The 72,089-nt window shown below is 41.4% G+C and overlaps 1 non-coding gene across 1 annotated transcript; it reads left to right on the forward strand.

Annotated features, from left to right (window-relative positions):
* The first annotated feature begins 31,314 nt into the window (after positions 1 to 31,314).
* LOC114811691 lies at positions 31,315 to 31,452 on the forward strand. Its single transcript, XR_003759387.1, has one exon. It is a non-coding gene; the product is annotated as a small nucleolar RNA SNORA7 (small nucleolar RNA).
* The last annotated feature ends 40,637 nt before the right edge of the window (positions 31,453 to 72,089 follow it).

Here is a 72,089-nt window from a genome sequence, read left to right on the forward strand (position 1 = left end):
AGTTACCTCATCTGGAAACTGTGAGCCCCGTGTGGACCTGATTACCTCATAATAATAGTAATAATTATAGTATTTGTTGAGTGCTTATTATGTTCCGGGCACTCTTTTAAGAGCTGGGGTAGATACAAGATAATATGGTAGGGCATAGTCCCCGTCCCACATAAGGCTCACCGTCCTAATCCCCATTTTACAGATGAGGGAACTGAAGCACAGAGAAGTTAAGTGACCCATCCAAGATCACCCATCAGACAAGTGGTGGAGTTGGGATTAGAACCAATGACTGTCTGACTCCCAGGGTCATGCTCTATCCACTAGACCACACTGCTTCTCTCTGCAAATCCCAATTAATATGACCAGCAACCTCCCCATCTCTGATGGTCACAACCTTGACATTATCTTTGACACTTCTCTCTTTCAATCCACAGTCATGGGGCTTATTGAGTGTTTACTCCATTTAGCGAATGTCCTAATCACTTAGGAGAGTGCAAGTGAGTAGACATGATCTCTGACTTCAAGGAGATTGCATTCTAGAGATAGTTTTATAGTGTTCAGTCTGTCATTTCTTCCTCCAAAACATTTCCAGAATCCACTCCTCCTGCTCCACTCAAGCAAAGAGAAACAGCATGGCCTAGTGGCAAGAGCCCAGGCTGGGGAGTTAGAGGATGTGGGTTCTAATCCTCACTCTGCCATTTGTTAGCTGTGTGAGCTTGGGCAAGTCACTTCACTTCTCTGTGCCTCAGTTACCACATCTGTAAAATGAGAATTTAGACCATGAGCCCCATGTGGGACAAACTGATTACCTAGTTTATACTCCAGCGCTTAGAACAGGGCTTGGGACATAAGTAAGTGCTTTAGAAATAGTATAAATATTACTATCCTCCAAACTGGTCCACACACTCTTTGTATCCCACCTGGGCTTCGAAATCCTGTGTCACTGCTGCATATGTTGAGGTTGAATCTGCTCAGAGGACAAGCAACATATCTCCTCCCCGCTAGTAGATTTTGGATGCTTGGTGATCGGATCTGGGAGTCTTGCCATTCGACATGGCTCTGACTTCTGCGATGACTTAATTAAGTATTCAAGTGAATGGCATAGCCTCACATGTTGGCAGGCAAATTATTCTTGGTAGAGAACAGTGATGTGCTGATGCCAGTTCTTAATCAGTAGTATTTATTAAGTACCCAGTGTGCAGAGCACTGTTCTAAGTGCTTGGAAGATTACATACCTCCATAGAAGGCAGAGGGTGGCAGAAGGTTGATATGACCTGGGAGATGGGAATTAGTAAAGGCATGTTTGGAAGAATTAGGATTATAGGAGGGCTTTGAATAAATGATTTATTCACATCAATGTCTGTTTCCCCCTCTAGACCGTAAACTTGTTATGGGAAGGGAACTCATCTGCTAATCCGAGTGAACTGACCTCTCGCAAGTGCTTAATAAAGTACTCTGCACATAGTAAGTGCTCAATAAATACGATTGACTGATTGATTGAATGTGGCCCTCTGGGCCTGTGATCTGAGGAAGGAGTGCATTCCATCCAGTGCATGGGGAAAGACAGAGGCAGGGGAATTGAGAGGGTGGTAACAGGTTGGCTTGAGAGGAAAAAAGAGCTGTAGAAGAGATATATAAGGTGGATAAGTCTGCATAGCTCTATACTACTTCAGTTTTTTTCATATATTTGTCTATGTCTTATGTTATCTTAGAGTTTTGTTTCATCTCTCCTTGTGTTTGTTGCCAGTCTCCTCTCCCTCATATTTTTTTTTTTATATTTTTGAGCTCCTTGAAAGCCAGGGATTGTTCCTAATTCCCTCATATGTACTTTTTTTTCCCAGCACATGGTAGTGTTGAACACCGTATTAGGTGCCTAATAAATACTATTACTCCTCCTCCTCCAGCTTAGCATCCCAACCCTAAGCATGCATGTTTCTTAGCTCTTTCTGTATTCCATCATAGAAGCTTCAGTAAGCATCTCTTTTGTCAGGATTTGTGAGGATCTGAGAAGATTACTTGCAAACCCTTGCCTGAGCGAGTTGTTCAACCGCACCTTGTGGAATGGTCAATTTGAGCATGCAATTGCATCATTATTCATTCAGTTACTTTCTTGGCAAGAGTAAATGCAGGATTTTGCCAGTACAAACTCCCTCAACTATAAATTTCATGAAGATACCTTAAAAACTGGTGCTTCACATTTACTTTTTTCCTTATTTTGATATCCAATTTCTCCGCATGAACCAAGGCTTCTTGGCATTATCCTCGACTCATCTCTCTCATTCAACCCTCATATTCAATCTGTCACCAGATCCTGTCAGTGCTACCTTCACAGCATCACTAAAATCCAACCTTTTCTCTCTATCCAAACTGCTGCTCTGCTGATCCAGGCACATATTTCCTACCTTGACTATAGCACAAGTCTCCTCCCTGATCTCCCTTCTTTCTGAGTCTCTCCACGTGAATTGAACTTCACTCTGCTTACTGGACCATTTTTCTAAAGGAACATTTGGTCCACATCTCCCCATTCCTCAAGGATATCCAGGAGTTGCCCATCCACCTCTGCACCCAACGGAAACCCCATGTCATAGGCCTTGAAGCACTCGGTCAGCTTGCCCCCTCCTGCCTCGCCTCACTGATTTCCTACTGCAGCCCAGCCCACATAATTCACTCCTCTAATGCCAACCTACTCTCTGTACCTCAGTCTCATCTTTGTCACCACCAACCCCTTTCCACACCTTCCCTGTGTCCTGGAGTTCCTTCCCCCTCCCTATACACTAGACCACCACTCTTCCCACCTTCAAAGTCTTATTAAAATCACATCTCCTCCAAGAGGCCTTCCCTGATTAAGCCCTCTGTTTCCCTGCTCCCTTTCCCTTCTTCAGTGCCTGTGTTCTTAGAGCCGCACTTTTCAAACACTTGATATTCACTCTCCCCTCAGCCACACAGCACTTATGCACATATCTGTAATTAAATGATTGATATTGATGTCTGTCTCTCAATCTAGATTGGATACTCCTTGTGGGCAGAGAACATCTACCAACTCCATACATGATACTGTTCTAAGAACTTAGCACAGTGCTCTGTGCACAGTGAGTGCTCAATAAATGCAACTAATTGATTCTTGGAGAAGGGTTTTTTGATAATGTAGTAATGTCTATGTATAAAGAAGGAGCATGCCTAATGGATGGAGCCTGGGTTTAGGAGTCAGAAGGACCTGGGTTTTAATCCCAGCTCCACCACTTGTTTGTTGTGTGACCTTGTGCACATAATTTAACTTCTCTGTGCCTTAGTTGCCTCATCTGTAAAGCAGGGATTAAGACTGTGGAACAGGGACTGTGTCTAACCTGATTAGCTTGTACCTACTCCAGCCATTAGAACAGTGCTTGACAAATAATCAGTAATAATCAATGACAGTATTATTAGCATTGTAGAGCCATAATAGAGTCTTACTCAAAGCAAGGAATTGACAGTCTTGCCATTCTGCCAAACCTGGGGTTGCACCAGAACAAGTCTCTTTCTTGCTCCTTGCTAGCATTCTACTTTCCCTTTGATGTTATCACATGTAACTGATTTTCCTCCAACATTTAAGATCTTCAGAATTCATCATTATTACTTGAAACTACTTCTCTCCACCTTCTTTGCATTTTTGTGCATCAGATACATTCTGAAAAACCCTCAGCTACTGAAAAGGATGAATGTCTTCCATCTTATGTGCCTCACCCCAACAGACCCTTTGCCATCACTGTTTTGTGGATTTTACTCTCTATAGCTCATTGTAGGTAAGGGACTATCTACCAAGTCTATTCTATTGTATTCTGTCAAGTGCTTAGTATAATATAATAATGATGGTATTTGTTAAACACTTACTGTGTGTCAAGCACTAAGCGCTACGATAGATACAAACTTAACAGGTTGTCCCTTGTGGGGCTAACAGTCTTGATCCTCATTTTATGGATAAGCTAACAGGCACAGAGAAGTTGGTGACTTGCCCAAAGTTACACAGCTGACAAGTGGCGGATCTACCCGGAAGCACTTAATAAATAGCACTGATTGATGGTAGAATCTTTCTGTCCAGACTTCTAAAGACAATCTTTAATGACCATATAATTTCCAAACTGTAGTGTAGTTTCAGTCCAACTGTAACATAACAGACATCTTTGCTGCATGAGAGATACCAGAAAAGTATATTAAACCACTCAACCTCTCTAAGTTTTACTTATAGATTTGACTGCCATCAATCCAACAAGACCCTAAGCTTATTGTCAAAGGGAATGAGCAGTTGAGTCATACTAAAAGTGCCTTTTGGAGTTTTACCCCTTATTATCATTGGAATAAAACAGGGCTACCTGGTAGGTGCAATTCTACCTTGAAAAGCAGTGTGGCCTTCTGGAAAGAGCACAAACCTGGGAGTCAAAAGGATCTGGGCTCTAAACCCAGCTCTGCCACTTGTCTGCTGTGTGACCTTGGGCAAGTCACTTCACTTTTTTCCAATCAGTTGTCATGTGTAAAATGGGGATTAAGATTGTGAGCCCCATGTGGGATAGGGACTGTGTCTAACTTTATTATCTTGTATCAACTCCAGCATTTAGAACTGTGCCTTAAATAAGCACTTAAATACCATTTAAAAAAAAAAGTTATCTAAGGGAAGTCAGGTGCCCAAGGAGCCTGACTGCAAAGGTGCCAGAATGTCCAGAGAATCTGGCACCTATTTTTGGTTTGTTTATTTTTTATGGCTTTCTTTGCATTTTATACTGGTATCCTAAATGAATCTGTCTATGCTAATGATGTGTCTGTATTTTTAACATACCGAAATCTTTGAACCAGTCTGCACCAAACACACAAATACCTCCAACTTCAAGGCATAGTGTAACAATCAAGTCTTGGAAATCAGTGTGCTTTTCAGAATTTAGAAAGAGTTACTCTTAGCACAGAGACTTCAGTAAACTTGGGGTGACCAGAGAAGGTTTATAGCTGTGATAAGCACTGGAGACGGCAAATACATGAGTAGGGAAAGGTGGAGTCTTTATATGCACATAGTACTGAATAGTTTTTAATCCATATACATGTAATTGAATGTCTAAAATAGGATCTCTCAAGATCTCTCTTCAAGACACATACATGCACACACAGACAGTGAAATGTTTTAGTTTTATCTAACTTTATGTCCTAAGATAGTTCATTAGGATGGATTATGTAAAAGGTTAAAATTACAAATGCACAGAATCCAATTTAAATTGGATTTTGTTTGACAGTTTCCCTATGGACATTCTGGGTTATAATATACACATATGTATATTCTTAGGTACACATACACAATCTGTGTTTAATTAATTCATTTTTTCCACAGGTAGTGTGAATAAGTATAAATTAAACTTTATTTCAATTCAAAATAACATTTTTGCAGGAGTGGTTTAACATTTATAAATATATCTAAGATGAGGTAGAACTCAGAATGTGATTGGGAAGGGTGGGATAGAATAACACAGTTCCCAGATGACCCGGCCCTGCCAAATACAAATAATTTAATTGGGTTTAAATAATTGAATTTTAGAATAAGTAACTTCCATTCCCACCAACAGAACTCAGAAAATGTAATGAGATCTGGGTTGGCAGTGCGCCAGACATGGATTTGGGATCCTTCTCTCCAAAAGACATGGAAGTCAGCTGGTAGTTGGAAGTTGGTGCTTCCAGGCAGTTTTCAATGAATTAAAGGATAAGTAAATAAAGTATTTTAGGAGAAAAAACTGAGGTCAGAGATAATGGGGTCAGAGAGAAAAGTGACCCTGAAAGTGAATTGGACTGGGGGGGCTTCCATCACGGCACAGTTTATCCTTCTTTTAATAATGATAATAATAATAATGGTATTTGTTAAGCACTTACTATGTGCCAGGCACTGTACTAAGCACTGGGATGGATACTAGCAAATCAGGTTGGACACAGTCCCTGTTCCATGTGGGGCTAACAACCTTACTCCCCATTAATCACAGTATTAATGATGAGGATCAATACTCTAAGCATTTACAAGAATTCAAAGCTTGGAATCCATAGTTCCAAAAGAAGATCTTGTGCCAAAATAAAATTCCACATCATTTCAGTTTATTTTCTGGCTCAGGTTCTATTTTCTGATTTCACTGGTACTGACTGTGGAGATTGGAAAACTTCCTCTAACATGAAAACAATTAGCTTCCTGGGAGAAGACTAGGGATGTGCTCATAGATAACTTCTTTTGGGTTTTTCTGTTGTTTATTTTATTTTTTTTTGTTGGTATTTGTTAAGCTATTACTGTCTGCCAGGCACCATACTAAGGTCTGAGGTAGATACAAGCTAATCAGGTTGGACACAGTCCCTTTCCCAAATGGGGCTCACAGTCTTAATCCCCATTTTATAGATGAGGTACCTGAGCCCCAAAGAAGTGAAGTGACTTGCCCAAGGTCACACAGAAAAGTGATTGTGTCAGGATTAGGTCCCATGACCTTCTTACTCCCACACCCATGCTCTATCCACATTGACATACTGCTTCTTCAAACCAAGGTGCTATTCCATGACAATTGCCACCTGCAAATGGGAAGATCACAGGCCTGGGAATCAGAGGTTCTGGATTCTAATCCTTGCTCTGCCACTGGACTGCTTTTTGACCTTGGGCAAGCCACTTAACTTCTGAAGGCCTCTATCTCCTCATCTGTAAAATAGAGAATCAGCACTTGTTCTCTCTTCATCTTCCATAGTCTGAGAGCCTTATGAGGGAGAGAGGCTGTGTCCAAACCGACTATCTCGTATATACGATACTTCACGTAGTAATCACTTAATCACTTAAAATATCACCACTATCATTGGCATAATCCACTGATTTTAGGACACCGTGGGTTAGTCACTTGTGTAGGCCTTATTTTGGAAGTTGTTTTCCTTTCCTGTGGTCTCCTTCCTTTTCTTTATTTTCCTTGTTTTATCTCCTTGCTTTGTGGGTTTTAATATATGTTTCTGGGAAAGTTGTAGGTCTGCAATGATAGCATTGAGCTCTCTAATCCCCTTGATCTAGTCCCTTACCTCTATGCAGGTGCATGATTAAAGCCACTCATAAAAGATGAATGCTTATTTTTTTGTTTTTTGTTAAAAAATCTCCATGAATAAAGAATAGAGTTGGTAGACACAATCCCTGCTCACAACGAATTTACAGTCTAGAGAAAGACCTTTCAATCTGCCCAAATGAAGCACTCAAATCCACTGATGAATTAAAAAAAATCTCTGGAGTAAAGCTATCACTATCTTGGAGAAGCAACATGGCATAGTGGATTGAGTATGGGCCTGGGAGTCAGAAGGTCATGTGTTCTTAACCTGGGTCTGCCACATGTCTGCTGAAGAAGTCACTTCATTTCCTTGTGCCTCAGTTACCTCATCTGTAAAATGGGGAATGAGACTGAGAGCCCCACATGGGATAACCCTATTTGCCTGTATTCACCCCAGGGCTTAGTACAGTGATTGGCACATAGTAAGTGCTTAACATATCACAGTTATTATCATCTCAGTTGGTCTGCTCTGGACTATAGATAGAAGCATGCAGGGTCCAAACTATGAAGGAGTGAGGAATCTGTAAATTAAATCACACCCAACCTAGCTAATAAGGCCGGATACCACTTAAGACATTAAGAAGCAAAAATTGACAGTTTTTCCTGTGTAAAAATTTCTTTCTTTGAGAAACTACACAATGCATTGGTTGAATGACAAGCAGTATGGCCTGGTAGAAAAAAACATGGGCCTGAAAATAAGGGAACCTGAGTTCTAATCCTGGCATTGCCACATCTGTTGAGTGACCTTGAGGATGTCGCTTAGCTTCTCTATGCTACTTCTCCCTTAGACATGTGAGACATAAACTGTGTCTGACTTGATTCTTCTCTAGCTGAGTGGTGAGATACAACATAAGCACTTGAATATCACTTGCAGTTATTGTTCATGGTTTGTATGACTTTACACACATCTATCCTTCATTGTTGAAGGGATTCTATTATGAGATAACTTGAGAACTGTGCGATTCTGAAACCCAACTGAGCAGTGTGGTCTAGTAGAAAGAGCGTGAGCCTGGAAGTTAGAAGAGAAACTGGGTTCTAATCACAGATCTGCCACTTATGCTGTGTAATGTTGGGCAATAATAATGATGGCATTTGTTAAGAGCTTTCATTCATTCAAGTGTATTTGAGCTCTTACTGTGTGGAGAGCACTGTACTAAGCACTTTGGCAACTGAGACAATCCCTGTTTATGTCCTGAGCACTGTTCTAATAATAAATGATGGTATTTGTTAAGTGCTTACTATGTGCCAAGTACTGTTTTAAGCGCTGGGGTAAATGAGGTAATCAGGTTGTCCCACTTGGGGTTCACAGTCTTAATCCCCATTTTACAGATGAGGTAAATGAGGCACAGAGAAGTTAAAGACTTCTCCAAAGTCACACAGTGGACAAGTGGCAGACCCTGGATTAGAACCCAAATCCTCTGACTCCCAAGCCTGTGTTCTTAGCTTCTCCATGCCTCACCTTACCTCATCTGTAAAATGGGAATTAAGAATTGTGAGTCCCACATAGAACACAGACTGTGTCCAACTTGATCAGCTTGTATCTATCCATTACTTAATACAGGGCCTGGCATGTTACAAAGTACTTAAAGAGTTCATTAAAAAAAATGTAATGCTAAACTATGGCAGTTTTGAGATTGTCATTTGATACTTTTATTTGCTATTGTTTTAATGAGATGTTCATCCCTTGATTCTATTTATTGCTATTATTCTTGCCTGTCCGTCTCCCCTGATTAGACTGTAAGCCCGCCAAATGTCAGGGACTGTCTGTTACCGATTTGTACATTCCAAGCACTTAGTACAGTGCTCTGTACATAGTAAGCACTCAATAAATACTATTAAATGAATACTTCCACTTAATTTTCCCTGACTCTTGGTAACTCCTGAAGCCTTTGTTCAAGGAGACCAATCTGTGATTACTGCACACACATCTGGTCTGTCCACTGCAATTAGTTGATAAGGTCTCTTCCTATGAATTGTTTGAAACAGTTTCCCAAACAGTTCTTTTTAGTTCTTCACAGTGCAACTTCTTGGCTCTTCCATTCATCTGACAATGTTCTCATAATTATTACAATACTAGCAAAGGGATGGCATTCCAGGACCTTGTTGTTGGTGAGCCTTTTATTAGGCTTAATCTTGTCAGAATGTCTCAAATAACTATTAATACTCCACATAAGGAAAAAAATGGAAGAGTCCATTACACCTTCTAGATTCAATCTATGGCCATAATATTCACAAGCAATAGTTTACTCAGAGGAGTGGAACTCATTGAGAAAATGAGGAAAGTCACCAAAAACTTCAAACTGTAGCTGTCTGGCTCACTATTTCCCATAAGACATTAGCAGGAAAAAGGCCAACTTACCACACAGATAGTTGTGAGGGGAGTGGATTCTCAGGGACAAAGGCAGCACATCTGGAGTCAGAAGACGTGGGTTCTAATCCTCATTCTTCCACTTGTCTGCTCTGTGACACTGGGCGACTCAACTTCTCTGAGCCTCGGTCACTTCATTTGTAAAATGGGGATTCATCATGGGAGCCCCATATGGGACATGGACTGTGTCCAAGTGGATTAGTTTGTATATACCCCAACTATTAGTACAGTGCCTGGCACAAAGTGCTTAACAAATGCCAAAAAGCAAAACAAAAAAATTGAGCAGGAACAAAGTGAAGATGAACAATCAGCAAGAAGAAGAGGCAGAGGAAGAGAAATAGTGAATGGAAAAGGGCAGTTTAACATTGCTATTTTGACATTCCATCTAGGAACACAAAGCAACCCCTATGGTTTCTGGGAAAAGTCTTACTCTTTTCCCTGCAGTCTCTTAGCCCCTCCTCTACCAAGAAGAGATAACACAGCCCAGTGGTTTTCTTGCTAATTGAAATGGCACTTGATTTTTAGGTAATACCATTAAAACTCTTCAAGGGACTCATTTAAGAAGCAACATGGACTATTGGGAGTCAGAGGACTTGGGTTCTAATGCTGCTCTGCTACTTGCCTACTATGCGACAGGTCCAGGTGCATAAGTAACACAAAAGAAAGAGGGAGTAGGAAAGGATGGCTTAGTCGAGGAAGGCTTCTTGGAAAAGATATGATTTTAACAAGGCTCTGAAGATGGGGAGATTGTGGTGTTATATATGAAGGGGGAGATAGTGACAAGCCACAGGGAAGATAATAATAATGCTGGTATTTGTTAAGCGCTTATGTGCTGAGGCACTGTTCTAAGCACTAGGGTAGATACAGGGTAATCAGGTTGTCCCAGGTGAGGCTCACAGTCTTAATCCCCATTTTACAGATGAGGTAACTGAAGCACAGAGAAGTTAAGTGACTTGCCCAAGTCACACAGCTGATAAGTGGCAGAGCAGAGATTAGAACCCACCCATGACCTCTGACTCCTAAGCCCATGGTCTTTCCCCTGAGCTACGCTGTGGTGAAATAAGATAGAGAGACAGTGTGTAGGTTTGTGTTAGAGGAGCAGAGTTTGCAGGCTGAGTTGTGATAGGAAATGAGGGAAGGTATAAGGGGAAGAACTGAATGAATCCTTGGAAGCCAATGGTAAGGAGTTTGATATGGAGAAAGAGCAATCAATCATATTCACTGAGTGTTTACTGCATGCAGAGCACTGTATTAAGTGCTTGGGAGAGTACAATATAACAGAATTGGTAGACACATTCTTATCATGAACCCACCGGACCCAGCTCGTACCTGCCAGGACCTTCCTGGACTGGTGAAGCCTCAGTGACACAAAGTGAAGTCAAACCATATCTCTGATCACCAAGGTTACTGTGGAAAGTTTTTTTACTTAATTTTACCAACATGCAAGGGAGTGACACATACACACACTCACTCCACTCCACCGAGGGTCCAATACCAGTCTGCTGGTCAAGGGACTGCATTCTGCCGATGCTTCTCTCAGCTTCCAAATGTGGTTACCTTCTTGCTTTTCCTCTGATTGCTTCTGCTGCTCTCTTCTTCAGTGCTTGCTTTTCTGTGCTGCTGCTTGTTGCTTGCTGTCTTCTGTGTGTGCTCTTTGCAGGCCTCTACTTATGCCTCCTCTCCATTCAAAATGAGCACCTTTTATCTTCTTTAGGCATCACAGCTGTGTCTCTATGTGTCATTGATTGGTCCAGGCCTATTACCAGGTAGAACAGGGAGAGAAGGCCATCCTTCCCTCCATGCTCCTCCCCCACAGGCCAGCAATCACCTGCCCTCAGGTAGAGCCCATCAGTGCTTTCACCAATCTCTTACTTCTTGTTTGTGCGATCGCAAACAGTCATGAATAAAGCAGCTCTTTGTGGGCTCACCACAGTTCTCTGCCCACAGATAGACTGTAAACTGTCACTGGGCAGGGATTGTCTCTATCTGTTGCCGAATTCTACATTACAAGTGCTTAGTATAGTGCTCTGCACATAGTAAGTGCTCAATAAATACTATTGAATGAATGATAGTTTAGAGATGGATGGGTAACCAACCATTGGAGGTTTTTAAGAAGAGGAAAGAGAAGGACTGAACTTTTTTTAGAAAAACAATCCAGGTAGCAATAAAGACTGGAGTGGAGAGAGGAAGGAGGTAGGGTGGGCAGTGAGGAGGCAGGATGTGGTAAGTACTTCGATTAGCATAGTATCAGTTTGAATAGAGAGGAAAGGGCAGATTTTAACGATGTGAAGGGAAAACCAATAGGATTGGTGACAGATTGAATATGAGGGTTGAATTAGAGAGCTAAATTGAGGATACAGTCTTCTTTATCTGTTTTTCCCTGACTAAGCTCCCCTTTTCCTCTGCTCCTCTCCCCTCCCCATCACCCCCACTCGCTCCCTCTGCTCTACCCCTCTCCCCACCCCACAGCGCTTGTATGCATATAAGTACATATTTATAGTTCTTTGTACTTTATTAATAATGAGTATATAGCTATAATTCTATTTATTCATATTGATGTTATTGATGTCTGTTTACTTGTTTTGATGTCTGTCTCCCCACTTCTGGACTGTGAGCCTGAATTGTTGCTGAATTGTACTTTCCAAGTGCTTAGTACAGTGCTCTGCACACAGTAAGTGCTCAATCAATATGATGGAATGAATGAAAGGATAATAATTATAATGGTAATTGTTAAGCGCTTACTAAATTCAAAGCACTGTTCTAAGCGCTGGGGGGATACAAGGTGATTAGGTTGTCCCACTTGGGGCTCACAGTCTTAATCCCCATTTCACAGATGAGGTAACTGCAGCACAGAGAAGTTAAGTGACTTGCTCAAAGTCACACAGCTGACAAGCAGCGGAGCCGGGATTAGATCCCATGACCACTGACTCCCAAGCCCGTGCTCTTTCCACTGAGCCACGCTGCTTCAGGGGTGGTCCTATCTTCAGTGATCAAGAAGGCCAGGAAGAGGACAGGATTTGGATGGGAACATGAGGACTTGCGGTTTTGAGCATGTTAAACTTAGTATGTGGGAGGGATATGGAAGTAGAAATGTCCTGAAGGAATGAATGCAAAACTGCGGAAAAGGAGGAAATCAGGGCTGGAAAGGTAGAATTGGGAATTATCTCAGGAGGAATTTCTTGAAGCATACTGGTACATTTCTTCTAACCTGACTTATTGTCAGTATGATATGGAAGGTACAATTACAAACTGTTGTAAAATATATTATGTACAACTCCATATTGAAGGTACAATAATAGATTAATATAAAATCAATTTTACCACAATTTTGATTATTAAAAAATTAATCCAGTGCAGAAACCTTTCAATAGATAATATATTTAACCAAATGTTCTGGTAAAATAATCTCTTTTATTTTCTGCCTATACCAATTTGTTGCACCCATATGCTTAAACTGTAAAATTATTCCCCACTAAATGCAATTTTAAAGTGTCCTTTCTTCACAGAATAAAAACATAAATATGAATAAACTTGAAATCTAAATCAAGTCCATAATTTTACTTCAGTGGCCACTTTGCAAATTATTATTATTGAGTATTCAAAGTTGGAGAGAAAAATAGCTTTTAAGACTTGAATGGCTCTAGTAGAGTGGATTAAAATTAAAATCTAAATAAATGAAAAACACCCTACCTGGATATTTCAGAAGCAATATCACTTAAAAGCTAGTGTTTCAGAATTAATTATTATGTGCTTAATATCAAATTGGTAAATTGTTATCATTTTAAACAGATGTGAAATGCGGCAATGACTGCTTCAAAGAGGAAGTTACCTAGAATTGAGCTTTTCCCAATCGAGAGCATAAGATTGTAAATCTGGAAGTGGCTGATTTCTTGACCTCCTTAAATAATTGTTTCTATCAAAATGCTGCATGCTTTGTTTGAAGACTTTCCATCATCTTACTTTTCTGCATGTATGCACCTAAATAATGTTAAATATAAAAAAGGTGCCAAAGATAAGATGTGAATGTTCTGACTCTCATCTTATCTTTATGCTCCTGTTATGATCTGTTAAAATCTTTATTATTCCAACACTAAGTGGTGAAAACAGTCTTTAGGCTATCATTTTCATTACCATTTACAAATGTTTCTTCAACAGCCAATCAGGATTTGAGCCACATTTTGATGAATTGTTCTATAAGCCTAAACCATTCCCCTGTTAAAAGATGAATGCCCACATGTAATTAGAATCATGTAACTATCGATTTAGTTTAATGCTCCTAAATTCAAGATGACAAAGGTTTTGGATCAGTGACCTAGTCGGTCAGCAAATATAGTATTTGCTTTTTTCCCCTCAGTGAGCATAACATTAGATTAACCGCCTCCATGTTTTCTCCATGGAAGAGAAGTTTTGACTCCCTCCTCTGACCAATTTTGCAAGTGTTTTGCTATAAGTAATTTCCACAGTTTTCAGCCGCCTCACACAATATTGGGCTCTATCAATCTCCCCTGCTTCCACTTACCACCTCTCCAGGCAACTCACTTTGAGCTGCATTTCTAGCAATAGCTTTGTGACCTAAATAAAGTTCTTGTACTCTTGGGATTCAGGCTCACCAGTGCCCTCTGTAATTCAAGTCACTGCTCATGACTTTGGAAGTGCTGCTTCTAAATCTTAATGGGTTTCCTCACAACATGTGCTAAGGGTGGGGCTCTGAGAACAGCTAAGGGAGGATGGATCATTTATTAATGGTGGTATTTGTTAAGTGCTTACTATGTGCCAAGCACTGTTCTAAGAACTGGGGGAGATGCAAGGTAACCAGGATGTCCCACGTGGAACTCACAGTCTTAATCTTAAAATGGGACAACCTGATTACCTTGTATCTCCTCCAGTGCTTAGAACAGTGCTCCGCACATAGTAAGCACTGAATGAATACCATCATCATCACCATCCCCATTTTACAGATGAGGTAATTGAGGCATAAAGAAGTTAAGGGACTTGCCCAAAGTCACACAGCTGCTAAGTGGTGGGGCTGAGATTAGAATCCACGACCTCTGATTCCCTAACCCGGGCTCTTTGCACTAAGCCAGGCTGTTTCTCTAGCATCACCCATCACAACACATCCTACTAGCATTGATGGCTTTTCATTTACCCTGAAGTCCTATGTCCATAGGGGACCGAGGGTCTTTGTTTCCCTGTGCCCAAGTCACAGTGGCAACCCTTGACTCTAGTGCTCAGCTTTTAGAACAGTGCTCAGTGCTTAGAACCATACTTGGCACATAGTAAGTGCTTAACAAATGCCATCATTATTTTGATTATTACTATTATTATTATTTATTGAGCGTTTATTGTATGGAAAGCACTTTAGTAAATGCTTGGGAGAGTACAATATAACATCAGACACATTCCCTGCCCACAGGGAGCTCATGGTCTAGAGGGGGAGATAAACATTAATATAAGTGAATAAATGAATAAATAAATTACAGATATATACAGATGAGTGTTGGACTCTCCTAATCAATCACTCAAATGTATTGAGCGCTTACTATGTGCAAACCACTGTATTAAGCCCTTGGGAGAGTACAATATAACAAGGTTAGTAAACATGTTCACTGCTCACAAGGAGTTTACAGTCTCGTGGGGAAAGACAGAAATAAATTAACTACAGATATGTACATAATTCATTCATATTTTTAGAGTGCTTACTGCGTGCATCTATAATTTTATTTATATTGATGCTACTGATGCCTGCTTACTTGTTTTGATGCCTGTCTCCCCACTTCTAGACTTTGAGCCTGTTGTGGGCAGGGATTGTCTCTATTTGTTGCTGAATTGTATTTTCCAACACTTAGAAAATTCTCTGCACACAGTAAGCATTCAGTAAATACGATTGATTGAATGAATGAATGAAAGACAGGAAGCCGGCAGGTCAGAAAGGAAACTGATACAGTAATCAAGGTGGAATAGGTAGGATTAAAGTGGAGCACTTTAGATGGAGACAAAAGGGCAGATTTTATCGATGTTGTGAATGTTGAACTGACTGGATTTGGGGGACATATTGAATATGTGGGTTGACTGAGAAAGATGAATTGAGGAAACTGCCATGGTTAGATGCTTGTGAGACAGGATCATTTGGGCAATAGAAGCAGCATGGCCTAGTGTGGCAAGAGCAAAGACTTGGGAGTCAGAGGTCTTGGGTTCCGATCCCGGCTCTTCCACTTGTCTGCTGTGTGACCTTGGGCAAGTCATTTCACTTCTCTGTGCCTCTGTTACTGCATCTGTAAAATGAGGACTAAGACTGTGAGCCCTATGTGAGACAGGGACTGTGTCCAACCTGATTACCTGATATCTACCCCAGCGCTTAGAACACTGCTTGTCACATAGTAAATGCTTAACAAATGCCATAATTATTAATATTATTAGGAGGGATGGTGGTGCTGTCTATGATGTTGGGAAAATCATAAATAGGACAGGGGTTGACTGGGAAGATAAGGAGTTCTGTTTTAGACAAATTAAGTTTGAGGTGTGTTTCAGCAGAACATTTGATTAGTCTTGTTCAGACTGTGAGCCCATTGTTGGGCAGGGATTGTCTCTATCTGTTGCCGAATTGTACATTCCAAGTGCTTAATACAGTGCTCTGCACATAGTAAGCTCTCAATAAATATGACTGAATGAATGTTCTGAAGGCAGAAGGAAATGCGAGACTGCAGAGAGAGAGAGAGAGAGAGATCAGAGCTGGAGATGCAGATATGGCAATCACTGTCATAGAGATTGTAGTTGAAGCCATGGGAGTGAATGAGTTCCCCCAGAGATTAGGTGTAGATGGAGAATACAAGGGGTCCCAGAACTGAACCTTGAGGGACTTCCACTCTTAGGGGGCTGAAGGCAGAGGAGCCCACGAAAGAGACTGAGGATGAGCAGCCAGAGAGAAAGGAAGAGAACCAGGCAAGACAGTGTCAATGAAACTAAGGTTTAATGTTGGTATTTGTTAAACGCTTACTAGGTGCCAAGCACTGTTCTAAGCGCTGGGGGAGATACAGGGTCATCAGGTTGTCCCACATGGGACTCACAGTCTTCATCCCCATTTGACAGATGAGGGCACTGAGGCACCGAGAAGTGAAGTGACTTGCCCACAGTCACACAGCTGACAGGTGGCAGAGCTGGAATTCAAACCCGTGACCTCTGGCTCCTAAGCCCGGGCTCTTTCCACTGACCCACACTGCTTCTCTAAGATTTGATAATGTTTGGAAGGAAAAGGGGTAGTCCATGGTGTCAAAGGCAGCTGAGAGGTCTAGGAGGATTAGGATGGAGTAGAGGCCGCTGAATTTGGCATGAAGGAGATCATCGTTGACCTTTAAGCGGACCATTTCTGTGGAGTGAAGGAGGAGCAAGACAGATTATAGGAATTTCACCTAAGACAGGAAACAACTAGAAAATGTACATCAAATTATGCCATAAACCTCGTTTTCACTCCTTGTCTTGGTTAGAGATATTATGAGAGAATTCAGAAACGTTCAACTGACAATGTGAGCCTGTTCGGAGCCAGGGCACTACAGTGTGAGTAGGAACGGTTGTTGCACATGTTCATGGAGTTGGATTGGGTGACTGTCATAGTGTGAATTTTCCCGAAAGTGCAGTTTGGCAAGAATACATCCCTGTATTCTTATCAGAGAACTAGTTACCCTAAAAATGGACTGTTTCATTAACTCAAAATAAGTTCATCAAGGAACTGGGGAAGTACTGTGGCCAAGCAAAAAGAGAACAGTTCTGAGAGTAAGACGAAGCTAATCCTAAACCCAGTTCTGCCACTTGTTTTCTGTATGACCTTGGGCAAGTCACTTAACTTCCCTGTGCCTCAGCTTCCTCATATATAAAATACTGTAAAATCTCTAAATAACTGTCCTGTCTCCCACTTGGACTGTGAGCCCAATGTGGGTGAGGGACTGCATCCAATCTGATTATCTTGTGCTACAGTGCTTAGTACAGTGCTTAGTGTACTTAACACTGCTAATAATACCACAACCATTATTATCATTTCACTAGTGGTCAGTTTTAACCTTATTTTCTGCACCTCCTTTCTTTAGTTTTTGAAAATGTAAATGTTCTAATGATTTGACTGTGTGTTTGATGCTTCCCTCTTTTGGCCATGGTAAACTGACTTGGGTAGTGGCTTGAACACATGCAAACAAAGAGCTGAAAGACAGAATAGGGACAGTGAATTTGAAGATCATCTAGGCAAAATGCCAGTTGAAAATAAGTCTAATATTCTTCATACCAAAAACTTAACTGGTAAGTAAAATAGAAATAGAGTAGGTGAGATTTCTTGGGTATTTGATCTGAATTTTTTAAAAAGCAAAACGTATTTCTAAACTACAGATGCTACTGTTTTATCCATTCTTTGTTCCAGGCTGAAATATGATGCTTTGATATTTCTTTTACTCAACTTTAGAACTGGCAGTGCTCCTCAAGGTCATCTCATTTCTTTTGGGTGACAAGTCATCTTCTAAATTAGTGATTTTCTTTAGTATTTAATACCCTTTCTCCATTGTTTCTGCTAGTGGAGAGGAAACTCATAAACAGTTGGTTTTCTCGCCATTAAAATGCTTCTGAGCATACTACCTTTTTAAATAATAAAAGGTTAATAAAAACTATGAATACTTTGTTTAACTGCCTTTTACAAAAACCAACCCCTTTAAAGGTTATCCTAATCAAAATTTCTATAAGCTGTTCAAATCAGCAGTGAAAACCTGACATATCTAGTGGCATTTGGAGCAGAGAAGTGCTCAAGATCAAACAAATGAATGCTAAGAGCCCAGATATGGATATTATTTATGAACTCCTGTCCTACACTGGGCCAGCTTTTTTAACATGTTTAACCATACATCAATTGTCCAGATATGTCAGTTGCAAACCAATACTAAGAAACATTTACCAAATATAAGAAACAGGAACTATGAAATGGCTTTCAGAAGATTAGCTTACCTTTAGAGAGAAAATCTGGCCTGGAAATGAAGAGAAAGAACCTTAGTAAAAAGGGTTGACCAACTAAGAAAGGCAGAGAAAAAACAAATGTTGATATAAAGCCAAATGTGCAAATGTAGTAAAGTTGATTAAAGAGAGTTGGGCTTTCTTCATATGCTACAGGGGGAAAGGTAACATTAGAGACAGGGGTGGAGAGAGAGAATATAGGCTAGAATATAGGCTGCTAATTAATTGAGGGACACAGTATTAATGACAGTTAATGACAATTCTAAAATGACTAAAATGGGTCTTTAACAAGAAAAATGAAGCCAAGGAATTTGGACAGTAGTAGAACAAGTAGATCTTGGCAGAAAGAGTCATTGATAAACGACAGTTAAGGGAGCACTTGAAAACCTAAATAAGGGCAAAATTTAGTAGGTTGGGCTGACACGAAGCAGAGGGAATTCATAAAACTAGATAATATCCTTTCTGAAAAGCATTTCTGAAATATCTTCTAGAAAGAAGAACCTTGGTCATACAAGAAGAGGAAAAACAAAAACGAAAGTGTGATTGCCTTCAGAATTAAAAAAGTGATCCTGACGATCACTGCTTGGTGAGTATAGTTATATAATGAATCAGTGAATAGGTTTAAATGTCTGAAAAGCCAGTTAATGAAAGTGTAATGAACAATAAGCTATTTGGATTTCTTCAGAACAAATACTGTCAGGCCATTGTATTTTCAGTAGAATAAGGTAGTCAGTAGTTCCCATCTGTGTGATTATGGACATCCTACTGCAAAAGAGCACTGGAATTCTAATCATCAACTCAGAGGCTATTGTTTCTGAAGCAGGCACTACCTATTGTGACCCAAAGAAATCCTGCCAAGACCATTTTGTTTGTTTTGAACTTTTTTAAAGTGGTGTTTGTTAAGCCCATTATTATGTGTCAAGGGTCCCTGTCCCACATGATGCTCACAGTCTAAGTAGGAGGGACTGTTAAATGCATTCTTCTATTTATACAGATAGGTTAGACACATAACAACCCTACTTTTTTTTTTCAACTCATGCAAAGTTGATCACTGCTGTGGCAATAAACCTGATACCTATATTTACACTGTTCATACCAAGTGAATAGTGCAGCCTGGAATGTGTCGTAAATGACGAGAGCTGGAATTAAGGCTTTAATGCAGCTTATATACTAAATATCCCATATAATAAATTTTAAAAAGCTGTTAATAACCTCAGTCCATCCATCTTTATAAAATCAGTGCACATGGAAAATCTTAAATCTTTAATGTTTTTATGTCTGTATTTTTGCTCATACATGAGCAGGTCTGGACTGTTGTGCATTAATTAAATTCAAGTAGGATTTTTAAGTCTGTGGCCCTGATTTAAATCTGCAGTAAAACATTTCTCCATTAAGGCTCTTGCTTTTGTGTCATATTTCATATACTAGTTGTCTCTTAATTAAATCATGATGGCCCACCAACACAAACTATTAAAATAACTATACTTTGCACTTGACATATTTATGAGACAGATTCGTAAGAGTATAGGCTGATTCTTGAACTACTCTCTGAGAAATGCTAATAAGATTATGATGAAGGTAAGATTAAAATATTCTCTTTTTTTCCTAGAGATTAATTTTTTTAGTTGCACTTCAATTTTAGATTTCTAATGTTTTTTTTTTTACAGGCCAACCAAGAGTCTTTTCACTGTAGAATAAGTACAGATTAATAGTTACAATGTAGATAACAAAATGTTCATTTCTATCCCATCAAAATGTATAAATTGGGGTGTATTTATCCCTCTGAGATGCAGCATATAAAATATTCAGTTGCATGTGAAGAACTTAATCTAGATTTATATTTGTCCATCTTTTGTATTGTTGAATAGAAGAGAATTTGCAGGGACAAGCATGAGAAATATAACAAAAACAAGATAGCAGTTAACTTTTAAATAGGATTTACAGGAATGTTGTGCATGTGTCAGATATCCATGTTCTGCATTTTAATGTGTTTTGGCTATACAACTGTGTGCAGTTCTGGGGATATTGTTTAGCTATTATGGTCTGATTTTGGCACCAGGGAGCTCCCATTCTCTCAAATCCAATGTTGTTCTCTCATATGCAACTCGTAACAGTGCTGTTTTGTTCCTCATTGTTTTATTTCTCATGGTAAATTGGTTGGAATGTAGGAGGAAGGAGAGTCTGGAGAGGAGTACAGGTGAAATTTCCAATTGATTGATTGTGTGTGATTGGAAATCTAATCAACAGAAACAAGAGACATAGCATTTGTCAAGTGATAAAATGGTGGGAGGGTATTATCTGCAGTGAAACGTCCTTAATTGCTGAATTCATTTCTCTCATAGTATAAGTACATATTCATTACCTTTTGAAAATGGCTGGGCAAATGTATACTTCTGGTTCAGTTTTATTTAGCAAAACTTCAATACAAATTAGAAGTTTATTTAAAAAAAATAATCCAGAGCATGAGAGCTATGAACATTGAAGCTATCTGATATACCCTCTTGCCTTGTCAAGAAAACCAGCTACAATTCAGGCAGCTTCACTAAACACATTAAATCTAATAAAATCACCCACACGTACTCCTGACACTAGTAGTAATTAAAATAACTTGTTTCAAAAGATTGGTCCTATACATGAATACTTATTGGCAATTATTTCTTAGTTCTTCAAACCAAAGATAACATAATTTGATTTCTCACACAATTTTCTTGTAAATGTAGTTCATATTGGGTTTTATATGCAGCTTAAGACTGTTAATTGCCATTTTGAGGCTCACAGTAAAATAGAGTTCAATATGTCGTTTTTCTCAAGCATAGAGAAATGTTTGAGAAATGCTTGTCTTAGTCTAATGAACTGTGAATAATTTACATTTGGAGTCCTATTTTTCAGTATAAGTGGTTCTGACTTTTCTTAAAGCTTGCAATGTCTAATCAACTTGTTATAGACATCTTATTAAAGAAATCTGTGGTGAAGTATAAAGTACAAATTCAGTACTTCCCGAAGGCACTTTTTTTAAAAAGAGGAGAAAAAAAGGATTATTTCTTTCTCATATCTTTTTCCTTTTCCACTCGGGGCAGCCTCTTCCAAAAAAATTAATTTATGATCTTGTATTTGTGAGTAAATGTGCCTACCTTAAAAAAATTCTGAATTTTTTTTACCTCCTGGCAGGCATGCTGTATAATTTTCTAAATTTACACAGGCGTACCCTTCCTGACAGAAAGAAAAAAGAGCTGTTTCAGATTGTGAACATTTCTCATATCTTAAGGACTCACGAATATAACACTCCAGGTAATTCTAAAGTTGGGTACTCAGCAATGCTGTCTGTAGAAGATCAAGAAAAGCTAAACCATGGTCTAGTAGAAGGTTCTTTGGGTCCTGCACCACTGGTGATCAGGCTTCCAGGAAAGGCTCTGTCATTGTACTGTGTCTTGCCCAGCATCTCAAGGAAGAAAATGCAATGACCTCAGACTCATCATTGGACTCTAAACCACCTACTCCAGAAGCCATTATTTCACTTTGACCTGCTATTTTTTAGCTGTTCGTTAGAATAATTTAAGTGTGAAGCGAGGTAAATACCATACTAAATGATCTTAGATGAGGAGGTGTGAAGGAGAAGAATTGGAAGGGAAGGAGAGAAAGAAGCTAACAGGCTTCCAGATTCCTTTCAGGATATTGATAATTCTATCCTAGTAGGATCCTAGTAGTATCCTAGTAACAGAGCACTGTTCTAAGTGGGTGGAAGAGTTAAATACAACATAATTAGTAAACACATTCCCTGCCCATAACGAGTTTACAGTCTAGAGGGGGAGACAGACATAAATATGAATAAATAATTTATAATACATAATTTCAGATATATATATTATAAAATGATCCACTTGAGGAAATCATGCTATCAGCAGTATAATTCCCATTCTCCTGAAAGAATGAAAGTTAGTGAGGGTTTGGCCCTAATGGGGTGAGAAGCAGGTCTGTAGTAATAATTCTGGGGATTCAGTTCCTGAAAATAAGGGTTTTCTGTATTTTTCTATATTCTCTGGCTTCGTCATCACAGACAGAACTCTATCCCAGTCCATAACCTCCATTAACTAATTGATTCACCAATCAATTTGTGTATCAAACTTTGTTGTTTCTCTTCCCTTTGTAAATATGGACATACCTACTTCTACGGAACACATTAGTGGCCATGTTCTCATATTGAAAAATAGTTCCTACGTGTTTCCCCCCTCCCATGAACAAATCTGCTAAAGTTTTAAATAAAATAAAATTAAGGTGGGTTCTCCTGTAATCTCTTGGGTTTGTAAAAATTCCTCGACCATAGAAGGGGAGCTGAACACGGTGTGAATTTGGGTTCCAATTCGAAATTGATGGGATCGGGCTATTTCCATAACATTTCTAAGAGGATCATTTTGGTTGAACTTCTCTCTTTTGAGGCTATTTTTGAGTTTATCATCAAAGATTTCAAAGCAGTGGGCGACGATCTTATGTAGTGTCTGTTTCATTTAACCAACTTCCTCACTGAGAGGAAGTTTCCTGATAAAGGAAATGTCAAATCAGATGCCTGGCATATGTTATCTTCCAGAATCTCTAAAACTTTTGGAATAGGATGTCTTCCCTCTATTAGAATCTGACCCTCAAAGTTTGTTTTGTTCCTTCATATTTTCAGGTCTCTTGAGTTATTCAGTGTGATTTTGAGATGAGAGGTTTCCAAATTTTTTTAGAGACCCTATTAAGAGACTTATTTCTCAGATAATGCTATTTCTGGAATACTTATTTCTAGGACATTTGAGATAATGGGCTACCTCCTGCCAGCTGCAAAAGGTACAAGGTACTTCTTACCTATGTTAGACACTTTGGAAGAAAAAAAAACAGTATTGTAGGGATGGAAACGAACCGGAGGTGTCCATTCGATTCATCTTCCCACCTCAGTGTACTTTAAACCATCCAGATCAATGACACACAGCTGATTTCTAAAGATCTCTTGATGTGGGGATTCCACCATCTCTTTCAGTATCTTATTCCACTATTTAACAATCCTGGCTCTCAAAAACACCTTCCTTATTGTTGATAATTTCTCCCCTGTTTCCAATGAAAGCTTTCTTCCTGTGGTCATGGTCACGAGAAGAGTTGACCACTGTCATTTCTATAATGACCTTTCCTGAAAATATTCATGAGGTTACTTTTGATGACTTCTCTTCTCCTGACCTGGAAGTGGTCGGAAATTGGCTTCTGGAAGACTTTTAAGTTGTGAAATCCTCAGAAAATGTTTCCAGTCATTTCTGGTTTGGTGTCCTCTGCTTGAAAAGCAGGCAGGGATTATAGAAATATAATGGGACAGAGATGTATATAAGCATAGCTAGTCTGTGAGAAATGATATTTATTCATTTGAATTTTTATGGCATTTCTTAAGCACTTATGGAATGGGTCACTTGTGGTATTTGTTAAGCATATATGGTTTGGTCAAGCACTCTTCTAAGTCCTCTTGTAGATATAAGTTACTCAGTTGAGACAATTCCTGTCCCACATGGAGCTCACAGTTTAAGTTGGAGGGAGAACAGGATCTGAATCCTCATTTCATAGTTGAGGAAACTGAGGCACAGAGAGGTCATGTGACCTGCCCAATATCACACAACAAGAAATTGGCAGAGTTGGGATTAGAACCCTACTCCTCTTATTGCCATGCCTGTGCTCTTTCCACTAGGCCATGCTGCTTCCAGTGTTTATTGTGCTAAGTACTATGCTAAGTGATGAGTTAGATTCAAATTAATCAGATCGGACAAAGTCCTTGTCCCACAGGGGAATGCTAGTCTTGGTGGGGCCAGATATATTGCAGTTAATTGCTAACAAGCAAGAGAGTCAACAAACCAAGCCAAAAATGTCAAGAAATGTGAATGAACAGTTCTTGGATGGGGAAAGTCTGAGGACTCCCATGTACCCCATTCAAGCAGGAAAGTATATAGAGAAGAGTTAAGGAATGAAAATGAGAGAGAAAAAGAAAAAGGCACTGAGAGACAGAGGGGAGTCAGAAAAAAGGCGGGAACTATGAAGAATGGGATGTAGGTGCAAAGGAAAAGAACAGTAAGGATAGGTGGCTAGGAGGGAGATGAAAGCGAGTGTGAGCCCACACTACCACATGGGCAAATAGACACAGACACTCAGGCATACACATACTCATATCTATGCAATGTGCCACACTTGAGATTTTGCTCCATTATGTCTTTAAAACAATTCTTCTGTCAAATCTGCTTAGCGTTACCCTATTTTAGCTCACCTTCGAGTCTTCAATATATATGTAGGCAGAGATGCTGAAAAATCCACGCTCTAGATAACATGGAGTTGGTAGAGAGGAGGAGCCAGACATTTATTGGGGTGGGGAGAAGGGAAGGAGCTAAGAGGGAATGGAATCAAGTAAGTGAGGAGACTTTGGATTAAAGGAACAATCTGGGAGAGGAGGAATGGAGAATTAGGAAGCTAATAGCAAGGGAAACAGCAGTGGGAAAACTGTGGAGTTACCAGCTGGGAAGAGACTATTCATTCAATAGTATTTATTGAGTGCTTACTATGTGCAGAGCACTGTACTAAGTGCTTGGAATGTACAAATCAGTAACAGATAGAGACAGTCCCTGCCTTTTGATGGGCTTACAGTCTAATCAGGGGAGACGGACAGACAAGAACAATAGCAATAAATACAATCAAGGGGATGAACATCTCATTAAAACAATAGCAAATAATTGGAATCAAGGCGATGTACATTTCATTAACAAAATAAATAGGGTAATGAAGATACTTAAGTTGAGCGGACGAGTACAGTGCTGAAAAGATGGGAAGGGAGAAGGGGAGGAGCAGAGGGCAATGGGGGGAGAAGAGGGTTTAGCTGCGGAGAGGTGAAGGGGGGCTGTAGAAGGAGTAGAGGGAGAAGGGGAACTCAGTCTGGGAAGGTCTCTTGGAGGAGGTGAGCTTTAAGTAGGGTTTTGAAGAGGGGAAGAGAATTAGTTTGGCAGAGGTGAGGAGGGAAGGCATTCCGGGATCGCGGGAGGACGTGGCCCAGGGGTCGACGGCGGGATAGGCGAGAACGGGGGACGGTGAGGAGGTGGGCGGCAGAGGAGCGGAGCGTGCGGGGTGAGCAGTGGAAAGAGAGAAGGGAGGAGAGGTAGGAAGGGGCAAGGTGATGGAGAGCCTCGAAGCCTAGTGTGAGGAGTTTTTGTTTTGAGCAGAGGTTGATAGGCAACCATTGGAGGTTTTTAAGAAGGGGAGTGACATGCCCAGAGCATTTCTGTAGGAAGATGAGCCGGGCAGCAGAGTGAAGAATAGACTGGAGTGGGGAGAGACAGGAGGAAGGGAGATCAGAGAGCAGGCTGACAAAGTAATCTGGCCGGGATATTACGAGAGACCGTAACAGTAAGATAGCCGTTTGGGTGGAGAGGAAAGGGCGGATCTTGGCTATATTATGAAGGTGAGACTGGCAGGTTTTGGTGACAGATCAGATGTGTGGGGTGAATGAGAGAGATGAGTCGAAGATGACACCGAGGTTGCGGGCCTGAGAGATGGGAAGGATGGTCGTACCATCCACAGTGATAGGGAAGTCAGGGAGAGGACAGGACTTGGGAGGGAAGATGAGGAGCTCAGTTTTGGTGATGTTTTGTTTTAGGTGGTAGGCAGACATCCAGGTAGAGACGTCTTGGAGGCAGGAGGAGATATGAGCCTGAAGGGAGGGGAAGAGGACAGGGATAGAGATGTAGATCTGTGTGTCATCTGCATAGAGATGATAGTTGAAGCCATGAGAGCGAATGAGTGCACCGAGGGAGTGAATGTAGATGGAGAACAGAAGAGGGCCAAGAACTGACCCTTGGGGAACCTAGATTAGACCCAACTTCATGTCTCTGGACCAAGGCCTCCTACCCCAGGTTCTTCCTCCTCAGCCCAATTCCTTCATCCTCTGGAAGCAGCTTGGCTTAAGGAATAGAGCACAGGCCTGGGAGTCAGAAGGACCTAGGTTCTAATTCTGGATCTGCTGCTTGTCTGCTGTGAGATCTTGGGCAAGTTACTTCACTTTTCTTTGCCTCATTTACCTCGTCTGTAAAATGGGGATTAAGACTGTGAGCCCCATGTGGGACAGGGACTGTGTCTGACCTGATTACTTAGTATCTACTCCAGTGCTTAGAGCAGTTTCTGGCCCATTGTAAAGGCTTAACGAGTACCATAAAAAAAAATCAAAACACTATCTAACCTTATTTTCTCCTATCCGTTTTTCTCAAATAACCTTATTGGCACATATCTATAATTTATTTTACTATCTTTCTCCCTTTCTAGACTGTAGGGTCCATGGGGGCAGGGGAACCCATCTGTTCACTCTGTGGTATTGCACTCTCCCAAGTGTGTAGTGCAGTGTTCTGTGAACAGTAAGCACTGAATAAATATCTTTGATTGATTGACTGATTTGGCTGGCTCTTCCTTTGCCTCCAGTACTCTAACCATGGGAGTCCCTGAAAGCTCATTTCTGGGTTCCCTTACCTCTGTAATTCTCTGCGGTCTCATATTGGTTCTATGATAGGTCGGTGGATTTTCCCCTACAGCACATTAATCAGGGGAAATCCTTCAAAATTATCCAGTAAGCGAGCAGTCCGTAGTGGTGCCTGATTGACTGTCTTCATAGTTTAAATTATGAAGAGAAGCAGCATGACTTAGGGGATAGAGCACGGGCCTGGGAGTCAGAAAGTCTTCGGATCTATTCCCGGCTTTGCCACATGTCTGCTGTGTGACCTTGGGGAAGTCACTGGGCCTCAGTTCCTCATTTGTGAAATGGGGATTAATAATGATAATAATGATTAAGACTGTGAGCCCTTTGTGGGACAGAAATGTGATTGTTTATGGATGTACTGTGCTCTCCCAAGCACTTTCTATAGTGCTCAGCATGCAGTAAGTGCTCAATAAATTTGAATGAAATGAATGACAGGGACTGTGTCCAACACAATTATCTTCCCCACTCCTAGACTGTGAGCCCATTGTAGGCAGGGATTGTCTCTATTTGTTGCTGAACTGTACTTCCCAAGTGCTAAGTACAGTGCTCTGCACACCATTAGCTCTCACTAAATAACGATTGAATGAATGAATGAAGTTATTTGATCTTTCAACTGGGGGTGGGGCCAGAAGAATAGGGAGGCAGGACTTTACTTGAAGGAAGGGATCCAGGATGATTGCTGGTGTGCAGAGTGGGAGATGGAGATGAACCACAGGAGATGTGCACACATGTTTTCCTCCTCTAGACCAAGTGGCATGTGCATCCGCCCTTTCCTCTCCACCCAAACGGCTACCTTACTGCTACAGGCTCTCCTAATATCCCGGCTAGACTACTATGTCAGCCTTCTCTCTGATCTCCCTTCCTCCTCTCTCTCCCCGCTCCAGTCTATTCTTCACTCCGCTCCCTGGCTCATCTTCCTGCAGAAACAATCTGGGCATGTCACTCCCCTTCTTAAACAACTCCAGTGGTTGCCTATCAACCTCCGCTCCAAACAAAAACTCCTCACTCTAGGCTTTAAGGCTCTCCATCACCTTGCCCCCTCCTACCTCTCCTCCCTTCTCACTTTCTATTGCCCACCCCGCACACTCCACTCCTCTGCCGCCCACCTCCTCACCGTCCCTCGGTCTCGCCTATCCCGCCGTCGACCCCTGAGCCACGTCCTCCCTCAGTCCTGGAACGCCCTCCTTCCTCACCTCCACCAAACTAATTCTCTTCCCCTCTTCAAAACCCTATTTAAAGCTCACCTCCTCCAAGAGGCCTTCCCAGACTGAGCTCCCCTTCTCCCTCAACTCCTTCTACCACCCCCCTTCACATCTCCGCAGCTAAACTCTCTTCTCCCCCCATTTCCCTCTGCTCCTCCCCCTCTCCCTTCCCATCCCCTCAGTACTGTACTCGTCTGCTCAACTGTATGTATCTTCATTACCCTATTTATTTTGTTTAATGAGATGTACATCGCCTTGATTCCATTTATTTGCGTTTGTTTCAATGAGATATTCATACCCTTGATTGTATTTATTGCTATTGTTCTTGTCTGTCCGTCTCCCCCGATTAGACTGTAAGCCCATCAAAGGGCAGAGACTGTCTCTGTTACCGATTTGTACATTCCAAGTGCTTAGTACAGTGCTCTGCACATAGTAAGCGCTCAATAAATACTATTGAATGAATGAATGAATGTGCACACCAAAGAGGCTCTGTCCCAGCTTCTCAGGAGGAATCATGCCCACTATCCAGGAGACAAGAGGTCACTGTGGCAGGGGCAGGGAAGACCAAGGTCTGTAGCCCCAACTATCAGCCTGGGCTCCAGAACTGCAGCCCGAGAGGGGAAGCTCTTTTCATTCATTCATTGATTGAATCGTATCTAGTGAGCACTTACTGGATGCAGAGCACTGTACTAAGCACTTGGGAGAGTACAATACAACAATAGACACATTTCCTGCCTACACTGAACCTATAGTCTATGGCATAGTGGATAGAGCACAGGCCGGGAGTCATGAGGTCATGGGTTCTAATTCCAGCTCCACCACTTGTTGGCTATGTGACCTTGGACAAGTCACTTTACTTCTCTGTACCGCAGTTACCTTATCTGTAAAATGGAGATTGAGACTGTGAGCCCCATATGAGACAGAGATCGTGTCCATCCCGATTTGCTTGTATACATCCCAGCACTTCCTGGCACATAGTAAGCGCTTCATAAAATACCATAATTATTATTATGGGGGGGAGGGGAAGACAGACATAAATACAAAAAAATAAATTACAGATATGTCCCTAAGTGCTGTGGGGCTGTGGGGAGGGGAGGAAACAAAGGGAGCAAGTCAAGACAATACAGAAGGGAGTGGGAAAAGAGGAAATGGGGGCTGAGTCTGGGAAGGCCTCTTGAAGGAGATGTGCTTTCATTAAGGCTTTGAAGAGGGGGCGAGTGATTGTCAGATCTGAGGAAGGAGGGCATTCCAGGCCAGAGGCTAGATGTGGGCAAGGGGTTGGCGGTGAGATAGGTGAGATCAAGGCACAGCGAGAAGGTCTTGTGAAAGGAAGACAAGACCTGCAACTCCTAGCTAGACCTGGGGCACTCTGGCCTTGTCTCTGGGTCAGGTTCCATGTTCTCTGGTGCCATTTTCACCTGCCCCTTTGCAGAGGACTGAGTCTGCCCCCATACAATGGGTAAAACAAGAAGGCTTTGTGTTTGTTGTCATTTTATTTAAAAAAGAAAAAGAAAATACAGCTCGGTTTGACTTTACTTTTTACTAGATGGCCCCTGGGGGTCGCCCCAGCCAAGGAAAGGCCTGCCCCATCCCTAGTTGGGTTATTCAAGTAAGGATGATCCCGTGACAGGGATGCCTGTGGCCATGGTCCGGCCCAGTGGGGTGAGGTTGCCTGTTCCTCCATCCCAGTTGGCCTCGGCTGCCTCTGCCTGAAGTCAAGTGACCCCACCAAAGACTGGCCTGAGCTTTGGGGCCCAGCAGCCCCATCTTGATATCTGCATCGGGCCCTCTCCCATGCCTCTAACGCAGCTGCATGAATGTGTGTGGGGAGCAGGTGCTAGGCCAGTGTCAAATCATGACCTATGACTGGCACATATCAATCATAGGGGAGGCAGTGACATGTTGGCTTGCAGTTCTACCTCTTTTCCCAGGGATTGATAATTGTTAAGAGTGCCCAGACACGGTCATAGTCCAAACAAACCTCGGTTATGGAAAATCAAACCCCCTCACATCTTCTCCCACTTTTAGGACATCTACTTGGATATTTGGTCAACATCTGAAGTTCAACATGCCTTAACTGAACTACTCCCCTTCCCTCCCAAACCTTCTCCTTCTCGTGATGTTTCCCTCACCACTGACAGAACCTCTCTGTCGCACATGCCTAAAATCTTGGCATTACCCTTGACTCATCTCTTACCACCCACCCATATATTCAGTCTGTGACCAAACCCTGTCAGTTCTGTTTTCACATCTCCAAACACCTCCCATTCCTCTCCACCCAAGCTGTCACCATGCTAGTCCAAGTATTTGGTGTATTCCAACTTTGAGTACTGTATTACCTTCTCACTGAATTCCTTGCCTCCAACCTCTCCCCTTTCCAGTCCATACTTCATTCAGCTGTCCAGATGACTTTTCTAAAAAGAATTGTTCTGCACATCTCCCAACCCTTCAAAAATCTCCAATAGTTGCCCATCTCTCTCTGCAATCGATCAACCATATTTATTGAGTGCTTCCTGTGTGCAGAACACTGTACTAAGCACTTGGGAGAATATAACAGACCTATTCCCTGCCCATGAGAAGTTTACAGTCACACAGAATCTTCTTTCCATAAACTCTAAGGCACTCAATCACTTCTCTCTTTCCTACTTATCCTTGTTCCTCTCCCATTACAACTCAGCACTGAAGGAAAGATTTCTTTCCTTTCACCACTGGACATCTGTAAAGCCTAGCACTGGCCCTCATTCTGACCAGCCCCACTCCAAGGGTTGGAAAGAGTAGACAGCCACCCAGGTCCCCCTCTAGTGATCCCAGTACCGCCCATTTCTGGACAGGGATGTAGCCCCAATCCCACTCATCACTGGCCCAATCCACAGGGCCCCATATTTGGTGGGCAGCAAAATAACAAATTAGTAGAGGGGGGTGGGGATGGATGGGTGGTTATAAATACTGTACCTGAACAGCTCTCTAAGGGCAGCATGAGCAGGATCAGAGGGCACAGAAAAGCAAAGGAGTAAATTGGTTTATTTCCCTCCCTATCCATCAGAAATGGCTACTTAGCCACTAAGTCCCATAGAGAGATGAGATCTCTTGCAGGGTTGAAGGTTGGGGGTGTGGTGGGAGACATCTATGCCGGAGAGCATGTGGATCTGGGTTTCAGAAACTAATTTCTTCATCTGTGAAGTGAAGCGACCCCTCTCAGGATCACACCTGGAGAATTTCTAGTACTCTACCAGTCTTGGCTATGGGAGACAGAGTCAAGCAGAGGTCTACCCATTCCATTCCTAGCTCAGGCAGTGGCTAGCGAATGGAAAGCAATCTGTAACAAGTCAAAACTTACCTGTGCTGGGCAGCAGTTGCACAGGAAAGAATTGAGGACAGAGACTCAGGTTTACTGTACAGGGAAGAAGACAATAGTAAACCCCTTCTGTATTTTTACCAAGAAAACTCTATGGATATGCTACCAGAACCATTGCAGTTGGAAAGTGGGGTGTTCTAGGAGAGATGCGTTCATGGAATCGCTTTGGGTTGGAGATGATTCGACAGCATAAGACAAGACAAAGTGAAGTAAAGGTTTCTGCTCTCCCTGCTTCGATTGTGAGACCCTTGAAGGGAAGGGTTCATGTCTAATTTCCACCTGCACACTCTTTCCTAGTGCTCTTCACACAATAAGTACTTAATACTTTTACCCTCCCACTCGCTAGAAATTTTCTTCTCCTTAACATCCAGCAGGCCTCTAATCTTCCACATCTTCAAAGTCCTACTAAAGTCATATTTCCTCCAGGGAATAGGAAAGAACAATCTCTAATCTTTTGCCCTCTTCCTCCTCTCCCCGCACTTAAGTATTCCACCTACAGCATGTACAGACTTTTCTTTAAATTCAGTTGCTTCGCTCTATCTCTCTATCTCGATTAGTTTTAATATCTTACTTCCCCTGCTAGACTGTAAGCTCCTTGAGGGCAGCGATTGCTTCTACTAACCTCCAAGTGTGCTCAATTACTATTGATTGATCTTTCTCCCTAATTACCTCCTCCTCCTCCAATGCCTATTAAATAAATGATGCCTCATAAATACTTTGATGGGCCTTGCTGGTGGTCTTTAAAACAATCTCTGTCTGTTCAGTTGTGGCAGAAATGCCCAAAACATGACCACTTGTTCCTCTTAGACTATGGCCATCTGAAACAGTTTTGATTTGCTACTTTAGTTGTGACTTGCAGAGGCTCTTTTTAAAAAACAAAACCAAAAACAACAGCTGACTCTGCCCATGTATATGCTAAGCATTTACTATGGCCTAGAAACTGTTCCAAGTGCTGGGGTAGATAAAAGATAATCAGATTGGACACAGTCCATGTCCCACATGGGACTCCCTATCTTAAATCCCCATTTTAGAGATGAAGTGACTGAGGCACAGAGAAGGTAAGTGATTTACCCAAGGTCAAACAGCAGACAAGTATAGAACTGGGATTAGAACCCAGAAGCTCTAAGTCCTAGGCCCATGGTCTTTCTGTTAGGCCACACTGCTGTTTCTCTTCTCAATGCCTTTATTCGAAGGGGCTGTTTGAAACCAGGTTGCTCTGTGTAATAACACTGACTAAGAATAAAGTATTTAGCATATGGTCCCTCAATTCTTTTGAAAATTTTCTTTTAAAAGCAAACATGTCTCCGTACTTTGGAATGCTATTTATGGAATACTATGTCCCAGCCTAAGAACATCATATGCTACCTGACATGAAGTTCAACTTGGAATATAAGTTCTGCCAAATAAACCTGGATGGAGAATTACGATTATCTTGCTTTTGTTCACATTGGAGACATTTCAAATTAAACAGTGGGTTTTATTAATAAACAGATACAGAACCTTTTTTTCTTTTTTCATTGAAGCTGATATAAATTGCAGTTTCTAGTACTTTCACTGGCTGGCAGTTTTGAAGTACAAAGTGAGTTGTCACTGATAACACTAATTGGCCCACTTTATAAAGAGAAAAAATAAGGTCCACAGATGGGGTTACTATTTCATTTCTCATTGTTGGAGTTATGTTTTAGTGGAAGGTAGGAGATTAATTATTCCCTTCCCAGGTGGAACTTCCTCTAATTATCTGAATTGCATAGTTCAGATGATAACCAAATTCCCTTTTTGGCATACAGTGCCTATTCAGTAAAGTAGAATAGACCACAGAAACGATCTGGGCATGTCACTCCCCTTCTTAAACAACTCCAGTGGTTGCCTATCGACCTCCGCTCCAAACAAAAACTCCTCACTCTAGGCTTCAAGGCTCTCCATCACCTTGCCCCTTCCTACCTCTCCTCCCTTCTCTCTTTCTACCGCCCACCCCGCACGCTCCGCTCCTCTGCCGCCCACCTCCTCGCCGTCCCTCGGTCTCGCCTATCCCGCCGTCGACCCCTGGGTCACGTCCTCCCGCAGTCCTGGAACGCCCTCCCTCCTCACCTCCGCCAAACTGATTCTCTTTCCCTCTTCAAAACCTTACTTAAAAATCACCTCCTCCAAGAGGCCTTCCCAGACTGAGCTCCTCTTCCCCCTCTACTCCCTCTGCCATCCCCCTTTACCTCTCCGCAGCTAAAGCCTCATTTTCCCCTTTTCCCTCTGCTCCTCCACCTCTCCCTTCCCATCCCCACAGCACTGTACCCGTCCGCTCAACTGTATATATTTTCGTTACCCTATTTATTTTGTTAATGAATTGTACATCGCCTTGATTCTATTTAGTTGCCATTGTTTTTACGAGATGTTCTTCCCCTTGACGCTGTTTAGTGCCATTGTTCTTGTCTGTCCGTCTCCCCCGATTAGACTGTAAGCCCGTCAAACGGCAGGGACTGTCTCTATCTGTTGCCGACTTGTTCATCCCAAGCGCTTAGTACAGTGCTCTGCACATAGTAAGCGCTCAATAAATACTATTGAATGAACCACCATCACATCCGAGTTTTGATAATGTCTTTGATAGCTTTCCCATTAGCATTGTCAATTCAGAGTGCATTCTCTCATCAGCATAACTTCTTCAGTGTCTTAGTCTCACAGTCTGGGAAGAAACTGGGCCAGAAATTTTTGATGGACACTTTGGAGGTGAACGCTTAGTCTGCGAGGGGCATCTGTTTCAGCTGAGCTCAGTAGTTTTCAAAAAGAAATGATTAGATGGTCACAATCCACCAGATTCCCCTGCCCTTCTTTCCATCTACATGTATTCAGATCAGTAGCTGCAGCAAAAGGATTTATTGAGCACTTACTGTGTGAACTCTGTGCCCCAGAGAGAACACACTGGCAATGATGACAGAGTGCCAGTGGAACCATGCCAACCGTTATGACTAGAATCAATTCCTTCCCACTGGTTCTCAGTCTTGAGTCCTCCAGACTAGATCGAGACTCGTCCATCTTTCTAAATGGGAACCATCATCACCACCGTATGTCGAGAATTGCCAGAGGCTTTTGGGGAACGTGCTAGTCTTCCCAATTCTTCAGGGAAAGTCATCTTCTAGGAATAAACACTTACAAATTCCTCTTTTTTAAAGACATCCAGGGAAGAAATACAGCTCTAAATCCTATTCCAACTCCCATATGTACCCCCCGCCGGATAGGGGAAAAGAGTAACAATTATGAGTTCTGAATTACCACCCCAATTTTACTACCGGTTCATTACTGAACTACTTTCCCAAAGGGTCACTTTGCTTTTTTAAACCATCAGATTGATACTGGAGAAAATTATTTGGAGATTTTACGTATTGCATCTTTGAAAGGGGTTGAAAAACATGATCTTAGAAGAATTCCAAATTTGGATCCGATCAATGTCCCATTCAGTCCAATGACTTAGCACCAAAGGAAGGAATAGGAAAATGGTTGAAGCCTTATATCCATCTCCTGGTTTAAAGATATACATTCCAACATCTCTAACTTTTCCCTGTAATAATCATTACAGTCCTCCCATCCATTAATTTCCCCAGACCCTTCTTGAACCTATTAACAATTTCGACCTCCACAATTTCCAGAGGTAATGAATTCCCAGTACTTACTACCCACGGTGTAAAGTATTTCCTTTAGATTGCTTTGGGCCGACCATCTTCAAGCTTCAGTGGATGTTCCCTAGTCCTAGTGAAGTAAGAATTTGATGAAAAGTAATTCTCTGTTTGTTCTGCCACTTCATTATTTTCAAAACTTTAATCATCTTCCCACACACAATCTTCTTCTCCATCTATTGTTCTAGGTGCCTTCTCCCAAACTCTTTACATCCACGTTATATCCTTACTAAAAGGCAGAGACCAGACCTGCAGGCGATACATAGCTGCTCTTTGTTGGTGTTGATGGATATAAATATTTATATTAACCAATGGTATTTATTGAGCACTTACTATGTGCAGTACACTGTACTAAGCACTTGGGAGAATACAACAGAATTAGCAGACACATTCCCCACCTGTAATTGTATTTGTTAAGCTTTACTATGTGTCAATCACTGTTCTAAGTGCTGGGGTAAATAGAAGCTAATCAGGTCGCACACAGTCCCTGTTCCACATGGGGTTCACGGTATTAATCTCTATTATACAGATGAGAAAATTGAGGCACATAGAAGATAATTGGTCTAACCAAGGTCTGAGTGCAGACAAGTGGTGGAGCTTGGATTAGAACCCAGGTCCTTAAGACTCCCAGGCTCCTACTCTCCCCACCAGGCCATATTCCATGGGACGTCCTAGTTTCACAGTCTTAAAGAAGATTGGTTACATCTACAGCTTTACAGAGATTCAGTTGATCATGAAGGTTCATACCATAGTGTCTTCAATCTCCAAAAAGCTACACTGGTCTTGTTGATTCAGTTTTCTACTTTGTTATACATCAGTGAATCACTACTTCCTCGTTTGTACAATTTGGTTACAGATTTAAATTATACGGGGGTGTTTTAAATGGTATTTTTTAAGCACTTACTATTTGCCAGGCACCGTTCTAAGCACTGGATAGGTATATGCTAGTCAGTTTGGACAAAGTCCCAGTCCCACATGGGACTCAAAATCTTAACCCTCATTATATAGATGAGGTGACTGAGACACAGAAAAGTTAAGTGATTCGCCTAGAGTCACATAGCAGACAAATATCAGAGCCGATATTAGAACCCAGGTCCTTCTGACTCTCAGGCCCATGCTCTATCCACTACAATAGAGTAGGGAAGGGTGATCCTTGCCCTCATTTTAGTTGGGGACACAGAAGTTAAAATCAATTACTGCTAGGGGAAAGTAGAAGGTTATGGACATAAGTGTTGTGGAGCTGGAGGGTTAGGTGAGTATCAAATTGCTGAAGAAACTGCAGTGTGTGAGCAACCTTAATTAAGGATGCATTGCTCATTCTGAATGGGGAAAAGAAAGAGGTGTCCCAAATATTTTCCTGCCTTCCCTAAACTCAGCTGGGCTCCCCGTCAAATGGCAGGGACTGTCTCTATCTGTTGCTGACTTGTTCATTCCAAGCGCTTAGTACAGTGCTCTGCACATAGTAAGTGCTCAATAAATACTATTGAATGAGTGAATGAATAGATTGAAAGCTCATTGTGGGCAGGAAATATATCTGTTTACTGTTTTACTGTATTCTCCCAAGTGCTTAGTACAGTGATCTGCACCCAGTCAGTGCTCAATAAATACAATTGAATGAATAAATGAATGAATGAACTCCAAATAAATGAATGAGATGGTTAATTCCTTGTGGACAGTATCAGCTTTTGAACGTCCTTTAAAATGTCCAACAACGCCATGCTCCATCCTCAGTGCACCTTCCATCACTGAAGTCTACATCTCCAGCCCTGATCTCTCTCCCTGTCTGCAGTCTCACACATCCTTCTGGCTTCAAGACATCTCTAGTTGGATGTCCTCCTGTCACCTCAAACCTAATGTATCTAAAATAGAATTTATCTTCCCAGCCAAAGCCTGTTCTCCCCCTGACTTTCCCATCACTGTAGATGGCACCACCATCCTTCCTGTCTCTCAAGCCCTTGACCTTGGAGCTCTCCTTGACTCCCTCTCATTCAATTCAGATATTTAATCGATCACTAAATCCTGTCTGTTTGACCTTCACAACATCACTAAAATCTGCCCCCTCCTCTCCATAGGAACTGCTACCATGTTAATCTAATTACTTATGCTATCCCATCTTGATTACTTTATCAGCCTCCTTGATGACTTCGCTGTCACCTATCTCTCCCAACTCCAGTCCATACTTCACTCTGCTACACGGATCATTTTTCTACAAAAATATTCAGGACATGTTTCCCCACTCCTCAAGAAACTCCAATTTTCCATCCACCTCCACATCAAACAGAAACTCTTCTCCATTGACTTTAAAGCACTCAATCACCTTGCTCCCTCCTATCGCACCTCATTACTCTCCTATTATAACCCAGCCCATACACTTCACTCCTCTAATGCTAACCTTCTCCCTGTACCTCGATCTTGTCTAACTTGCTGCTGACCATTCAACCACATCCTGCCACTAGCCTGGAACAACCTCCCTCCTCATATCCAAAAGTCAATTACTCTCCTCCCCCAACACTCCTCCCACTTCAAAGCCTTTCTGAAGGCAGATCTCCTCCAAGAGACCTTACCTAAGCCCTCCTTTCCTCTTCTCCCACTCCCTTGTGTGTCACCTTGACTTGACTCCTTTATTCATTCCCCTTTCCCTGCACCACAGCGTTTATGTATATATCTGTAATTTATTTATATTAATGTCTGTCTCCCTCTCTAGACTGTGTTTGCCTATAATGTGTCTACTTATTGTAATACGGTACTCTCCCAAACACTTAGTACAGTGCCCTGCACCCAGTAGGTGCTCAACAAATACAAATGACTAATTGACTGACAGAGGACACATTCAAGATAGAAAAAGCCTTCAATTCTGGACCAAAATCCAAATTCATGCTCCTGACATTGACCAAAAGTAATTATTCAGGGTGGGGCCCCTCCAGGGGCACCAGGTTGCTTGAGTTGAACCTGTTCCACATTCCTAAATGACATAATTTACTTTATAGAACAAGATTTCCTTAACCTTGGAACTGATACCTAAATTCCTTGTTAAACTCTGTTCTTCCTTCCCAGTCGTTTCTTTTTGGCCATGATCACTGTGTTATTTGAAGGTCAGTATTCATTCCAGCTAGAAGGGTTATAATAGAGCTGGATTTTAGTTGGCCAGACATCTCTGGTTTCTATTTGGATAATGTAACTGTTGAATCGTGCAAAAATTCTTGCATCTGCATAATCCAGAGACGCTTCTTTCCTGAAAGCAATAGCATACGGTTCTGCCTCTTGGGTAGTCTGGTGTCATGTGTAAGAGGCAAATGGGCTTCTCTGTACCTGCTGTTTGTTGTAATGGTTATTAGGGATGGATCCACAGAGAGAAATATCACATAGCTCAGAGACATTCAACATCTGCCATAAGCCTTGACCCTATTCTACAATAGTGTCTACAAGCTACCTGGGACGTGTTGTTGGAGTCTGTCTGAATTTGAGAACCATCACAGCTGTCACTCTGTTTTTCCCATGCACTGGATAATATACTTCCTTATCGTAAGGACGCAGACTTCTACGAATTCCTGTACAACTCTCTGTAGTAAAAAGTTTTAAAAATATTGCATCAGTGGAGTTTTTGCTTAAAGCTTTTTCAAACTGACATTCAAAGAGATCTAGCGCAGTCCTTTAAAAAAAAAATTGTATCTGATACTTAGGAAATTCCACAAGTGCCTAAAACTGGAAACTGGAATTGAGGGTTGGGACCAAGTTTTATGCTTCTGTTGTGCTCTCCAAAGCCTTTGGTACAACACCTTGAAAGAAACAGATGCTCAATCAATACTCTTGAGTGGAAAATCAGGTCGAGTAAGCAAACAGCCATCATTCATAATAACCTAATACAGCTAAATAAATCATATTTAGGCTCATTGGTCAGGGCTTTAAAGAAATTAGGACAGATCTAAAACAAATATTCCCAGAATCTAGGACTGAACTAAATATTAAAATTATGATCCACTGGTGTTTGTTGTCTTCAAGAGCGTTGTTATTCAGACTGTGTCTGATCAGGTGATTTCATCCTTTCACAGAATTCGCCCTTTTCTTTGGGACTCTAAGATCACCTGGCTTGTTTGTTAAGGTAATTTGATCCTCCTGATCTCTTGGTTAAGTCAACAAGGTAGAATTTGAGGCAAGTGAGTGATCTCAGACTTTGAAACTGCCTGGTTTAGCGGACTGATTTCTGGGCTGCTGCTGCCCTTCCCAGGCAGGTTGCTGACAGGGTGCTGATCATCTGGCATGCTGTCAGCCTGCATGAACTCCAGGCACTGCTCTGAATCTCCAGAGTAATAAGAGGACAAGAGGACATGATGGGGGCCAGGTAGCAGACCATGGGAGGTAGCATGGTACAGTGAAAGAGTGCCATTCAGGGGGCTGGTGGGCTGGGTTCTGCCACCAATCTGCTCTGTACCTCAGTTTTCTCATCTGAAAAATGGGGATAATAATAATGTTGGTATTTGTTAAGCGCTTACTATGTGCCGAGCACTGTTCTAATAATAATAATGTTGGTATTAGTTAAGCGCTTACTATGTGCAGAGCACTGTTCTAAGCGCTGGGGTAGACACAGGGGAATCATGTTGTCCCACGTGGGGCTCACAATCTTAATCCCCATTTTACAGATGAGGGAACTGAGGCACAGAGAAGGTGAGTGACTTGCCCACAGTCACACAGCTGACAAGTGGCAGAGCCGGGATTCGAACCCATGACCTCTGACTCCCAAGCCCGTGCTCTTTCCACTGAGCCACCCTGCTTCACAGTAGGATAATAGTACCTACTAGCTACTTCGCAAGCTTATGAGGGCAAAAACGAGATAAGAATTGAGAGTACTTTGGGAATAAAAGCACCATGTGAAAACTAACGTATTATGACTTTAGATCTAACTGATAACTGTGGAATTTGTTAAGCCCTTACTATGTGTCAAGCTCTGTACACCCACGACCACGATATGGTCCCGCATGAGACTTGCAGTCTAGGTAAAATAGAGATCAGATATTGGATCCCCATTTTGCAGATGATAGAACTGAGTCACAGAAAAGTTCAGTGAGTTACTCAAGGTCACGCAGAAGACAAGTGGCATGCAGAGAACCCATGTCTTTTGATTCCCAGGCTCATGCTCTTTCCATTATGCCATCCTGTTATTTGCCAGTCATGAGATTGTGATGATAATGCATGGACAATCTTCAATACCATATGGCAAACTTTCCAAGACACTCAGCACACATTTTTCCATGACTCTGCACTGAGTAGAAACACCTTAACTTTTAGACTCTCGGTTAACTTTCTCCACCTTATATTTCAGTTCTACTCCTGAGTTCAGTTTTCATTCTTCCCAAGCTCACTCGTAACTCTCCCACATCTGATCCCTTGTTCATATCATTCCTCCAACCTGAAACTCACATCCTCTACCCCCGTCCTCAAGAAAAATCCACTAAATTACCACTCTCCCCGTCTTCAAAGTCCTCCTAAAATCCCACATCTTCTGGGAAGTTTTACCTAATTAAATATCAACACATAATTTACCTGAATGCAGCGCCAACCAGTTTCATTCCTATACTCAGCAATTATACACCTCTGTTCATTTTTATGTACATATTCAGCTATTTCATTTGGATATATTTGTCTTACCTGCTATGTCTTTGTTTTATTTCTTAAATGCTTAGTACAGTGCTCGGCATATAGTAAGTGCTAGATTGTGAGCTCCTTGTGGGCAGTGAATGTGTCTGTTCTTGTATTGTACTAATGAAAAAAATCAACTTTATGATCAATTGCATTTCTTGAACACCTAAGGCCAAGACACTGTACTAATCACTTTGGAAAGTACAATAAAGATAAGAGACACAACCCCTCCTTTCAAAGAATCCAAAAATCTAATGGCGACCCACAAAATGGTTTAAATGTAAGGCAATAAAAGATAATGGAAAGATGACTAGGTAAATGAATGCTGTAATGGAAAGATGACTAGGTAAATGAATGCTGAAATGGTAGAGGCTTAAAGTGATATATGTGAAAATGCACTCTATAGTTTTGATTACATACATTCTAGGTAGTTATTAAGAGGCTAAAACCTGGGGAAAAGAGAAATTAGCTAGGAAAGTCCCTGGTGGAACTAAGGTTTCAGAAGGGTTTTCAGGATGGGTCAAAAATCTGGTCTGGAAGATTTTCAGGGGGAGGGAATTCCAGAAAGAAAGGGTGCGAGCAAAGTTAAAGAGGTGGGAGAGTTGAAAATGAGGTGTAATGAATAGGTTAGCTTTAAAAGACAAACACACACAAAGAGGGTGAGCTGGAGTATTGTAGAAGAGAGTTTGACGTGAGAGCCAATGAAGTCCCTTGAGTCCAATCATAAGTAGATTTTGCTCGATATATAGATGAATAGAAACCACTGGAGGTTTGGGGGCCAGGAGGGTAATAACTGCAGAATAGCGTTTTAGAAAAATTATCAGAGCAGCAAAGGGGGGAGTGCCTGAAGACGGGGAGATCACTGAAGAGACATTTTCTAAAAGGAAAGTGACCAGAATGGGAGCCATTTGGGTGGAGGAAATGTTGAAAAGTTTCAGAGAAGAAAAAGTGGTAGACTTCCTGGTGAAAGCCAACTTCACCTTCCCTTCCCCACCAGAAGTCTAACAGGGAGTCCTCTCCCTGTGGCTTTGGATTTCTCTCCATTTTCCTAGAGCCTGCCTTCTTGCCCAGTTTATCTCCAGTGGTTGACTGTGCTCTGGGTGATGACACCAGGGGAGGGCTTGAAACCCACTCAGAAGAGCTTTCTTTCTAGGAGGAGCCCTGAGGAGTGAGCATATTTTTCATTCCAAAAATCTTTTCCCCCTTCCCTCAATGAGGAGCTAGTCTGCTGTACTGTCAGTGTCGCAAAAGGAATTTAGATGAGTCTGACATGGACAAAACAATCAAGTTATTCCTCAGTACTTCTCTTCCATAAGGCTGGAAATTGACTTGTGGTGACTTTCCTAATGTCTTCCCAAGTATGAAAGTTCATTTTCATCCTTCATTGCCCTGAGTACAAGATGGTTGCCAAAGCAGCACAGAGTCAATTCTCCTGCCTTTGGGTGAACTCAATATCGGCTTGCTAATTAAGTAAGGTGAGAGGATAAAGGAGATGCACATCCAATCGGTTATTTTCCTGTTTGTGCTCAGCACTGGTATTTGAGATTGGTATTCTGGTTTGATCCTGAGTGTGTCTGCTCAGGCTGTATTCACTCCCTGTTTGCCACAGATCCACAGCAGTCAGGCTATCAGGTACTTTCAGCCGTGCTGAAGATCAAGTGAGCCAGGAAGACAAAGCCAGTTTTCTTCTAAATGTAATAGTTGGCAAGCAATATATGGAGTAGTAACAAAATAATGCTGCAAAATGCCATAGGTCAATTGCCTGGAACTGGCGGAGTGCAATTGAAGATGGAGTCTATGAAAAAAAATGGAAACAGAGAGTCAACAAAATGGAGTGTCAATTTTAAAAATCAGACTTGCTATTGGGTTTATTCTAATGATTCCAACCCACCTTATTTTAAAAAATCTTTTTAGGATTCTTACCTTTTTAGGGTTGGTTCCCAGATTAGATGAACACATTCATTCATTCAGTCATATTTACTGAGCATTTACTGTGGGCAGAGTACTGTACTAAGCACTCAGGAAAGTACAACAAACACACTCCCTCTCTGCAACTAGGTTAGAGGGCACAAATGACAATAAACATGTGTTTTGAATGCACATGACCATGTCAATTTTAGTGAACCAAGGGAAACATTTTTTCATTTCTCTTGCATGTCCCAAACTTCTCTACCATTTTAAAGAATGAGAGAGAATAAAAGAAGAGATGTCCCTTGAGCTTTCCAAAACAATAGTTGGCTATATACCCATAAAATCAGGAAATGACTGCATTGTTTTCCCAAAATCTTGCAGTTATTCCACTTGTGCTGGAGTAATTCAAATTCAACACTTGACTGAGAGTTCTTTTTAGTGAAACTCTTTCCTTGAGCCATTTATGGTGAAATTTGTTAATTATGTTTACCAAACGTGGAAATACGACCTGCTCTGTTAACAAATATTTATTTTAGAAATATAGGTCACTCCTATATTTCAATCCATTTTTTATCCATAGCTATTCATGCATTCATGTACAGGCAATGTAGAAAATTGGAGGAAGCATCTTAAAGGATTTTCAGACAAAATGTTTTTTGAGTATTTTTACTATGCTCTTAAATATTTAATAGATTATTAGTAGATGCAAACATAGGCGACACTATTTCACATTTGCATGTTAATGAAAAAACATGAATTATACATTATTTGTTATGTAGACTAGAGGAAACAGTATTCATATTTCACAGCCATAAAAACTTCGGTGGTCTTCTGAAACCCTCATCACCCTCTCCCTCCACCCAGCTGATTGAAAGATCCACGAACACTTTAAAACAATCTCCAAGTACATTAGGTAGATTTGTTTGCACTGTTTTGCAAAATGCTAGTGTGAAAGTTCATTTTAAACAAAATGATTGTTATAATGTGATTACTAATGTATATTTGGTCATCACAAAAAAAATGGACTTTGAATATAAATGTTTCATTTTAATAAATGGCAGAAGAAGCAGGTTGCCCTGAGTCAGCAGGAAGTGGATATACACCAGAGGACAGACTGATTGTGTTAGATTCTTCCAGCATACAAAGGGGGAAGAAAAAACCCAAAAAACAAACAACTGACTTTATCCACATGATCAGGGTTTCTGCTGCTATGTAGTGCAGATTCACACATTCCCCACTTATTGTTGACCTACTGCCAAAAACTCCCACTTAAAGTAATAACTAGAATTAGTGTTTCCAGTATATGCTTCCATTTTCCTTACAAACAGTAAAGAAATGTGATTCTTTCAAAATAAGCAGTTAATTACACTTTCTCTTTTTTTGAGATAGCCCAATTTTCTTGTTCATAAATTCATACAAATGGCAACAACAGGATGAGACGTGGTTGAAACTACTGGTGAAATTCTGAAACAGTATGGATATTAAGTGTTATTCCATTTAAATTATTCTGTGTTTCTGACTGCTGCGATTTGTTCATTTGCACATTGCATGGTGAAAGACAAAGTAAGCTAAATACAGCATATTAGAGTCTGAAACCACCACTGAAAATTAAAATACAATGGCAAATAGTGGGCCAAATATTTTCATGTGATGCACAGTTTTCCAGATGGGCCCATGAGGGGCAATAAAATATCCATTTGTAATAGGGAGGTAGTTCTTTCCGCTCTTATCAATCCGAATCTCCCTACTCTAGGTGCACTTAACAGTCATCCCTATGAAAGGGATGGAAAGAGAAGACAAGGAGGTTATGTTTATGCAGTTAGTGATTTTCTTGCATTGTAACTCTCATACCAAAAGCTAAACTGGTCCATGAAATGTGCCCTAGCATATAGAACAACTACAGGCTCTGAAGCAAGTACGTAAAAGGGGAATCCTTGGAAAATTATAGTCTGAGAAGCAAATAGTATCCAAATTTAGGAAAAATAAGTCTTTAGTTCTTAATTCAACTCTGATGAGGATGTTACAGATCTAGGCTCTAAGAACCCATTGTGAAAAGTGAGGTTTCTCAACCAGTGTGTCAGGAGTCACACTACCGGCTACCTTACTATTACGGGCTCTCGTTATATCCCGGCTAGACTACTGTGTCATCCTTCTCTCTGACCTCCCTTCCTCCTCTCTCGTCCCGCTCCAGTCTATTCTTCACTCCGCTGCCCGGCTCATCTTCCTGCAGAAACGATCTGGGCATGTCACTCCCCTTCTTAAACAACTCCAGTGGTTGCCTATCGACCTCCGCTCCAAACAAAAACTCCTCACTCTAGGCTTCAAGGCTCTCCATCACCTTGCCCCTTCCTACCTCTCCTCCCTTCTCTCTTTCTACCGCCCACCCCGCACGCTCCGCTCCTCTGCCGCCCACCTCCTCACCGTCCCTCGGTCTCGCCTATCCCGCCGTCGACCCCTGGGTCACGTCCTCCCGCGGTCCTGGAACGCCCTCCCTCCTCACCTCCGCCAAACTGATTCTCTTTCCCTCTTCAAAACCTTACTTAAAAATCACCTCCTCCAAGAGGCGTTCCCGGACTGAGCTCCTCTTCCCCCTCTACTCCCTCTGCCATCCCCCCTTTACCTCTCCGCAGCTTAAGCCTCATTTTCCCCTTTTCCCTCTGCTCCTCCACCTCTCCCTTCCCATCCCCACAGCACTGTACTTGTCCGCTCAACTGTATATATTTTCGTTACCCTATTTATTTTGTTAATGAATTGTACATCGCCTTGATTCTATTTAGTTGCCATTGTTTTTACGAGATGTTCTTTCCCTTGACGCTGTTTAGTGCCATTGTTCTCGTCTGTCTGTCTCCCCCGATTAGACTGTAAGCCCGTCAAACGGCAGGGACTGTCTCTATCTGTTGCCGACTTGTTCATCCCAAGCGCTTAGTACAGTGCTCTGCACATAGTAAGCGCTCAATAAATACTATTGAATGAATGAATGAGTCCAGAGTCCAATAGTTAAACTGGGACATGATTCCAGAAGAGGGTTCTTAAAACAGGCCAACTTGTAATTGGTTAACTTGTATCTACCCTAGCACTCAGAACAGTATTTGACACATAGTGTCGAACAAATACCATTAAAAATAAAAAGGACACAGTCAGAACACCACAATCCTCTTATTAATACATCATCAGGTCTAATTGTTATGAAGCATAAACTTGGAGCTTTGATTGATGACAAACTACTTTTCCATCAACACATATAAGGCGTGAGCCAGGCTGTCACATAAATCATCATTTTAAATAACTAAACTAGCATGTGATAAGAGATCGTACATACATAGTGCACCATTACTCTTTTCTTATCATTTTCCCACATCTTAATGAATATTGCTTTATTCAGGAATACAAACAGTTTCATTATAAAACACAGAAATACATGATCTAAATAAGCAAAGTTTTAAAAGCAATGAAAATATCTCGAAAAGATTTCTATTTATGGTCGATTTTAACGAGAGCTTAAAGAGAAATCCTTTTAGAAAAATCAACCAACTACAGAAGAAAAAATTGACAGCTAAAAATTTGTGGCTCAGCCATTTTAGTAATTAACCACAGAATTTCCAGATGATAAGGCAGGAAGCAAGTTATGTCTTGGAGAAATTGCCCTCTGGAGAAACGGCAAAAAAAAAAATAAAAATAAAATTAAAAAAACCAACATAGTGAGCTTTGACAGCAGAACCTTGTACTAGCTCTGTTTTCTTTCCCTACCAGTTCAAGGAGTTCTCAGCACCCTTCAGTAATCTTCATCTCAGATCTATTTATTATCTTCCAGTCCAGTGCACAGCACTATCTGTTACACATGGATACCAGCAATATTACAAGGTGGCCTCCAGGGATAAGAGGCAGCAGGCTCTATATGCCTCTTCTGTGTGAGTCACACCTACACAAAGTGAAGACCTGGTACTATAGCTTTTATTGTGAGCAATTAAAGTTAGGATATCACGTTTCAGATGCATGTTTCCTAGTCCTTTCTAAACAATATGATCTCAGGAAGGAAGAGCCTGCATCTTTTTACAAAGAGAGCTGTTTTTGCCTGCGAATTGAAAGGGGCTTGAGAATGATCTTTGGTGCTTTGTAGTGCATTTCAATACTTCGCTTAATATTATCACCAATTTCTAGGAAAATAATTATGTTCAGTATGTGCCTAGGATACCTCCCTGCCTCTGTGTTTCCCATAATTATAGAGCTTTGCTCTTATTGAAGCTATCATTATCCCTGTGTGATGAGACTAATCTATGGGATAAAGGCCACGTAGGGCCTTGGGCTACAGGGACCTCTTTTCCTACCACTCCCAATCAAAATCACCTTTATGATGCCCAGATAAAAGATGGAAATTTCAAGCTTAAAAATAATTCCGATGTGATGTTAAGGGATCAGGAGCACAAATATGTCACACTTGAAGCGGATTATTTGTATTGAGCTGTCTGGAGCTCTTAAGTTGCTAATGGTGACACTGAATACAAATGGGCAATGCTACATCTCTTTTTAAAACCACCCTTACCTAGTGTACATACAGTTCTTTTTAGAAATACAATGAGCTTACTGTGGGTTTGTTTTGATGACCGCACCTCTTCTGACTTGTTTCTCTTACAGTGTAATGTGTAGGTAGCATGTGATGAGACCCAAGAGGATCATCTTTTGTAATAGGAATCGACATATATGCAAAATGCTCTGTTATCCTGTCGATGGATATTTTTATGGAGGGGTGTTAGCTTTTTGAGGAGCTCTGCCATGGAGGAGCAACGTTACTCAGCATCATTTTAAATCCTAAGAAGGTCTGGATAGTTTCCAGCACTTCAGAAATTTCCTTCAAAACCTCTCAAAATCACCCAGCAAAACATGTAATAGGCTTACTGGGAAATGAACTAGTCTATTCTCCCCTCCATCTCCCCACCCCTGCTCATACACCCACACAGACAAACACTCCCTTTCTTTTCTCCATTGTTTTTTCATGGTGGATTTACAAATATATTTGTTGCAGGCAGACATTTGTGTGGTTTGGTAACCTATGACTCCCACGATGAATGAAAGCCTTCTAAGAAAACTTTGTTTTTCAGATAATTTTGTCTAAAGCATTGATTTACCATCTGACCTACCTGTCCCCCTCTCTGCTTGGTTCATCCAGGCAGGATCTGATTGGTAGGCGACTCTACCCACTGAATGGTCAACACAATCTAATTGATGGAAAAATCTTCCTATTGACTTTGTCTCCCCGCCTGCACGCATACTGGACTGGAACTCCACTCTATCTCATCCCCAAGAGGGTGGTGGTAGGAGTGTGTTTGGAACTGAATGGTGGTTGAGGGGAGGACCCTATGGGGGCTCCTCCATGGAGGGGAATGGATTCTTTGGGAAAATAGAGGCAGCCACTCTGAATGCCCAACTTCCCATCCCTGACCTGCATATCCTCTCCAAGCCAGACTTAGGCTCGGCACCGTCCACAACCCCATGGTGGCAGATAAAGGGGTGAGAAGCAAGCCACCCAAGAAATGTAGGGTGGCGGCTCTGAAAGCCCAACTGCTTGCCACTGACCTGGCTGCTGAGGGAGTCTCATGCTGCTTCCTCCCCCTTGCCCTGTCCCAAAGCGATGTTGAAACTAAGCCTCAGTACAATTGAGAAAGGTAATGGATGATATATAAAGCCTCCTTGAGAACAAATTTTGAAGAATTTAACAAACAGGAGGGTCGCTAGCCATTAGGTCTGACAGACCTCACGGAACTGCTTGTATCATCATTCATTCATTCAATAGCATTTATTGAGCACTTACTATGTGCAGAGCACTGTATTAAGCACTTGGAAGGTGCACTTCAGCAACAGAGACAATCCCTGCCCAGTAAAGGGCTCACAGTCTAAGTGGGGGAGACAGACAGCAAAGCAAAACAGAACAAAACAAAATAAAACAAAACAACATCATCAAGATAAATAGAATCATAGAGATATACACATCATTAACAAAATAAATAGGGTAATGAATAATATATACAAATATGCACAGTTCTGAGGGGTGGGGAAGGGGGGAGAGCAGAGGGCGGGGTGGGGGGAATGGGGAGGGGTGGAGGAGCAGAGGGAAAGGGGGGTTCAGTTTGGGAAGGCCTCCTGGAGGAGGTGAGCTCTCAGTGGGGCTTTGAAGAGGGTAAGAGAGTTACTCCATAACTCCAAACTCCATACTGTGTTCATCAACCTCACAAAAACATTTGACAACATCCATGGAACAGGGTTCCTGAAATAGCAAAGCGAATGTCTCTGCTTTGAGGAATTAAGGATCCTTTGGCTGCTCCTTGACAATATCAATCAGTGGTATATACTGAACTCTTACTGTGTGCAGAGAGCTTTACTATATGCTTGGAAAAGTAGAATACAACAGAGTTGGTAGCCTTGATCCCTGACCATAAGGAATTTAAAATCTAGGATCAATTAATGGTATTTATTGAACATTTGCTATGTGCAGAACACTGCACTAAGCACTTGGGAGGGTACGATAAAACAGAGTTAGCAGACATGTTCCCTGCCCATAACTAGTTCACACTCTAAAGGGAGAGACAGACATTACTATACGAGGAGGCATGGTGGGTTAAGGCAAAATTGAAGATGCTCTGTCTCCCCCCTTCTAGACTATATGCCCTTTGGGTAGGGATTGTCTCTATTTGTTGCCCAATTGTACTTTTCAAGTGCTTAGTACAGTGCTCTGCACAAAGTAAGTGCTCAATACATGCGATTGAATGAATGATGACTCTTTGCCCATCACCATCTAAATGAAGCAAAGCTTTATTGTAGGTAAAGTCCAGCTTATTCTTCACTGCTATGCCTGAGAATGAAAAGGGAGATCTGTAACCAGAAGTTAGAATGAGCTTCTAAGCTATGGAAATCTCTTCGGGCTCTAGGCTATGAGCAACATCAAAAGTCTTCAGACAGTGATTCAGGAACTGCTTCATGCAGGTCACTATGCTCTAGTGTCACATACACGTGATTATAAAGACTTGCAGAAAAAAGCATAGTCACTGAGGAGAAAAGGGATACATCCCATCCAAGTGTCCAAGTGTGCAGAGGGAAAAGATGCTCCTGCACTTTAGTCATGCCAGCATGCCTTTCTTAGCCTCACACTCAGGCAAGCTTTAGCCTGATACAGCCTAGGAAAATACATCTTGAAAAAAAGCCAACACTTTTTGTCTTTCTGTCTGTTCTTCAAAGTCCTTCTCCCTGGATTTCCCAGTCAGTGGGGCAGATTATCAGTGACAGGGGTTTTCCCACACCAGAGAACACTTTTGAGGCAGAAAAAGAGACTAGTCACCTGAAGCATCAGCAGCTACTGCATCCCCAGGGAGAATGAAATGTGTCCACCCTCTCTACAGAACTGCAGAGAAAAGTCACCTCCATCAACATCCCAGCATATTCAGCTGCAGCCTGAGTCCCTGGCCTCCCAGCCAGTAGATAAGAATCCAGCATGTGTCATAACAAAATGAAGCACCCCAGGATAATTTCCAAATGGGGCCAAGTGGGTCTAGGGGCTTCAGGGAAAAAAAAAATCGCCAACCTCTGCCAAGGCTGCTCCGGAGGCAGAGGAGTTCTAATGTTCCCTGCAGATAACTGTGGGGTAGTGGGGAGGGGGAGAAACAGAGAGGAGAATGCTTAAGAGTCTCTCCGAGACTCGTGGATTCCTCCTCTGGAGCAGAGAGAATAAGCTCCAACCACATATTTAATGAGAATTTAATTGACCCACATTCAACCTCTCCCTAAGTCGTCCATCCGTCCCTTCCTCTCTTTTCTTACAATGACTTCCCCCGTACTAGTTCTAATCACTTCGAGTCTGGATAATCATCATCATCGACCTCATTAGTTGCATGCCTACTGTATGCAGAGCACTGGACTAGAGGCTGTGAACATATATCATAAGTAAAAGAGAGAGTTGCTGCCCAGAGGACTTTGCAATCTAATGAGAAAGACAAATTGCTAAGTATGCAATCATAGAACCATAGATGCCAGGGATTAAAATGATGGAAATGAAACCTAGGAATGTAATGAAGAGCAAATAAATATAGGGTGTCAATTCCACTGGATGATGGGAGCATCCTTGCCCCACAACTTTTAGGGCTGGGCTATAGGCCTCCCTCACCTCAGATCTCTGACAAGATCAGAGAACCCAACACAGTACTTTCTGAACTGCTAAATCACTGGAGAATGTCCTGGAAAATACCAACTTTGGTTCCCTTTCACCTCTGCTCTCTGAATGAAAAGTTGACCTCTGTGTGCAGTGCTGATGAGGTTGACAGGATCTCATGATCAGGAAGATGTGGGGTTAGTCAGAGAGGACTGGTGGCCAGCTATGAGGGCTTTGAAGGTTGGAAGGAATAAGGTTTGGGGGATTTGAGGAAGAAGGGTGCTCTGTTCACGAGGAGTAACTTGAGCACTTTACTAGCCTATGTTCAGTTGCAAGAATTCGCCTTTCTTAAGTGTTGAGGGGAGAGCATAACTCCCCTCTTTAAAAACATCAAATAGCTCTCGATGGCTTCTTATAAAACAGTAATATTAATAATGATGGTATTTATCAAGCACTTACTATGTATCAACCAGTGCTCTAAGCGCTGGGGTAGACAGAAATTAATCAGGCTAGACACAGCCCCTGTTTCATATGGGACTTATTCTTAATCCCCATTTTACAGATGAGGTAACTGAGGCACAGAGAAGTTAAGTGACTTGCCCAAGGTCACACAGCTGACAAGTGGTGAAGCTAGAATTAGAACCCTGGACCTCTGACTTCCAGGCCCAAGTTCTTTCCACTAGACCATACTGTTTCCTCCAAGTTAAGTACCCAAGTACTTGCAATTGTATATTATATAAGACATATTATTCCTGGCTTTAAGGAGCTTATAAAACTCCCCTAAATACCATTTCCATCATGAACCTTACTGGGACTAATCCCTTTCTATTACAGTTTAGCTACCTGCTCTGTCACATTGGTGTTCAAATGTCACCTTTGGTATTTACTTATCGCTTTACCATCCCTTTGTGCTTATTGTTTTTACTCTCCCGTCAAAAACATATATGGTCAGAACCATGTAGTTTCTATAATAGCTTCTTAAGCAGTGAACAAACCATGGATACTTCTATAAAGATGTAGTAGGTGTCTCTCTCTCTCTCTCTCTGCATAAATGTATATGCATATATACATATATACTGTGTTGATAGTGGTGAATGATGTGATGATTTGGGCCCCTAAAAGCACTATCTTCTTAGATGGGTGTGGCAGCAGCTACTGTTCCATTTGAAATCAGCCTTTATCCCTTTATGAGTCTTCTCAGAGCCAATAAACCATTACCATAGTAAAGTGGAAACAAATCATTTATACAGATTTTTCTCTCCGTCTCTTTCACTCATATACACACACAAAATACACAAAAAAACCTTTCTTTCTCTTGAATTGGGTAGATAATTGCAGCAACGGTGATCATTCTGGGTTTGAAGTACCACATAATTGCCTCAATTATCCTCTTAACTTTAGAAGTGTAGACCTGGCCAAAGAGTCAAGAATTTGCCCAACTAAATATGCGTGAGAGAGGTACTTACATCACATAACTATGGGAGATGTATAGAGACCTTATTTCTCCTATAGTTTTTCAGATTGAAACTTCCCTAGATTTAAATTGCTCCCCCTGGTAAATCACAATGTCCCCATATTTCTTCTCACTGAACTTAAGTGAAACATTTGTTGGATATGACACGTTTGAATGAAAAGTTCCAGAAGGCCAAAATCTTCCCTGAATTTGAAGTCAGCAAATTGCCTTTACCAAAATGTTGTTTGCCTCTAAATCAACTTTATTTTTCTTATATTACCCTCTTATGAAAATACAATTCTTGTGCCAGTGCAAAAACTGATGTAAATTCTTTTTATTCCATACATGAAAAAAAATAAACCAGGATTGCATACAAGTGAAATGTCTTCTTTTGTATTTCAGTAGTGATAAACTCTAGAATTCAATAGTTTTACTCTGGTAACCTTTAAAATGTATTAATTTCACCAGTGATTTACACTGGACTTTATTTCCCCATGCTACTGTATCATTCTCCAAAATAGAAATGCCCATGGTTTTTCAGTTTGGTCATTAATCAGTACAATATATTTCTCTTTTCTTTCTTTTATATTGTCTCTTAAATTTGATGATTCAATATTCGAAGAAATTGAACTAGGAAATCTCACAAAGCTTTCCATTTCTGGGAATTTATAAAGGAATAATTGAAATAAAACATTTCCATTTTAACACCAGAATTACCAGGAACTTCAGCTTGGTTTATGGTCACTGAATTTTTAAAATATAGGCACTTTGGTAACCCAAATCAGTAGTTTAATTGTTTAAAATCTGTTAATCCATCAAAAGTAAAGCACTCAAATCAACGGACCAGGCTTGCTGCTTCCTTGAGCACTGGTTCAGTGTTGGATTTCAAGTCTGTTAGGTCCATCGAGTAAAGATTGACTTTCTGTCTCACGACATATCTCCTGACCCAAGATTCCAGTCCATTCCAGTTCTGCTCATTCAATGGTATTTATTGAGTGCTTACTGTATGCAGAGCACAGTACTACTTGTTTCGGAGAGTACACCAAAACAGAGTTGGTAAACATACTTCTTGCCCACAAGGAGCTTACTGTCTACATTCAACACCAGGGGAGCAGTCTAGGGATTTTCTAGAACGTTCAAGCAGGTCAGGGGCAGGTCTTCAGTTCTGTATCCACTCTAAGTAGGGTGGGAGGTTCACAGAGGTTTGAATCAGACTATCAATAAGCTAGGGAAAGCTAACTACCCCCCAGGAGGGCAGGTAGCAGAAAGAAATGCCTGGCTCTAAACTAATCTAGATTTGCAAACAGAGTTCTGAAGCAAAGAAAAGTCAGCTGTATCCCTGCCCTACAGCCCCACCTCCTATCCATTACTTAAACCACAGGGAACAGTAATTCATTGTAGGGTGTGCGCACATTTTGATATCATCTGCAAAATTTTGCAGAAAAACAATTCTTCACCACCATCCCTGCAACCAGCCCTCAATCAGCCAAAGCATCTTGGCTCCGAGAGCCCAACTCCTATCTGTTAATAGCTCATACCCATTGCTGAATTGCACTTTCCAAGTGCTTAGTACAGTGCTCTGCACAGAGTAAGTGCTCAGTAAATATGATTGAATGAATGAATGAACTCTGTGAAGGGCAGTAGTGTTGCCATTACAGAGAGTTGGTAAAGTCACCATCTAGCGAAAGGCACTGGTCCCCATCTTTGAGAGAAGCCACGTGGTCTCCATCAGTGAGAGAGGTGCATACCTTGCTACTTGGCTAATCTTGCACCTCTTGAGCTGGCCACAGTGGACATATAGTAAGATCCTAGTCCATCAACATACCAAATAATGGGCAGCAAGTATGAATTTATTGTCTGGAGAGGGCATACTGTCTGCCTTTGGTGAGACAGAGTGGTCAAAGTTTGGCTCTTATCAGGATGGAATAATGTGATTCAACATCTGAAGGAATGGATTCAATTAGAACCTCATAAGAAAATATGCTTCTTTAAAATCTTTTTAACCTAAGACTTTTTTTGGGTCCTAGAAGTATATGTATTTATCTAGCTGTCCTAGAGGTCTGAAGGTGATACTACTGATGGTGAGTTGGTTTTTTTTATCAGCATGTTCAAGTGTGGCTGATAAAATGAGGGCAAAGTCAACAGCTGTGTCCACATTGCATGTTCAGAACGATTCTTTTTTGCTGTAGAGTTGTGTTTGATATTTACAGGGCCTGAAGTAAGATTTTTAAATTTTTCCTCTTGGTGTCACATTTTCCAAAAAGCTTTTAAGCTTTGAAACAGTCATTTCATTTCTGATTATCGTACCTTCTAGACTGTAATTTGGTGTGGACAGGGAACATGTTTACCAACTCTGTGATATTGTACTCTCCAAAGTGCTTAATACAGTGCTTGGCACACAGTAAGTGCTCAATAAATATGAATGATTGATTTATTGATTGGTGACCCCATGCTGACTGACCTCTCTTGTGCAGCTGTCTACCTGCTCCTCCCACTAGATTGCAAGCTCCAAGCTCATTTTGAGCAGAAACTCTGTCTGCTAATTGTTATATTGTACTCTCCAAAGTACTTAGTACAGTGGTCTGCACATAGGAAGTGCTCAATAAATACCATTTACTTATTATGGCAGGGATCATTTCTACTAATGTCAATGAACTCTTCAAGAGTTTGGCAGAATGCACTGCATGTAAGTGCTCAAATATTATTGGTTGAATGGACTGCTCAGTGGTAATAATAATAATTATGGCATTTGTTGAGTGCTTACTATGTGCCAAGCATTATTTTAAGCACTGAGGTAGATACAATGTAATCAGGTTGTCCCACGTGAGGTTCAGTCTTAATCCCCATTTTACAGATGAGGGAACTGAGGCACAAAGAATTTCAGTGGCTTGCCCAAGTTCACACCCTACTATGGCTCAATGTCTGTTTCACTTCATTGTGTCTTTAACTTTTTTTAGTTTACCTTTTTTATTAATACCTCCATTTCAGTTTCCCTTAAAAGCGCTATTTAGATATCCTGTTGGTGTTCGGTCTCTTTTTAATTTTTTTTTGGGTTAAGATGCTGACTCAAAACTTTCATATTTCTGTTTTGACTGTATTTAGGACTTCATTGCTGCAGCCCAGAAACTTTGTGTTAAACATTGCAGAAGCTGCATTAATAGATCTGCACTAGAAGAATATAGACTCTTTCATAAATCCAGGCTATACAATACGATAGATCAGTTACCCTGTTTGCCTTAAGTTTGTTCTCTGTGTTGATGCTATACTCTGTCATTCACACTAGCATTTTTTTTTTGATATTAACTAAGCACTTACTTTGTGCCAGACATTGTACTAAGCTCTGGGGTAGATACAAGCTAATCAGGTTGGACAGAGTCCATGGCCCAGACGGGGCTTAACCCTCCTTTTTACAGATGAAGTAAATGAGGCACAGAGAAATTAAGTGACTTAACAAAGATCATATAACAGACAAGTGGCAGACCAGGAATTAGAACTCAGGTTCTTCAGACTCCCAGGCCTGTGCTCCATCCATTGTGCTGTGCTTATTGCACAATGTCCCAGGATACAGATCAGTAACAACATTCAGCTACTCTGTTGATCCTTGATGTTAGTGAATGATAAGTGCTTAGCGCACGGTAAATGCTCAATTAATGCCATTGATTAACTGGTTTAGATCCTCACTTGTGTGACCACAGTCCTGAAGATAACCAAGCTTTTGTGCAGCTCACCTCGCAACCTTCTAAGTGATGAAAGGACCTTTTAAAAAGCCCAGTGCCAAGGACTTCAATATTGCAACCCTGCCTCCCCCGCAACCCTTCTGGTTTTATTTTAAAGGTTTCACTTTAATAAGAAGGGCAAGGACATGGGCTGGAGTGTAAGGAAATATATTTGCTTTGCAAGAATCCTGTGGTCTGTTTCAGACTACATCACTGATGCGTTGTGTGGCCTTGGGCTGGTACTTAAGCTGTCTATACTCATTTGTCCAAAGGTAAAATATGGCAAACAGTACTTCATGCCACCAAAAATCCCAGAAGAACAGGGAAACCCAGTGAGTTATATGTGGAGCTTCGGAATGAAACAATCTCCAATAATATCCTATAAAAGTTTCTCAAACTTAAAAATTAAACGGCCCATCTCATCTCTTCTAGATATGTTGTATTGTATCAATCTACTTGTAGCTGGAGGTCTTGGAAACATACCTCCTCTATGAGGAATTTGTAATAAGAAAAAATTGCTCCAAACCATGCAGTTAGTTTCCCAAAATGGCAATAGAGTTTTGCACTAGAACATTACAGGAGGAGCCTAAAAAAGGGAACAACTAATGAGATAATGAAACATATGACAGACTCTGCTTCTGTATTCATGCAGGAAAGATGGGGATAGGGACTGGGATGATCAGCTGCTTCACCTGGCTCAGATGTGTCTGAGTAGCCACAGGGACCAGAAGGCTAATTCTGAGGCATCTTACCTGAACAGGTGCTTAGGGCCATTTTGTCCCATGAAACTTAAAAATGTTTGCTCTGAAAAGAAAATGGCTGGCTGTGATGCCTGTGTGCCCCTCGACCTCCAGGAGCATTGACCTAGGGAATAAGTTCCATTGGTTTGGTGACATGGGGTGACCACTGATTCTGATTTATGCCATACAGCCCAGGTTTGGGGCTGACTGACAAGGATGGATAGAGTGCCAGGTGTCTTTTCTTCTGCTATTTTTAAATGCTCAGATCCCCTCTGCCTCTACGTTCCACAGTTTGTATAACCCCAAGCACTTAGTACAGTGTTCTCTGTGCACAGTAAGCCCTCTATACATTAGATTGCCATCCTGTAGCATGGGCAAAGAGATGCACGGAATGTCACATACATTATTCCGATCACGCAATTCAACATGATGTCACAGGGGCTCTTTTCCAGAAGTATGTGGACCCTAAACGGCCCCATTTCTTTGCCCCTTATCAAAACTCTCACCCTCTCCTTTCTTCCCTCCCTAACAGTCATGTACAACTATTTGCTCTCTGATTCCCCTGTGTCTACCCCAGCGCTTAGAACAGTGCTCTGCACATAGTAAGCGCTTAACAAATACCAACATTATTATTATTATTATGACTTCTTCCCCATTGCTTTGAAACATTCCCAAAACTCCCCATCCTAAAAAAAACCCTCCCTTGATCCAACGGCTCCCTCCAGTTATGGCCTCATTACCCTCTGACTATTCCTCTCCAAACTCCTTGCGTATGTTGTCTACTCCCACTATTTCAGATTCCTCTTTTCCAATTCTCTCCTTGACTGCCTCCCATCTGGCTACCATCACCTTCTCTACACAGAAACCACCTCTCAAATGTAACCAATGATCTCCTTCTAGCCAAATCCAACATCCTCTACTATGTCTTAATCTTCCTCGACCCTGTGGACCACTCCTTTCTCCTGGACATGTTATCTAACCTTGGCTTCACTGACACTGTTCTCTCATGGCACTCCTCATCTCTCTGGCCAATCATTCTCGGTCTCCTTCATGGGATCCTGCTCTGCCTCCCACCCTCTAACTCTGGAGGTCCCTCAAGGTTCAGTTCTGGGTCCCCATCTATTCTCCATCTACAATCACTCCCTTGGAGACTCCACTCACTCCCATGGCTTCAACTAACACCTCTATGCAGATGATATCCAAATCTACATGTCCAGCCCTGATCTCTCTCCCTCTCTGCTGTTCGAATTTCCTCTTACCTTCAAGACATCTCTACTTGGGTGTCCTCCCATCACCTCAAGCTTAACATGTGCAAACCTGAATGCCTCATCTTCCCACCCAGACCTTCTCCTTCTCCTTCTCCTGACTTTCCCATCACTGTAGACAGCACCATCAACTTTCCTGTCTCACAAGCCCATAATCTTGGCATTATCCTTGACTCCTGTCTCTCATTCAACCCATAAATTCAATCCTTCATTAAAATCTGTCAGTCCCATCTTCACAACATTGCTAAAATCTGCCCTATCCTCTCCATCCAAACTGCTATCACACTAATACACTCACTCTTCCTAATCCCTCCTAGAGTACTGCAGCATGGCGCAGTGGAAAGAGCACGGGCTTTGGAGTCAGGGCTCATGAGTTCGAATCCCAGCTCTGCCACTTGTCAGCTGTGTGACTGTGGGCAAGTCACTTAACTTCTCTGTGCCTCAGTTCCCTCATCTGTAAAATGGGGATTAAGACTGTGAGCCCCACGTGGGACAACCTGATTCCCCTGTGTTTACCCCAGCGCTTAGAACAGTGCTCTGCACATAGTAAACGCTTAACAAATACCAACATTATTATTATTATTAGTACTGCAGAGCCTGTTGTTGGGCAGGAATTGGCTCTATCTGTTGCTGAATTGTACTTTCCAAGCACTTAGTACAGTGCTCTGCACACAGTAAATACTCAATGAATACGACTGAATGAATGAATCAGCCTCCATGCTGACCTAGCTGCCTCCTGTCTCTCCCCACTCCAGTCCATACTTCATTCTGCTGTCCAGATCATTTTTCTACAAAAATGTTCAGAATGTCACCCCGCTCCTCAAAAAACTCCACTGTTGCCCATCCACCCTCGCATCTAACAAAAACTCCTCACCATTGGCTTTAAAGCATTTCCACCCCCTTGCCCCTTTCTACCTAACCTCGCTACTTTCCTTCTACAACTCAACCTGCACACTTTGCTCCTCTAGTGTTAACCTTCTACTGCACCTTGGTTTCACCTGTCTTTCCACTGATCCCTGATCCACATCCTCCCTCTGGCCTGGAACGCCCTCTCTCCTCAAATTCGACAAACAATTACTCTCCTTTCCTTCAAAGACATATTGAAGGCACATTTCCTCCAAGAGACCTTTCCAGACTAGGCCCCTTCTTTCCTCATCTCCCACTCCCTTCTGCATCACCCTAACTTTGTCCCTTTATTCTTTCCCCCTCCCAGCCCCACAGCACTTGTGCACCTATCTGTAATTCATTTATTTAAATTGATGTCTGTCTCTCCCTCTGGACTGTAAACTCCTCATGGGCAGGTAATGTATCTATTTATTATTGTATCGTACTTTCCTATGCACTTAGTACACTTCCCTGCACACAATAAACACTCAATAAATATAAGTGAATGAATAAATGACAGGGACTATGTCCAACCTGGTTTGCTTATAGCCCTTCCAATCCTTAATTCAGTGTTTGACACATAGTAAGCACTTACCAAATACCACTGTGGCACTACCTCCAAGAACAGAAAGCATCATGGTGGACTCATCTCCCATGTGCCTCTCTTTTAAGAAAATGTACAGCTTCCTAGGCTTTATGAAAGGCCGAGTTACTGCTTCTGGGCAGAAACAACATCCATTAGAAGAACAATGCAATTTCACACAAGTCTAAATGCACAGTGCCTAAAGGAATGCTAGCAGAGGACTGGAGAAAAATTGAATGAGAAATAAGTTTTTCTTAGTGTTCATGGGAGTCTGTGGAAGGACTCTGGGTTTGGTCTCCAGTTCGGTAAGGGAGCAGATTTAGAGCAATGCAGCAGCTGATTATTCTGGCCGATTATTGAGCTGAGTCAGAACTTTATGATGATCTGGGAGACCGATGCTGCCTCTGGCCTCCTCAGTGCCCCAGAACATTCATTTGGGCACCACATCTTATGAATCCAGCAGCTGCAATTTTCTAGTCCCCGGGCCTATGAATAGACATGGGAACTGAATAATTGAAAAGGGGTCTGGGGAACTCCAAAGATGGCCTCTGATTAAGCACAAAGCGTCAGTGTGAAGATGGCTGCACCAGGCCGATCTGGTAGTAGCTCCCAGGAGATCCTCCACCCTGGTTAAGAAAGGGTCTCAGGATAAAGTCAAGAGGCTGTGTCATATTGGCAAATATATGAGCTCTCAGCAACATCAGGGGAAGGATAATAATAATAATGATGGTATGTGTTAGGTACTAACTATGTGCCAGACAGTGTATTAAGCACTCGGGTGGGTACAAGCAAATCAAATTGGATCACAGTCTCAATCTCCATTTTCCAGATAAGGTAACTGAGGCACAGAGAAGTGAAGTGACTTGGCCAGGGTCACACAGCAGACAAGTAGTGAAGACAGAATTAGAACCCTTGACCTTCTGACATCCAGGCCCATGTTATATCTACTACACTATGCTGCTTCTAGAAGGAAATATTTACAAGGGGGATTCGTTTCAATAATTACATTAGAAATGTGTCTATATGAATCTGAAATTATCAAAGATAAATATTTCCCATGATAAAGAATTGTCTTAGCAAAAATCCATGTTACAAAATATAGAAAGCCATAACAATATAGTATTTTGGTATTTGGCTTAAATTTTTTGGGGGGGGCGGCCAGTGGGGGAGGGAGGTGGGCGGCGGGGACTGGGGCATCACCCATTCAGCAGACTCTAAAATCAGATTTGCAGTGAAGCACAAAAAAATTGTAAGCACACATTTTGCATCGTCACATTTTTATTGGCCTCTACCTTCAATAAATGGCATTTATTGAGGATCTACGAAATGCACCACATTCTGTTGAGCACTTGGGTATTGATGGAGCAACTACAATGTGAAGCACCTTCTGATGAGCACTGGGGAAAGAACAGCCTACTTCCAGCAGTGAAATTAAAAAAAATCTATTGCTTACTAACGAATTAATAGCTAATGCCCTCTTCATACTGTAACTTGTAGGCTGATATCGATAGCTTAGATATAAGGTTCTAGATGGCTTGGTTGTTACCGTTCCCAGGAAATTAGTGTAGGCATTACTCCACTGACTCTCCAAAATCCAGTCCCTGACACTCGTCTTTCTCTTCTAAAATGATTCCACTCCTTTAAATACATAGGAAACATGAAGACCACTCAGTAATTATTGATACGAAGCACATTAATGATAGCATTTATTAAGCACCTACAGAGAACAGGAGCACTGTATTCTCTGTTACGTTATCATTATTGCTGATTAGGTTAGGTATGCCTTAAACTAATTCTTTTGCAGAAAATCCAGGCTTCAGACAAAGCGAGGTGAATGCTTTAGAGAAATCCACAACAGTTTTAGAAATTGGAAGCCGTTTCTTATTATTTTATTACTTTCCTTTCATCTCTAGCCTTCTGAGGGTTTCTTTTTTCTCCTTTATGCCCTGGCAGCAGTGTTGGACATTTTAATGAGAGGTTGCTTGGCCCAACCCCAGCCAGTAATTAACTCCTTCCCTCCCACCAAACCCTTAATGTACTCTGGCAGCAATAGCCTGTAGGACTTTAATGCACATTGCTTGCTCTTAGCAAGGCAGTTTCCAGCCTTGGATGATCCATCATTCATCAGTGAAGCATTCTGTTTGATAAGTCAACATCTGACAGGTTTAGGGGATGAAGAAACAGAAGGAGCAGGCAATTGGAGGGGCAAATAAAGGGATAGAACATTAGTGGTTTTGGGTGCCTGAAAGAGGGGTGTGAAAGCCTCAAACGTTGAAGAAGCAGTGGGCAAGAGAATTCTAAATCCAAGTTTTAAGCAAAGAACAAGGATTAGAAAATTTTCAGTGTAATACAATTGCTAAAGAGAGCACGTTTCAGAGAAGAACAGAATATAAAGTGAGGCATATTAATTGGACGGGTCTCGGGAAGATGGATTATTGGCCTCAGAAAGCAAATTTAGCTGTTTTCTAAAAGTGTTACGAGGTTACGTCCCTTGGACAACAGGCCACATTTATGTATTTGATCTGTTTTCAGGGTTTACTAATTTACTATTCAGAAGTCATTGATTAACTGACAGTTTGAAATGGGTCAATTAGACAGCACAGAAGGTCTATACCATGAATTATACAGTGAAAGAGGTTTAAAGAGCATCCTTTTTTGCTTCCAAATCTCGTCAACAATTCTCACCTACATTTCTACCAAACTGTACCTTCTCTTTTTGTAGGAATAGCAGCATAGACCTCATTCACAATTCACTTCAGTGGAACCTTAAAAGCATTTTGTAGCCAGGAAGCACCTACCACTTTAGGTGTTTACAGGAGAAACAATGAGCTAGATCCTCTGATCTCCCTCCCTACTCCATGAATGAGAGGAGGGGGCAGAGGGGGTGGAATGTAGCAATCTTTGGCCAGCCTCCTCTGGTCAAGGGAGGACAGGAAAGGGAGAGAGAAGCATAGGGAAATCACCCTTCAGTTCTACAGTTCATAATAATGATAATCATAGTATTAGCTAAATGCTTACTCTGTGCCAAACACTATTCTAAGCACTGAGGTAGATACAGGGTTATCAGGTTGTCCCATGTGGGGCTCACAGTCTTAATCCCCATTTTACAGATGAGGTAACTGAGCCAAGAGAAGTTAAGCGGCCTGCCCATGGTCAATGCAGCAGACAAGTAGCAGAGCCTGGATTAGAACCTACATCCTCTGATTCCCAGGCCCGGGGTCTTTTCACTAGTAATAATAATAATGATGGCATTTGTTAAGTGCTTACTATGTGCAAAGCACTGGGCACTGTTCTAGCCACATCGCTTCTCATAGTGGGTAAGTAGTAGTGATAGTATAAATAGTAATAATAGTAGTTATCTGTTGTGTATGCACTGGTTGCAAGCACTCGGTAGAGTGATCTGCACAGTGAAAATCTATCTTGCCACTGCCCACGTCCTGCCTCAAACCTCAAACTCCCTCTTTCATGTCCAATAGACAGTCACTCTCTTCACCTCCAAAGCCTTATTAAAAGCACACATCTCTGAGAGATCTTCCCCAACTAAGCCCTCATTTCCTTTCCTCCCACTCCTTTACGAGTCACCCTTGCACCCTTTGTTCACCCCTCCCTCAGCCAAACAGTGCTTATGTATATAGCCATAATTTGCAATAATTTTTGTATCCCCCTCTAGTCTGTAAGCTCATATGGGCAGGGAATATGTTAACCAACTCTGTTACATGACACTCTCCCAAGTGCTTATTATAGTGTTCTGCACACAGTAAGCTCTCAGCAAATATGATTGAATGCTCAATAAATACCACTGATCTACTGATGCCAAGGCACTGAACCTTAAGACTTTGGTAATTACAAGAGAAAACTGATGCATCCCCTGCCCATTAGATAGATTAAACTGTACTAGGAGAGACAGATTTAAAAATCTTTACCAAGAGCGCCATCAAAATAATTGAATGTACAATTGTGCAACAGATATACAAAACACTGAAAAGATTATAAAAAGAGTTTCTAAATGCTAGAGAGGATCAATTGGTTTGTTTGATTTGGGGTGGAGGGGACTAAATGGGGAAAGCTCATTGGAAGAGGTGGTAGTCTAGAAAGACTAACTTGAATATGGGGTGTGCTGACAGATTTGGAAACAGCTGGAATGAGGAGACAGAGGTGGAGTCAAATGTGGGTCCAGTTAGAAAGTCAGCTAGGGAGAAGAAAAGAAAGTGAGTTCCAGAGCTTCAGGTAGAAATGGGGTTGTTGGAGAGCCTTGAAGCCAACTGTGAGTTGTTGCATGATATGAATGGACCCAGGAATCCAGGAGGGTTTTGAGTAGAGGAGAGGTGGGCAGAGTGATGCCTGAGCAGGCAGTATAAATTGGAGAGGGGAGAGCCTTGAGGCAAATGCAATAGTCTGGCCTCACTGTGACTAGAGTTTGGGTCAGGGTGGTATCAATTTGGGTGGCTAGGAAGGGGTATTTCTGGGAGACGGAATAAAGGAAGTACTGGTGCAGTTTGGCAGCTGAATGAATGTGAAAAATTGATTGGCAGGGAGAAGACCAGGATGATACTAAGGATGTGGACTGAGACAGGAAAACTGAGAGGAGGTACAGAGAGAAAAAGCGTAGTTCAATTTTGGACATGTAAATTTTGAAGTGCTGGTGAGACAGCCAAATGGAGATGTTCTGGAAGCAAGAGAAAATGTGGAATTGTAGGCTAGATGAGATGTCAGAGATTAAGTTATATTTGTGAGTTATCTGCAGAGAGATGGTAGCTGAAGCCATGTGAGTGGATGAGCTCTCGAAGAGGGTGAGTGTAGGGGACACTAACAAACAAGAGAATGAAGACACATAAAAAGCCAATAAGCAAAACAGAGAAGGCACAGTCAGAATAATAATATTAATAATAACGGGATTTGTTAAGTGCCTACTAAGCACTGGGGTGGAGACAAGCAAATCGGGTTGAACACAGTCCCTGTCTATGTGGGCTCACAGCCTCAATCCCCATTTTACAGATGAGGTAGCTGAGGCTCAGAAAAACAAAAGTGACTTGCCCAGGTCACATAGGAGAAAGGTGGTGGAGTCAGAATTAGAACCCATGACCTGACTTCCAGACCCATGCCCTATTGACTACACCGCAAATAAGAGGGGAACCAAGTTGGTTCCATTTAGAAAAACTGAAACCTGTTAGACTTCTGAGGAGGCGGCAGTGGGCAGATTTAAGCATTTTTGAAGGCACACAGCAAGTGCTCAACAAATACCATTGGTTGATGGAGATGCCTCATTCAGTATTTACTGATGACCATATTAGATGCTTAGAAACATGCAAAAGAACATCACAGGGATTATCTGCTCTCAAGGAGCTGACACTAATAAGTCTCTTACAATTTTCTGGTGTCACAGAAGACATATCACGAGTACATCCAGTTCAATCTCTAGGTGTGCCCATGGAGTTGAGGAGGGAAGTAGATGAAGTGTCTAGAGAATTTGGTAGTTCAATATGAGTTTCACTTTCCAAACAGGCCCTGAGGACTTAAACGTGGCCAGCAAGGTGGTGGAAGATTCATCAGACAAGAATCATCACTCTCAATAACTTTTGGTCAGGCTGGAAACACACATTTCACTCTTTTTTTTTTTGCAAAATTCTATCAATTTGACTGCTATGTGCAGAGAACTGTACTGAGCATTTATATTTAACTAGAAATTTTCAAGGATGTAAAAGATCTGACAAACTAGTGTTACAAGAGCAATCAATAAATTACTTTTGTTCACAGGAAAGCATACAGGATTTCAGGGAGGATTTGTATGAATATTGGCCGAAATTTTCCATTGCATGGCATTTAAAATCTTTCTCTCCAGTCTTTCTTAGGGATTCTTACTGAGTCTTACTAGGGTGCTTTCCTTTCCCCCAAAATGTATTGTGTTACTTTTATTATTTAAACTAGCCAACAACTGGGTTTTTTATTAATAATAATAATAATAATGATGGTATTTGTTAAGCACTTACTCTGTGCCAAGCACTGTTCTAAGTGCTGGTAGATACAAAGTAATTGGGTTGTCCCAAGTGGGGCTCATAGTCTTAATCCCCAATTTCCAGATGAGGGAAATGGGGCACTCAGAAGTGAAGTGACTTGCCCAAAGTCACACAGCAAATAAGTGGCGGAGCCAGAATTAGAAACCATGACCTTTGACTCCCAGGCCTAGGCTCTTTCCACTTAGCCACACTGTTTCTCTATAATAATAATGTTGGTATTTGTTAAGCGCTTACTATGTGGCAGACACTGTTCTAAGCTTTGGGGTAGATTCAAGGGAATTAGGTTGTCCCATGTGGGGTGTACAGTTTTCACCCCCCTTTTACAGCTGAGGTAACTGAGACCCAGAGAAGTTAAGTGATTTGCCCAAGGTCACACATCTGACAAGTGGCGGAGCCAGGATTAGAACCCATGACCTCTGACTCCCAAGCCTGGGCTCTTTCCATTAAGCCACATTGCTGGAATATATTTAATAATTACATCTTTGTTCTTTGCTCACAGAGATGAACCCACTGACATGAGAGCCCCTTTGCTGTATCTCTAAACACTTAAAGTCAAGAATTACCTGCAGTCCACTTAGCTATTCTCCAGTTGTCTTCTTTGTCTCCACTATAAGCTTGTCCTGGGAAGGGAAAGTGTTTACCAACTCTTATTGAATTGTACTCTCCCAAGCACTTACTGCAGTTCCCTCCACACAGTAAGCATTCAATAAACATCACTGATTGTCTTCTTCTTGTCCCCTGCAATCCTTAATTGTCCCAAAATAGTTGACACCACCACCATCCTACCCATTTCAGAAATCCACAACCAAGGCAATTTTCTTGACTTCTGGTTTTTCAGCTACCATATTTAGCCTATTTTAAATCCTGCCTCACAATTCCAGAATCTGCTTCTTCCCCTACCTCTTAACAGCCACCAGCCTGCTACCGACTCTTGCATATTCTGGTTTGACTATTTTATCAACCTCCTTATTGGAGCATTTTTCCAAAATATCATTGAGTACATATCTCTCCCTTCTTCCAAAACCTTCCATAGAAATCCACTTCTCTCCATACCAAGCAGAAACTATTCTAGATCATTGTCTTTAAGGCAATCAATTAATTCTCTCACAACAACTACTCCACTCTCTTCTCTTACTGCATCCCAGCTTCCCCTTATTCATTCATTCAGTCGTATTTATTGAACGCTTACTGGGTACAGAGCATTGTACTAAGGACTTGGAAAGTACAATTCAGCAACAGATAGAGACAATCCCTACCCAACAATGGGCTCACGGTCTAGAAGGAGGAGAGAGACAACAAAACAAAAGAAGTATTCAGGAATCAATACCATCAAAATAAATAGAATCATAGATATATGCACATTAATAAAATAGAGTAATAAATATGTACAAATATACACAAGTGCTGTGGGGAGGGGAAGGGGGTAGAGCAGAGGGAGGGAGTAGGGGTAATGGGGAGGAAAGGAGGAGCAGAGGGAAAGGAAACCAGTCACTGTATCCAATTCCCACTAGCCTGGAACTGGCTGCTCCTCCAGATATGCCAGACCAGCACTGTTCCCACTTTCAAGGAACTATTAAGGCCACATCTCTTCCAAGAGACCTTTCCCCATTAAGTCCTCTTTTCTCCGACTCTCTCTCCCTTCCAGGTCATCTATGCACTTGGATCTGTGACCTTTGGGCATATGATATCCACCCCGCCTTCAACCCCACGACGCTTCTTGAAATTACATTGTATATTATTTATAAGCGTTAACTGCAGTCTCCCCCTCTAGACTGAAAGCTCATTGTGGGCCCAGAATGTGTTTGCCAACTCTGTTGTACTTTCCCAAGCATTTAGTACAGCTTAGTACATAACAAACACTCAGGAAATGCCATTGATTGATTGACTTTCTTCCGTCTCTTTCCACTGATCTCTTGTGTGCCTGCTTCCTTTGATCTACCACTCCCTCCTTCAAATCTGCCAGACCACAGTTTTACCCATTCTCAAAATCTGAAATCACATATCCTCTAGTAAGTTTTCCTGGAATCATTTTATGGCTTTAGGTGTTCAGTAAATAATGAATGAAGGATCTCCTTAAACCAGGTCACATCCTAGTACAGCTTCAGGCAAGGTATATCCTTTCCCAGATTCATGAACTCAAAGTCCTCATCGTCGTCATCATCATTAAGCAATCCAGAGAGAAGGAAAAAAACAACAGAGTTTACAGAGTAAATGAGCATTTTGAAAAAAAAGCACACTTTGTGATTACAAAGGGTTATTTCTATGAAGTATTTACAAATACTTTAGTAAAGGGCCATATTGAAGTTTCCTGCTGTCAAGGTTAAGCTGTTAATGAATTGCTTTATGCTGGATGCTCTTCATTTACTTCATATTTTCAACTAACGTGCACCTCTAGTATTTTGAAAATAGGCTTAACTCATATTTTTCATAGCATTTCCTTCTTTGGGGGACTTCATCTAAAGAGGGCAAGAATTACCTTAATTCCCATGTAATCCTATCCAAACTGGGTTATCAGCCTGAGACTCACTGAAATTCCCCACACGGTGGTAAATCCCATTTACCTTGACTTGATGTCACCCCTCCTTAAAAATACCTGATACACATCCCCCTTTTAATGGACTCTGCTACAGAATGTTCTATGGCATGGTGTTTCTTATTTGTATTTCAATTGTTATTTAAAGAACGGTTGTTCTCTGAGATAAGAAAACAAAATATACAATTAGGGTGTTGAGATTTAGTTATCCCAATTTTTAACAACTTTTCCATACCTACAGCTCTGAAGCCCAACTTTAAAAAAAAATACCCATTGTGCCTCACAGCTGGGTAATGGATGAGCCCAGAGTTAGAGATTCACAAGACCATCCTTTAACTAACAGAGCCTCTTCTTAAATGAAGCCACACAGCTAAGTGAAAGCTCCTCAATTTGAACATGAGCTCCCCATTTCAATTTAGCTAGGAGGAAGAAAAAATAGTGTGGTGACTGTAATTTTCACAAATGAAATAGAAAAGTAGGTAAGGCACTAAAAAAAAAAAAAATTGAGACACCCAAAACCAAAATGTCATTGTTTCTGAGCATTTACCCAGCTTTGTTAAGTTTCCTCATCTTCTGCAACTCTTTCTCTCAATTACTATTGAGACCATCTCACTGGGTTGGGTCAGCATCCAGTTTCCATTTCATTGAGGAAGTTGAGTTGAGGTGGGGAATGGAGAGAGTAAGTGACTTCACAATTGTCCTATGGGTTGGAGCAAGACAGAAGCCAGAACCTTAAGCCATATAACACTTTAAACAATATCTTTACTTGAAGGAACCTCACTGTTTTCCGATATTATGAAGGAACCAAATATAAACTGGTTTAGGGCAAACTGTTGGAAATTCCTTGTGTAAATTCCTAGGACATTTTAAGAACAGGTTTCTCCTTTTTTTTTGAAAGAACTGCACCTCTAAAAGTAGTCTAAGCAGGTGGTAACCCACTCATGCTGTTTAGCCATTGTAACTCTTGTCGAAGCGTCAATTCTAACAGAGCAAGTTAGATGTGAACAGCCAAAGGAGTCTTGATTGAAACTGATTAACCTGAAATTTTAGAATGACTTGGTTAACTTCAGAAAATAGCAAGGTTGTATGTCAGGATCAAAGAGGTGGGAGTCCACAGTTTTGACACTAATCAAGTACCTACTGAATGCAATACACTGTATTAAGTGCTTGGGAAGGGCAATTGCCCAATTGTTAAAAGAACTCCACTAGTATCAAAGTGAAAGCTTTAAGAATGACAAACTGGAAGAAAGTAGACACTTGATGAGAATGATAAAAAGAAATGTAAGCTTATAGCATATATTTTCCTCAAAGTCACCGAGTCCATACCCCTGTTTCCAAGTATGGTTGGGTTTATCATCTCAGTCCAAAAGGCATCAACTTCTCTTGGTTAACTGTTAGTGTCTGACAGTTTCTCGGAGACTAACAGCTCTTTAGCTCTCATCCAAATTCTCTTATGACAATTTAAAGGCATTCTTCCAGGGAGAAACTTAAAGTTTCTGTGTCTTCCAGTCACTAGCGGGTAGATAGGATCTCCCTGGCAGAAGCAACCTATTCATGTAGATGAAGGATAGTTATAAAAACTTGAAATTTTATGTAAAATCATTCATCAGAATTTTCTTTCCCACACTAGTTCACTTCCCAATTCAGCTAACCTTTGTCATTCGTTCCAGTTATCTAATTCTGTCCTTATTTCCATTGTTATCTTTGCGAACTTGCTCACTTTCTACAATGGAGAAATCTCAAACATTGCTGGTCAGACTGCTGTGAAAGGCCTCAGAGTATTTTTGGAAAGGTTTTTCCTCACTGGCGTAGGATCATTGAGGAGGGGGAGTCTTACCATAAGAAAGTGACTGGAACTGTCCTTCCAAACTGTCTAGAAGTAGAATTGATTTTCTGGTGGCCCTGCCAGCCCACCTCCATGCTTTTCAAATATTTTCTTCATAAACCTGTCCTGGTATCTACACTTTGTCAGGTCATTATTCAACCAAATAAATTTTTTTTGAACTTACCACACATGGGAAGGAGCCTGACCTAGTGGAAAGAACATAGGCCTAAGTTCTAATTCCGGCTTTGCCACATGCCTACCGTTTGACCTTGGGCAAGTCACTTAACTTCTCTGACCCAGTTAACCCCATCTATAAAATGGGGATTAAACCCTACTTCCTCCTACTTAGACTGTGAGTTCTCTGTGGGACAGGGAGTGTGTTCAACCTGTTTAATGTGTTTCTACCCCAGCCTTTAGAATAGTGCTTAACAAGTTCTGTAATTATTATATTTCATCACCCATAACTCATAAATAGTGTTTTGTACCCTTAGTAGTATTTTCAGCACAACCTAAATCCTTTGTGATTTTTCCCCCTCCTCTTCCCTCTTCAGTTTTTCACATTTTGTCAAATCAAATTCTTTGAACTTGATTTTATTCATTTTACTGGGAATCCTCAATTCCATCAACATCAATAAATTCCATCTAGATTGCTTTCTATGGGTTTTATGAAGATCATATAGATCCAAGCAAGAATCTCAATAGGCATCTTTTCTTAACTACTCTATCTCGCTGCAAGAATTTCTCTGATTCAAGAGATTGGTTGTATTGGTGTCTTAGTACAGTGCTCAAAAAATCATTAATTTAATCGTTTTTCCAGATAATTCCCATGAAACTAAAGGAACACACCTCTTTAAAGTCTCTAGTCCTGACTATTTTTATGAGAAGCTCATATTCCCAAAATAGTCTGGAGCTCAACAGTAAGTCCTAAGTAGAAGATGTCTTGCATCTCTATCTTCATTCTACATAAGAGCTCTTTCCAATCTATTTGTGATATTTATTAAGTGCTTACTGTGTGCAGAACAAAATAGAATTGGCAGACATGATCCCTGACTGTAAGAGGTTTACAGTCTACTGGGGAATTCAGATATTAATATAAATTACAGGTAGGGGAAACTGGATAACTTAAGAATCTGTGCTTAAGTGTTGCATGGCTGTGGTAAATATCAAGGGATTTAGGGTACAGATCCAAATGCATGGGTGATGATGGAGGAAAAGCAAATAGGAGATGGCCTCTTGAAGGACATGTGAACTTAATAAAGATTTGAAGGTGGAGAGAGTGGTGGTTTGGTCCGATAAGAAGGGGGAAGCAATTCCATGTCAGAGGGAGGACCGGGGAAAAGTGTTGGTGGCGAGATAGATGAGATCAAAGTACAGTGAGCAGGTTTGGTGTTAGAGGAGTAAATGTGTGGCCTGACGTACACTAGGAAATCAGCGAGGTAAGATAGGAGCGAGAGAACTGAAAAAGTTCCCATTCTTGGGATCAGGAAGTGATGTGCAACATTGTTTTAATCTTCCTTTCTAGGGAAGGACATACCCTTCTAACACTGAATTCCACAAAGATTAACCAAATGAAACATCAACTCTTCAACCATACTGATATTCTTGGAAATTCACTTCAAAATAGAAACCTGAGAGATCAGTTTGCACTCAGGACCAAGAATCTTGTTGGGAGATATTCTGTAAAAAATGTCTTTACTAACTGATAAATCTAGGCATTTGAAATGAGTTCGCACAACATCGTGGAACATGCGACAAAGAATATGGTGGAAAATATGTCAATAACAAAGCAATCAGAACTCTTCAAGAGGTCCAGTTCTATACAAATTGAGTGTAATTTTTATTGACACCCCTCCACCCCCTTGCCATAGCCTCCACATATACATCCTATATCCTATTTCTTTGTTCCAAAGAATTGAACTAGTGTCTATAAAAAAATCAAAAACAAACAACAAAAAAACTCCTTTCCTTCTTTCCTTCATGCGGGGAGTCTCAGCTTTCTTGTTTTCCCCCACAAAGTTATGTGAAACATATAATGAGAAGTCTTGGATCTTCTGGGAAATGAGGTTGGCAGGGTGGTTGTTAAGAATGTGAAGACAGAAGCTAGATGAGATGGATCAGAAAAGGAAAGAAAAGAAAAGGTCTGACACTGGAAATATTACATTTTGGGGCAACACCTTTTTCTCCAAGGCTTCTAGATCTAATTGGTTTTCTTGGGTTTTTATCTTCAGTGGTTACATACCTCAGGGGTACCTCT

Source organism: Ornithorhynchus anatinus, chromosome 4 (genome assembly GCF_004115215.2).
Source record: "Ornithorhynchus anatinus isolate Pmale09 chromosome 4, mOrnAna1.pri.v4, whole genome shotgun sequence".
NCBI lineage: Eukaryota > Metazoa > Chordata > Mammalia > Monotremata > Ornithorhynchidae > Ornithorhynchus > Ornithorhynchus anatinus.